This window comes from Drosophila guanche, unplaced genomic scaffold (genome assembly GCF_900245975.1).
Source record: "Drosophila guanche unplaced genomic scaffold, DGUA_6, whole genome shotgun sequence".
In the NCBI taxonomy this organism is placed as follows: Eukaryota; Metazoa; Arthropoda; class Insecta; order Diptera; family Drosophilidae; genus Drosophila; species Drosophila guanche.
In genome coordinates, this window is record NW_022995749.1 from 48,768 (window position 1) to 120,856 (window position 72,089).

The 72,089-nt window shown below is 45.4% G+C and overlaps 2 protein-coding genes across 4 annotated transcripts in view; both read right to left on the reverse strand.

Moving 5' to 3' along the window:
- LOC117585752 (octopamine receptor beta-3R) overlaps positions 1-6,891 on the reverse strand; it is a 34,701-nt gene extending 27,810 nt beyond the window's left edge. For all 3 annotated transcript variants that reach the window (XM_034275405.1, XM_034275406.1, XM_034275404.1), the window contains exon 1: positions 5,939-6,891. The gene's annotated coding sequence lies outside the window, so the exon portion shown is untranslated. The remainder of the gene's footprint in view (positions 1-5,938) is intronic.
- Positions 6,892-9,882: 2,991 nt separating this feature from the next.
- Positions 9,883-53,818, reverse strand: LOC117585292 (octopamine receptor beta-2R). Its single transcript, XM_034274720.1, has 7 exons — positions 53,719-53,818; positions 19,625-21,157; positions 15,775-15,873; positions 13,178-13,276; positions 12,735-13,093; positions 12,453-12,630; positions 9,883-12,205 (listed from the first exon to the last, which is right to left on the reverse strand). Exons 2-7 carry the CDS (start codon positions 20,191-20,193, stop codon positions 11,884-11,886), a joined length of 1,626 nt encoding a protein of 541 aa, XP_034130611.1. The 5' UTR covers positions 20,194-21,157; positions 53,719-53,818; the 3' UTR covers positions 9,883-11,883.
- Positions 53,819-72,089: the final 18,271 nt, after the last annotated feature.

Below are 72,089 nucleotides of genomic sequence, written 5' to 3' on the forward strand. Positions count from 1 at the left end.
ACGAGTTTACTCTGTTGGCTAACTGGCTTTGGGTATGGTGTGGCGGGGTCTGGTGTATGGGCTCTTTGCAAAACTGAATCAAAGGACAGAGTGTACTAGGGGAAGACGACTCGACTGCACTCTGGGTTATTGCCTACGCGCACTTTCCAGCCATTTGAGCCATTGTTGACTTGTTTGCAAATTGGTTTTCATCAGCGGAATTCTTCGAGCCATGTCCTTCTCCCGGTCTCACTGTCTCTCTGTCTGAGTGCCAGTTCCAGTTCCAGTTCCAGTCGGAGTCCCACTCATTGGCATTGCCTTTGACTGGATCATTCTTGTTGTTGCTGCTGTCGCTGGCAGCGTTGTTGCCTTCATTTCAAATTACTTCGTTGCGTAAATTAGGTATTCGCCACTTGCATATATATGTTCGAGTATACCCTCATTGCCGCCTGTTGACATTCCCCTATGTACTGCTACTCGCACATTCGCGAGCTTTATATTTTTCATCTTCTTTGTAGTACAAAATTTGATTTTGGTTTTGTTGAACGCGGCTAATTTCATTTTGTTGGGCCTCGACCTCGCCCCAATCTAATGCTGAGTGATGTGGCTGAAAAGCAGGCAGGCAGGCGGCAGTCAGCCTAATTTCATTAAAAAAGCCAAAAAAAAGAGAGACCCGAGTGTGGGAAGACAACAAAAAATGAAATGCTTAACAGATTTTTTGTGTGAAAACAAAGAAAAAGCGACAAACGCAGGAGCGAAAACAAGTAGCAACTGGGAAACCCGGCTCATTTTTAACTTTCTCTGCGCTTTATTTAACTTTAACCTTTTTTATGAGTTTGCCACGGCCTCAGTCGCTCAATGGTGTGTGTGTGTGTGTGTGTTTGTGAGCTCCTTAATTAGAAGCCATTTTCTCTGGCAGCACTTGGCCCGAATCCCCCTCCTCAACCCCACACCCCTACACTGTGGAAGCTTTCAGCCAAGTCTAATGAGCCTGTGCCTGATTCGGATTCTGATTTTGATGTTGATTCCTTCGCCTGTTCTCGCTTCCTCGCTGCTGAACATAATCAGGGTTCAATAAACACCGCATCGCATCTGCGATAAAGAAAGCAGAATGTAGAACGAAGGAGGCTGCTCTATGAACCTTCTCGCAGGGGCTGAAAATGCAAATCAACAGCTTAAAATTTAATTTAGGCGTTAGCAATGTAAATAAACTGTAGGCGGTGAGCGCAGTTGCCAGCCGCGCCTCGAATGGAGCGTAGTGAAATGGAATGGGCCTGTGTACTTAGGAGGAGTTCGCCCGAGTGACCATTTATGATTCGGGCCTGGTCCCAAATTCAATTCCGAACATTTGGTTAACTTTGTTAAAAAGTCGAAATTAAAATAAGGCAAAAAGTCACTGGCCAGCCGGAGAACAACAACCAAAAAAATCACGAAAATTCCTTGACCGCAGTCAGGGCAAAACCCTGTCTGAGAGACCGCAACAAAGTTGAAGTTGCGTATCCGCCGCGTGTTGCAAAATAAATTGAAAGAAGAGCACGCAACTAATATTGTCTCACTCTGTCTCTGTCACTCTGTCGCTCTGTCGTGTTTCTTTTCTTTGCTTTCACTTTTGGTAAGAGTCTTACAAATTGCACAGCTCAAAGGGAAGTTGATGAGCTCTCGCGAAGTTGGTTATAAATTTTGTTGAAGAATGATTTCATTTTGCGCCCGGCAATGGCGACACGTTAATCTGCAGCGGCGGTGGGGCTGCCTGCCCCAGGGGTCTCCTGCTGACTCCATTGAACCCATAAATAAAATCAATAATAGCATAAATAATATATGTATAGAGTTTTATGGCAGCGGTAGCGGCAGTAGCAGCAGCAGCAGCAGGAGTATCAGGAACAAATATGGGGAAAAAAAGGAACGCCCTGGGAGACAATCGCCTAGGCCCATGGGTCGAACGAGCGGCCGGGCCAAAGCTAACCCCGAGCAGCGCACAGTCCTCCCTTTACACATGCCTGACACAACACAAAAATGAAAGTTAAACCCAAAAAAGAGGCAAGAACGGACACAGAGAGAGAGAGAGAGAGAGAGAGAGAGAGAGAGAAAGACAGAGAGTGGGTAGGCGAGGCAGGAGCGGAGCTGTGCCACTCCGAACCTTTAACTAACACACAAAAGGCTTTCTCAATGGTTTCTAAAGTTGCAAGCAGCCAACCAGCGTCAAGACAAAAAAGCAGTGTGTAGAGTGAGGGACAAGTGGTGAGGGGCATGTGGCAAGTGCAAAGTAAACATGTCGAATGAAGGATACTTAAGCTGCCAGGCGAACGAGGGCCGACCGAAAAGTTGGCCTTTTGAGTAGTGTGAGAGTGGAACTTCATTTGCCAGGCAGTTCCAACAGGCCCGGGGCATCATTGGCAGCTGGTATTTAGGGAATTTGCTTAGCTCAACCCTTGAAATGCAGGCAATCCTCTTAAAAGTTGACTTTTGAGTGGCGTTTGGGATGTTGGAATTTGCCTGCGGAAATCATTTTTACCTGGCTAAGAACAACACTTCAATGATTTATAAAAGTATAAGTAAATGAGAAGATTTTAAAGGTATTATTTGCCGTTCCTGTGAGCTATTTAAGTGGTCCTCTGGGATGATTGTTCAAGTCGTTTGAGTATGTAAAGAAATAATTAAGACGTGGCTCTCGTTGAACCTGTGAAACAGGGACTAAACTTATTCGAGACTCAAAAGAGAAAAGCTAAATGTTGTCTCAACATTATCTTATCATCCGCCAACCCTCGTTCTCTGCATTGCAGCCACTCCACTTTATTTGGCTTTGCCACATTACAATATTCTAAACAATAATCTGTCCCAAAGAGCCAAAACACAAATACAACAATTCCGGGCATGCCAAGGGCACAGACAGATGTCTTTGAGTGTCGAGCGGCACTTAATGACATAAACACTGGTCCTTGCCGTCGCTGGATGAATTGTGGCATCTTCAGCACGGTACGGCTCAGTGTCAGCCCCTCGCTCTTAGCCCTAGCCCCAGCGGAAGTTCTACTAATGAGAAAAGCGTTGAGCCGCCAATCCGCCAATCCGCCATTGTCGCCCGGGCACACGAACGAACCACAAGAGCTAGGGAACTGGAAGGACTCCCTGCCACTAATATTATTAATTTGCAAGTTTCGTTGCTCCTTTTGCCCCGAGTTAAGTCAATGGCAAATATCGTTCATGGTATTTAGTGGGCAATAAAATACGCAATGGGAATTTCCATTCCCTGAGCCCGACAGCCCGGCCAAAATGCGAAACTGATTTAAATGCTTTCTTAAACATTTTTCCGGATTCGGTTGCAAATATTTGCTTAGCTGATTGAACAAACGGAGAGCACTGGGAGTGGAAAACTGTTGGAAATTAAGGTCTGTTTATTGCTTTTTGCGGCTTGCACATTTCTTTGATTCCTGATGCTACACTTGACGTGTGCCCCATGGAAACCTCTCATCGATTGAGCAGCCAATGGTGTGCAACACGACTTAAAAGTCTTGTGGTCTGTGCACACGGCTCGGATTTATTGGGTCGAAACTTTTCAGCAAAGTGTGAACGATTTGTGGTTAATAAACGCCATTTAAGAGCCAAACTGAATATTTATAGCACTGAAATGTGAGGGGCAGCAGAGTCAATGTTGTCACTTCGTCAATGTTGGGTCTGAGTCTATTGACAGCAATTCTTTAATTAAATTTTCAATCAGAAAACGACAAAAGTATTGGCACTCAGCGTATGGTATGCATCGCATCATTATGCCAGCTATGAATTTGATTAGCTTAGAGCCAAATCCGAACAGACGAGACAATCGGCATAATAACAAAAACAACCCGGCAGGCAGCCGCCCTTCCAGGGGAATGGCACACAGAAATGCCTTAAGGCATTCATTCTATTTATCATTTATCCAGCAATTTATCGAAAGACATTCGAGTCGATGCGGAGGAGATGCGGGGATGAGGACTAGGCCTGGGACTGGGCTGCCGATGAGATATTGCTAAAATGAATAAAGGCATTTGCATTTAAAACAGCCGGCAAGGCTTTAAGGGCATTAGCCGTATCAGGACACACGCGCTGCAGATTGTCTTGAAAATGGACTGGGTAACGGTCTGTGCGCAAATCTCATTGAATTTGAAACCATTCGAAAGTTTCCAGCAAATAGAACATCCATACACGTATGCACATGTCTGTATCTGGGAACTATACAATGTAAAACCCCCGACTGTATTAGTGGAATTCAAACTTTTTCGAGCGTAACTTGAAAAGTTTCAATTTGTGCATGACAATCTCCCACTGTCAGTCTGTCCCTCTGTCTTTCTGTCTGTCCGCCCTAGTACGTGTGTGCTTCTGCTTTTTCAGCTCTGTTCTGCGTTATTCTGTTTTATTTTGCCCTATTCTGGCAATGTAGTTTTGCAGTCGATGCTGGGATAAAAGTTTCCGCCTCGGCCATAACGAGCAGACTGACAGACAGGGCTGACGTGTAGTTCAGAGCTTTTGCTAAATTTGATTTGAACAACGAAGCAGCCGAATTTCAATTAAATGCTGGTGCAGCTCTCTAGCTGCATATCCCTGGCCAAGAAAATCGATTGCCAGAGCCAAGTTGTAGTCGGAAAACCCATTCACAAGTGCAACAAAAAAAGGCCAAAGGCTGACTGCTCAAAGGTGAGTCGAACGGCCACTTGGGGGCGGGCCTGAGGCGCCACCTGCGAGGCCCGTCCAACAGCGAATCAAGTGGCAAATGCCAAATGGCATCGTGACCCAGAATCTGCAGCAGCCAAGTACGAGTATCAGGCAGTGCATGAACCCAGTCTCCTGTGTGCACTGTGATCCGGAATTGGTAGAAACCAACGAGAGGAAATTGGGTGCCAGAAATCGAATAAAAAACTATGTGGCATTGGGAAACGGTCGGAGATTTTTGTTTTTTATTCTTATTTGAATTTATATATATATCAAACGAATAATGACACGTACCACGTTTGTTCCTATACATTCTAAAACAGTTCTTTACATGATATAATGTAAACCGTATTTATTGTATGATTTTTATCATACTATTCACGGTTTTACTTCGGTTGGTCCTACTCCTTTTGCTTGCCTTTCTTGTCTCTAGTCATTCTTTCATTCACTGACAACGAGTGTTGTTACTGCACACAAATAACACACAATTGAATGAAATGCACTACAACTTCTCAGCCACAAATAAAATTCCTATTTCTTTAGCTTTTGGTTAATTTTAAACCACTGTTCCTTGTGCGATTTCTCTAAATGGTGCCCATAGTGTAAATCGATGCTGAAGTTGCCAAGATTCCCAAAATCTCACACAATTATCTGAAATCCGAGCACTTCATCTAAAAATATACTAGACTACACCAGCTTGTAAGTCGAAATTCTGTTTTCATCGAATCTCCAGCCCAGTGTTCATGGTGCGATGTGTATCATTAGGGAGCGAGACGACCTGGGACTGTCTGGACAGCAGGCTGGGACCTAGGCCAAGGAAAGTCAGGCCAAACGACGGCTGAAAACGTACATATTCAAAGTGTCAGACAACTAACGCTGGCAACTTTATTAAGAGACAGAGCAACGTGCTGCACAGACACCAGACACGGCCAGAGGGGCACAGCGAAGGTTGGGTCTGAAAGAGGTTTAGCATTAGGTGACCCCCCCCCAACCTCAATGTTGCTTTTAAATAGACAGCAGTTCCCGTTTACGTAACCACTAAAAATGGCGCTCAATGTGTTTCCGTTTTGTTCTTTCGCTGTTCTGTTCTGTTCTGTTCTGTTATTTTCTCTGTGTTGTCTTGGGTGTGGGTCCTGTGCTCTATCCCGTTCTGTGTGTCTCTTTTTGTGTGTGGTGTCTGTGTGCCACTATTGCTGTGCTCTTTTTCCGTTTCACGTGCTGCGCCTGCAAGTAGGCAACACTCGCATGGCCGGGGCGAAAGTTTTTATTGTTTGCTTACTTGCTCAACACGCGCGTTGCGTCCGGATCTGATGAGGGAGGACAGGCCGAGGGCCAGGGGGCATTGTGCGGCAGCAGGATGAGACCGGGAGCCGCGACGCCGTCATTGTCGTTCTTGATTTGCGTTCTGCTGTTTGATGGTCGCCCTGTGGCCGAGTGGCACTGGTGTGGCGCTGGGCGTTTCGAATAAAACCAAAAATAAAGAAACTTTTTTCCCGTTTGTTTGTTGTTTTTATCGCAGTTTATTGTTACTGTTGTTTTGGCTGATAGCAGCTCAAAGTTTTCACACGCGCCAGTTTTAATGCCAGCGGCGGGTTTTTTTCTTCAACTTTGTTACCGCTGGCTGGCCAAACAATTTAATTTGTCATTAGCCTGTCACTGGCTCTATTTATACGACTGTCCGCCTTGGACGACCATAAAAAAGCCTCGAAATCGATTTGTTAAATTGGAATTTCCTTCGTTTTCTTTTTGATTTCCCCGCCTAGCAGCAGCAGTTGCTACCACTGCCGCCAACTGGCCACAATTTGAAGCACGTTTTGGTTTCTTTTGGCCAGCAGAGCAGCGTGAACACACGTACAAGACGCCGCCGCCCCAACGACACAGGCAGAGGCCCCCTGCACAAGTCAGTTCTCACATAGATGGAGTTTTTGTATCGTTTTTAGTAATGCCACGAAATTGAAACACGCACACGCGAACTCCGTTACCATTCGATGCGCCAGCCGGTGCTGTGGAGTGGTGGCCCTTGAGACGGATCCCCGCAACACCCCACACAATACCCAGAACTGTCACTATCACTTGGGTTGCTTTCTGGCAAACATGTGTGACAAGTGGTCACAGGACTCGATTGCTTATGTTTGGGGGTTTTTGTATTTATGGGCCCCGCAGTCTGTAAGCCTGAAAGCCTGAGAAGCCTCTCAGTCAGCTGGCGATGCGTTGTGGTGGGCGCCTGCTCTGGTAACTGGCCGCAAACTGAATGATGGGCAAGGCCAAGTCCTTTGGCGGCATATCAACACAGGCCGCGGCGAATTGGAATCCCTGAGAGAGGGTTTCAACGCAGGAGCGCTTCTGCGCAGTGTTTTGTGGCGGGAAAAAGGAATTTAAATGTCCAACAGGGATGCTTTGAAAGGGAGTAGATTTTGAATTGGTGTTCGTCTACAATTGCACACCAAGAGGCTGAAAGACCAGTAAATTCACTTATTATAACTTGATTCTAAAATTCTTATCTAAATTACACTTTTTGTGGTTTTTTTTGAAGTATTTTTAGTGTCCACCAATCTCGAATTTCATCTACTACGCTCTGAGCAACTCTACCAGCGTCAGCTGTGCCAAACCCCAGCCTCAGCCCGATGGGGGACAGGGCAACGGCAGCCACCCAAACCACCCCTTGACGCCGCCGAATTTGCCGCACCAAGGCAGTCGGAGACAGGACAACTACTCGCACTTCGTACTTCCCTTGGATCTCATCACCCTCTTTAGCCTCCCCCTCTCCCATGGCGTCAATATTTGCATTTGTAATAAAAATATTGTGATGCCACCACACACACAAACACACACAGCCAAGCCGCGTGCGTAAATCTAAAAAAGATTTGTTACTTCAGCTCGTGTTCATGTCGTGCAAATCAGAAACAACAAAGGGGCAGGGCAACACAACATGCAACAGCAAAAGTGATGGCAACAACAGTAGCACTAGGACAGCACTCCCAGCTGACGAAAGCAATATGCCGGCTCTGACTACGACTCCGACTACGGGCACTGTGGGTACGCGGATGGGCGTGGGTCCGTACTCCGACGGAGCGCTTGTCAGAGCACATGTCAAAGTTATTAAAATTTCATAAAAATATACAGAAGAGACAGAATTTGATTTGCGATTGCTGTTGTGTCACCGACAGTTGTGTAGTCTCTGTCTAAGTGACGGACCGAGTGACTGACTGACTGATAAGGTGTAGGACTATTTGACGCTCATTGTGTGCCCTTAAATATTGAAATGCTGATGAGCCATAAGGCGAGTGCGGGGGCACTCATCAGCCAGTGGCCTCTGGCTGTGCCACCCGACGCGTGTCTGTCACTTGTCACGGCCAAATTGGTTCGTCTTATGAGCGATGAATGCCTCAATGGCATCGGGGATCATTCACATTCACTTGTGAGCATCGCAGCGCAGTGTCGTGGAGCTACTGTATCCTAGACATTTCATAAGATTCCCCTTTGACTTTGATGAATGAATTTTGGTTTTGACTTGCATTTATTATGCCAATCTCCAATGTGGTTTTTCACAGCTTAATATATCTGAGGATTATTCAGCTTCAGTAAATGCTAAATATAAATCTAGAGTCGACTTTCTGTTACCCATGGAATACATATGTTTGCCATCGATCGATATTTACTATTTGTTTAAAGCGATTGAATATATTTTTCTTGTCTATAATATCCAAATGGAACAATAGACATGAAATTGTTTTGAAATGTTGGCAATCAAGATCACATCCGTATATATTTAATCAGGTCAAAAACTCTTCCCTGTCCGCCTGTTAGCTACATTTGCACGAATGCCACATGCTCGTATGCTCTTTGAGTGCCGGGTAAAACATTTCAAAACGTGCAAAACCAAACGCGTTTAATCTTGATGATGCCAGGACACACAGCTAACAGCTTTACCATCTCCCCATACCATTTTTCAAATTGATTGATGTATTACGAGCTGAAAAAGTTAAACAAATTTATTTAATTTGACTCGCCGCCACACCAGAATTAATTCCCGCGCCATCCTGTCAATATATTTTTTTGTCGCGACAATATTTGAATTTTATATTTGCTACAACATTTTTATCAACGTTTGCAAAGTCCCTTTCAGACACAATTTTTTCTTTATGAGTTTTTAAAATGGTGAAAAAGTTGTGCCTGTGTGGGGCTAGCCCCAGCTTGGCAGGGGAACTTTTCGTTGTCGTGTCTGTCACCTTTTTGGTAAATAAATTTAATTTATAGCGCCCTATGAAATACCATAAACTTTTGCCTACAGGTGCGAGCGATTTAAGGCATTGAAATTGTGTGTCGTGCTCCAGACAGAAGCGGGTCTCATGACAAAGTACTTTCCAGGAGCAAAGTACAGAGCACCTCTGCCTTTGCCATTGGTACGGAGCCGTCATTGCTATGATGCCGGTTAAATTACACACACTCACACCCACACACATACCACACATACATTTGGCATTTGGCAAATAAAAATCACTCATTCGACGCGTGAGCCAAGGCATCCGACGGCTGCCAGGGCGGGGGCCTTTGTAAAAATTTGTAATTTGTCAGCCGAACCCGAGGCTTGACAGTTATTTAGAAGTTTACAACTGTCGCCGGCAGTAATCAGCTTTACTTCTCTGCTGATAATATGCTGTTAATGTACTTTTGCCCAACACTGTGGGAGTGGGTAATTTCGGTTTATTTACTTCCAGTTTGTCCAGAACTTTTCCCGAGATAAAGGGCATGACTGTTGGGTCAACAGGCAGTCGGGCCGACTACATTATTAAAAAATGTATTTGACCATTGGGTCAGATGGCAATCCCTGGGTTAAATAAAAGACAAACTGTTTGGCTAAATCTGTAGTTTTCATAAATTTATTCTGTTTTTTGCTTTGCTTTGCTGTATGTTTTCCAACTTGAAGTTCGTTATGTTGCTTTATAATACACATGAATTTCAGATTCACTTAGTTAGTGGCTTAGTTTGCCGTTTACTTGACTCTACTCGAGGCTAGATTTGCTTGTCAGTTTGGCTTAATACTAGATCCTATTGTACTCGTATTTTTTCACGGAAAATTGCACAGCAAACATACAAGAAAACAATGTAACAAAAAGTTTTGTTTGGTTTTTGGTTTGTTCAATAAATAACTTGCACACACACACACACACATATATACACAGGCAGGCATAGATACATACACACACATATACAAATATAATATTTTTTAGCTTTGGGTTTCTGTGGTTTATAAAAATATAACAAGTTCTTTGGAGATTCAATCGATTTGTGTGTTTTTGGGGGGCGGGGCGGGGTGCGTTCTGTTCAGCTTCTTGAGGAAAGTCATACATACTCGTAAAATAAATACTTACTATGATATATTTAACATTTATATAGACGTATATTTATTTATACACCCTACACACAGTACATAGCGAGCTTTGGCTCTTTCTTCTTTCATTTTGGTTTATTTGTTATTGTATTTTCTCTTTTCTGGGACTAGCATCGCAAATGATTAAGAATTTTTCTGCTTTTCCGACAACTATTAACAATTTTTTCTTTTTCTACATAAACGGATTTCCTCTGTTTCTGCTTATTTCTTTGTCATTTGGCTCAACTTGAGAAATGCTCTTGGCCTTCCGCTCTGTGGCCCGTTGAGGGTAAATCATAAATAGGTAAGTTATCCGAACTGTTGCTACAATAATTTTATGGACTCGTTATGGAGTACACAAAGTAGTACGCAAAAATGCTTTCTTTGTCTGCTTTATTTGCCTCATTTGCATTTCATGGTCGAATTTTGGTTACGGTTCCGGTTGCTTTTGGTTGGTGGAACGAACGATTATATATTGCACTAGTATGTTTGTATGTGGAACACTATTCAGCGTTGTGATTGGGCCGCAATTGCTGGAATCAAGTTGCTGACTTCAGAAGCAGTGCTCAAGCCTTGCCTTCCCAGGCTACACAGTCAACTTAATTCCAGGAACTGCAACGCAATTTCCTCTGATTCATCGTCACACTCTCTGGAACGAACACGCACTTTCACATTCAAATTTCAACACTTGCAAACGGAATAGGAAACGGAAACGAACTACGGATACACCTAATTTGGTTTTAGTCCCATAATCTGATATCGATGCACTTGACTATATGTTGGTTAATATTATGTTGGGTCTCGCTAGAGAGGTTCCTTTTGATTTCGACTGCCACTTGGTAACGCTAGAAATGTCTGATACAACTAGATATTTTCGCTATGTTTAATTTATATGTAGGCATATCTTTTGTTTAATTTATTTAATATTTTTCGAATTATTTTGAGCATTTCAATTCATGCGATTGTCGAAGATGGGTTTTAGCTTTGCTTTTGCTTCCATGACTTTGTTTGGTTTCTCTGAATTTAATTGCAGTTTTGTATGGTGAATGGTAAATCCTTTTATGCATATGCAGGATGAATATCTCCCATAAATGTGTAAATGTTTTGCGGTGTGTTAATTGGCACAGTTTTAGCATTAGCTCTTCTAGTTTGGTGTTCGTATTCGGTTCTGGATCTGGACCTACGGGTATAGCTCAGTGTGTTGCAGTGATTGCCATTTGAATATAGATTTTTCTTGTAATGTTTAACAAATTTCTGCTAGAAATGATTTTACAACCTTCACTTAATCTAGTCGTACAAAAATATTTAGTATTTACAACAAGATTTAACCGACACGAAATCATAAATAAACAAATTGTCCTACAGCTCTGTTCTCGGAGACGCCGAGTGGAAAACAATTTATGGAGTGCACCCTGTGGGAGTTCTGAGTTGGGGCCGAAATTAAATAGCACGCTCCAGTGCATGATTGATTAATGTCAACATTACGAGTGCATCAGGCCACGCCAACGCATATTAATTTTGCAAATTAATGGAAAATGTTAATTGCATTAAATGGATTCCTCCTCCGTTTCGCATTTCCCTTAAACGTGGCTGGAGGACGTCGAGGCAGCTGCATTGTTGTTTTTGTTCCATTTGTTGATGTACTCCATGGGTATTTCGATCTGTATCTCCTGCACATCGTCCCCCTTGCTGTCGAATGTGGGCCTGGCGCTGCCGCCGGCACCTGGTCGTTGACCGGCCCCTGCTCCGACTGAAGCTGCTGCAGTGCCTCCTGTGACCGCCAGGCGGGAGTCGCTCGCAGCCAGACGCTGCTGCTGCTGGGAAATCGGCGTCAGGAGCGCCTCGTTCCTGTATTATAAGTTGTCTACCATCTGAGACTGGCGGCGGTGCGAGGGCGTGGTCGAGTTGAGGTAACTCTCCGAGTAGACACTCTTGGCCCGCTGATCGTAGCGCAGGCTCGAGCGCCGAATGTCGATGTCCAGCGGCATGTGCGGGTCCTTCCACCAGTTGCAGAAGAGACAGAGCAGCGTGTTGCGGAAAGCCTCTCGGAAGTCGCGATTGAAGTAAGCGTAGATGAGCGGGTTCAGCGTGGAGTTGAAGTAGCCGATCCAGAAGAGTATGGACACCACAATATCCGGCACCTGGCAGGGGCCGCAGGTCATGGAGAGCGTGTACCTGTGCCGGCGAGAAGGGGGAAATGTACATAAATTCCTGATGCATAAGCGAGCTGGGGGGGGCTTTGCAAAAATGGGATTATGTGTGTGTGTATCCTCAGTGTGTGGGGAGGAGGAGGCTGACGGCAGCCAAAAAGCACAGCCTAAACAAAGGCAGACGACGGGTTGTGTGAGTAATATTTAATTATGCATGCGTGACATTAGATAAATTATGCCGCAAATCCCATGTCAGCAGTCCCGACACTCACCACAGGAAGAATGGCAGCCAGCAGAGGATGAAGGTGCCCATGATGATGCCCAGCGTGCGTGCGGCCTTGTGCTCCCGCTTCATTTTGATTAAGTGCTTGTCCTTAGTGGGGGTATGCTCCTGCTCGACCTCATGCAGTGTCAATGTTTTCGACGAGCCCGAGCCGCTCATTGCCTCACCTACACCACAGACAGAGAGAGAGAGAGAGAGAGAGAGAGAGAGGCATAGGGAGATGGTGTTGATAAATGCCCAATCTGATGGAGATGGTAATGTGAACTCTCACCTGAGGGCTGCATGGATGGGCGGTGCATCAACATGGCATTGCCGTGGCGCATCATCAACTGCTTCTCCTGTCGATTGGCCTCCCGGAATATGGCCAGGTAGGTGAAAATCATGATGGTGCACGGTATCCAGAATGAGATGGAACTCGAGATGATGGCATAGTACTTGTTAACCACAAATGCACACTGTTCCGGATTCTCCTTGACGAACACCTTGTGCTCGTCGGTCGTATACCAGCCAATGAAGATGGGCAGGAACGAGAGCAGGGCCGGTGATATCCACGTGTTCAGCAGCATAATGCCCACAACGCGTTTCGTCATGCTAATCGGATACTTGAGCGGCTTTACAATCGCATAGTATCTGCAAAACGGGCAACAAAAGGAGAGTTACGGCCACCGGTCCATTGCAGCAATGGCTTCTGCCTGTGGCAGCAACTGTAATTACCTATCCACGGATATGCAGCATAAATGCAAAATGCTCGCTGTCGAGAAGTACACATCGAGACTGTTCCACAAATCGCACAGGAAGGGGCTGAAGTTCCAGCTGAAAGAGTTCAATTAACGGAGAACATCAGTATCACACAATGATTACTCAATAATCCCAGCATCCAAAAGGTTATATGTACCCCATTCCCATTCCCCGCAGTGTATCTTATTATCCAATGCATGATTTGGCAATTTCCCTTCTCTTTGTGATGATTCATTTCTGCCTTTTACTTTTCTTGCTGTTTATAAATACTTTTATGAAGTCATCGCAGGCAGCAGCTCAAGTATTTTCCACCAGATATTCCATTTGAATTTTAAATCACTTCCAACAAAGTGAAAGTTGTGCACAGAAAGACTGCGTCTGCAGTTGACTGTCGCTCGCCAACTTGCCCCAAAATGTAGGCTGGGGCATACCCCAAGCGATTGCCAGTATCAGGCTTGGGATCAGACTGCGAGTCCCACTGCCAGTCTCCTTCTTTTGGTTATCAGACCGCCTGATTTATGTGTTTATCGATTTCATCTTAGCTTCGGTTGCCAGGTGACATTGCCCCTGAACTGAACTGAATTGAACTGAACTGCCACTGTGGCTGTGGAGAGCCAAATTAAAAGCTTAAATGCACCGTGAGACCGAAAATAGGCCATGGGGCTTGTGTGCGGAGGAGACTGACGGGGCGGGGCTGCATGAAAAACTCATTAAAACTTGCGTCGCCCTTGGTTGCCACTCTGGTTGGGCTCGAGCCTTAACTTGGGGCTTTCGCTTGGGCTTGGGCCTTTTTTCGCTTCCCAGTTGGCCAGAAGGCAGTGAAATTTATTATCGGGCGCCCCGTTTGGCATCAGTTTCAAAAACTTTTTGACTATTCAGAGAAACTGTGTGAGCATGAGCATGCCAGCAGCGTTTTGCCTGCCCCAACCTGGTCGGCTCTGTTCTGTTCCGGCCCGGCCGGGCGTGGTCTGGTCTGTGCTTTGGGCGTAGGCGTGTTTGGTTTTGCACTCCACTCCAGGGCTGCCATTCTTTGTTGCATGGAGGGTATGCTCTGTATGCTCTGTCATGAATTGACGCTTAAGCCAGGCAGGGTCGTGAAGTGAGTGCTGCAATGGCAATGGCAATGGCGGTGGCGATGGCGATGACGATGAGATGGCAGTGGCAACGATGCCGCGGGCAAAGTAGCGTCAATTATGCAACTAGCGACTGTGAAGGTGAAATTGCTAATGAATGCCAAGTGGAGGCGGCTCTGCGGCTGCCTGGCCGTCTGGATGGGCTGCCAGCCCTGGCCTGGCCTGGCCTGCCAGGAAAATGGGCGACAACAACTGCGGCCAATGCCAATTTATATGCAACTCTCGTGGCCAAGTGCCTGCCGACTGAAGTTTTCGGCCTGGCAGCAAGTGCACACATTATGGACGCCCTGCCGCTTGCCTTGCCCCCACCACCTCATCATCATCATTATCATCATCATCATCAGTGGCACGCTCATCGTTGCCTTCATCATTGTCGCTGGCAATGACATTGCAAACATTTGCATTGGTGGGCGCCTGGGCGCCGAAGTCGGGCTTTAAGCGAGGCCTTTAAATCAGCGTCCATGCATAATTAACTGAACGGAGCCAGCCCCGCCGCCTGCACTTGGCATCGCACAACCGCCGTTACATCTGCGTGTTCACATACGAGTTTAGTCCCATATCGCCAGGCACCCACAGACAGTCATAGTCGGACTGGTGGACGGTCGGAGGGCAGGACGTGTGGCGTGAAGGATGTGACCATGTCACATTCTGACGGGTTTTGTCCCTTACAATAGCATTTCAAAGTTGTCGGTGCTTCGTCTCTGTATGTGTGAGACCCATTTAAATATATCTACCTATAGAAAGGGTATATCAGGCATCAGAATTAAGACTTTGTCTAGTGGGTAATGGGTCTATTATAAGTCTTGTTTAATAAGGTTTAAGGTAACCTTTAAACTGTCTTCAATGCACTTTTTCAAGCTTCTCCCAACATTATTGCATATTAATCTCCATGTCCAGCTAAAGGGTATCCCAAAGTCCACTCTTTCTCCTCTATTTTTTGTGTGCATCTCACTTGCTAGTTTTTCTTCTTCACATTTTAATTCTTGAACACAAAAGCACGCACATGGCCATAGTGGAGGGGGAGATGACTTTCTTCATTTGCATTTCCACACACAACCGCACACTCACACACACACAGGCACACGTACACCCCCTGATAGCCTCGTAGCCCCCATAGCCACATGGATATACACTCTCACACAGACAAAGACATTCAGAGAAGCATAAATAAACGTTGCTTTCATTTTTCAGGGATTTTTGTGTTTCGGTTGTTTGTTCTGCAACTGCCACGCCCTGTAGCAGCCCTAGACCCAGCACCCACCATGCCACACCTCCGTGACCACCCCATTGAGGGTGCCTGATGCCTCGTGCCTCCCCTTTTGGATGGCTGGCATTTTGTTTGGCACTGCCTTTAGTTGCAGCTGTAATTTTTGCAACAGTTTTGCTTACTTTTGTTGCACAGCCGAGGCTTTGAGGGTATATTTTTGCTGTTGTACTTACCGTCCAGTTACTTGCACACTAAAGTTAAATGTCATGGCCATAATAGCGACCATTATATCAGCCATGGCTAAGGAAACTACAAAGTAATTCGTTATAACTCTGCAAAGAGAAGATGAGGAGAGAGAAAGATGTTAGCAATCAGAGCACAGTATCAGGCAATACCAATGGAAAGGCGGGGACAATCATGCCCCCGGGTGGGCTAATCAAGATATTGTATGAGTGAGTGCGTGAAGAGTGCATTTGGGATATATGTTTGTATCTACAGTAGATGTGCATGTGTCTGTCTGCATGTCCCATTTATCTGTGAATGGGATGCTAACTGAGGTGGTTTTTCTTTTGTGTCAGTTGACAGTTTGGACCCTCATGCCAACAGAGTGGGTGATGCATTCTGATGCCAGCATGGGGTATAATTGAAAAGCCAGTCAAGAATTGCAAACGATGGCGAACCGTTTCCACCATGGGAATGGACGAAACCCAATGGAGGGACAATGGACAGCCAGAGAGAAGGCTGCGTGCGGTTGCCCCCCAATCGTCAGGGTAAACGTTTGCCCCAGCTTATACCTATTTTGTTATTTAAATTAAGCTTTACTTCGTGTGCAATTAAATGGCTCTTGTCAATTAGAGTTGGCTTTCCGGCTCCAAAGCAAACTCCTCTAATCGGATGTTTTTGAGCAGCTCTTGTAATCCCTTAAATTTCGCACTCATCTCTGAACATTTAAGACATTAATATTTTACTTTACACAAAGTTTAACCTCATCTTTTAGTAATTTAAATTTGTGCTTTCGGTACCCCCCACTCTGGAAAATAACCTGCTTGCAACGCTACTTTATCCTTCAAGTACAATGTGCCCTGGGCTAGCGCTTAAATAACTTTCAACGCCTTGGACGTTAATTGCAACAAATCGACGCCAATTTGCGAATGTTGCGCCATTAGTCAGCCCCCCTCCGCTCGGCATCGTAGTAGTTGAACTCGGGTAATAATTTGCCTGCCATTTAAATTTAAGAAAAATACCTAAAAGAAGCAGCTGCTCATGTTGGCCAAGAGCGGAAACAGTTGCCGAGCATCGTTCAAGTGCGTTAATGAGCCTTCGCCCGCACCTCCACCTCCGAATCTACCTCTACCCCAGTCTCAATGTAATGGCAAATGAACGCTACATATTCCGCAACATACATATAGATATATACTTGTACACTCATAGATAGATGCTCTTTGCTGCGGCTCATCTTGGGGCGGGCCAACAACAAAAAATATGTACGAAATTTTATTGTTTGCCATAGAACATTTTAAATTTATGCTGTCATAAAAACCATAAGCTGCCTTAATTGCCAAAGTTGTTGCCGCGCGGTGAGTGTTGTTGTCGTTCTTCCGCTCGTTCCCTTTCCCCCGCTCGTGCCACTGATACTTTCCCTTGTTTTTGCCCCAGCACAACCCGCCTGCGTCCCTGCCTGCCACTCGCCATGGTTGCATGCATTTTGTTTTTGTTCTATTTTCTCTTTGAGCTACATGCTCGCAGTGTTTAATTGTCATTTCTTTCGTTTCTATGTATGTGTAGAGCGTTTTTTCCACATTTTTATTCCACTGCCTCGCTTCACGCTGCGTATGCGTAATTTGTGCAGCCCAGAACAATAGGGAATTTGTGCAGAGCTGCTCGAAGGCTGACCATACAGATGGAGCTTGCTAGGCTACTCTTGGGATTTTTGTGAAACATTTTCAGAAATTAATTATTCCCAGGATTCAGGGCCTCCACGGAGACCCATACTCTTTCCTTTCGGCGTTTCCCCCACTCATTATCACAGCAACATCATCATTATCTTGATCGTCATCATTAGTTGGGGGACTGACTCTGGAACTGGTACGGGGGCAGGGTCTGGGTGTGGGTCTGGGTCTGGAGCGGGGCACCTGGATCCACTGACACGCAAGTCACTTAAAAAATAAAACGCTTCTCATTAGCAGCAAAAGCAGCAGCAGAAAAAGAAGTAAACCTAAGCGACTTCCAACCTTAATTATGCCTTGCCTCCGCCCTTTTTTTTCATTATAATTTTGTAGCTTCTTTTTTCAGCCATTTTGCAAAGTTTGTTTGTTTCGCCTTTTGGCTTCATTGCCCCTCGCAAACTTCAGTTAAGAGCATTTCAAGTTTCTTCGTTTGCTGTGTGAACATTCTTTGTAGACCGTTTAATAAAATGAAAAGACCGAAGGCGATACACCGACTATAATTTACCCGCTCTGATAGCTCGTTCCGAGATGAGATCGAATTGGAATTTCCAAAGTAAAGTTTTTTATGGTATATTTTGTATCTATATTGTTTTGAGTCGAAAGCACATAAACAGGACTCCCCTGTTATCTCCGTAACGAGGGTACAGTCAAAATCGGAGTCAAAAGCCTGGAGAGAAGCTTTGATTGCCTCGAAGTTGATGAGAGGATGGGCCAGAGACAGCGGCTTTATGAAGCGCTAAATTGATTTGCCTGCCAGTTATTAAGGCATAACTAAAAAATATTAACGAACGAGGGCCAGTCGACGTCCCATCATTTATCACTTGAAAGTTTGTTATGATATTGTGCGCTTCTCTATAAACGGTGGGCGAAGGACGCCGTTCAGCCACCATTCCGCCCCATCAGTTGACAGCGCAAGTAACGAGGACGCCCCGAGATTTTGAACTGTGTTTGTGTACTTGTGTATGTCTTACGTATTTGCGGCAAATTTAGAGATAAGAAATGTTGAATGTGAAGGTTTATTTGTTTATTATTGAGGCCTAGCGACGATCCAGTCGTCAAATATGGCAAATTGTATTCATAAAAACATTCCGATCTGCGTAGGTTTACGAAATAAATGCCAAAGAAATAAAAAAGTATAAGTTGAAAAGTTTTTTGAATGGGGAGAAATATTTATTAAAATTCTTGAAATACTTTGGAGAAAAATAAATCAAGGCTCTACGGCCAAACACTTAAAAATTGAATTAATAATAATAATTAAAATCAGTGGCCAGTACTGATTTAAATCAGTTAATTTATTTGACAAATTCGTGTTCGATGTAAATCTCTAGCTGCATTTAATGGAAATTATTTTTCCCAAATTAAATCATGAACAAAGCTTCCAATTAAGAACCCCTAATATGCAAATTGGATGATTAAAAAAGTCATAAAAGTTAATTTGTCATTACAATAATGCATTTCGGATCTTTTGTTGTCTGTCACAGAGCAGAGACTAGTGAAGGGTGAGTAAAGCAGTTAAATGGATTGCACGAAACGGCAAAAAATGGGCGGGTAGCCCCGTACGGAAACGCAGGATAGAAGAAAACTGTGACGCTCAATTATGAGCTAAATAAATAAGGGGCAAGGAATCTGCATAAAACACGGACGACGCAATGACAGGGCAGAACGAGAACAAAACGATAAGCAGCCAACGGCCATGGGGCATGCCCCAGCAGCACGGGCTATGGGGAATGGTGGCACGGAGCACAGAGAGCACGCGGACGTGCATGAATTTTATGCAAAGTTGACGAAAATCGCGCAAGGAAAGCGAAAAGCTTTGTAATTTTTTAAAGTGTTACGAACGGAACTGGGAGCGGCACATGGAGGCAGCTCTGTAAATTGGCAATCAAGACAACCCCGGGACCAGGACGCTGGAGGGTGCACGAGGATGCGGGTGCTGGAAGGAGCTGAAGCAGTTTTATGCAAATTACAAAAGAATTACACGGAGAGAGAACAGCTCTAATTGCTTTTTCACAGATAATTAGAATGCGTGGGCCATGTTGCTGAAGCTGCAAGTGGTTGACGGGGAGTGCGGCAAATGTGGGTGAGTGGGGGTGTAGAATGAAAAGGATTATGGAAAAGAGTTATTACGTATACGCACCTTAATTTTCTAACACGCATCACAGAAATAATAACAAGCAGATTGCCGCATATGGCCGCTATGATGATCAGCAGCATGACGAATGCCTTGAACAGCCAGAAGACACTGTCCAGCCAGTCCTCATCCTCGGCTAGTGTGGCCAAAGAGGAACCGGCGTCCAGCAGGCCACTGCTCTCGTTGAAAAGCGTGGCCGCCAGTTGTGTGGCATTCAGTAAGTGCTGCGTAGGCGGGACTGTGGGCGTGGAAGTGCCCTGCAGTGGCAGTGCAACGGGCTCTGTATCGGCGGCAGGCCCGGACAGTGCGCTCGTTGTGTGCAGCAGGGCCGCGGTGGTCAGGACCGTAGCCGTCACTCTAGCCAGGCTCCAGCCTGGACTATTGCCCTGGGGAATCGTTGTGCTTCGCTGTGGCTGTGGCTGTGTCTGTGGCTGTGGCTCCTCCTGCGCTGGCTGGCTGCCACAGCAGCAGCGTCTCTTGCGTATCCTTGTGGCACTGGTGCGATGCCTCTGCCGCGGCATGTTGACGGAGGCTGCTGCCGTCGACAGCTCGCCAAGATCGGGGCACAACAACATGAGTCGGGATCTGGGTCGGAGTGGAGCCTGAGCTTGAGTCTATTTTGATGACTTTTCTTGGGGCTTATTGGTTTTTCTCTTCTTTGGTTGGTTAGGTGGCCACAACTTGTAACTTGGTTACTCTGACACTTTGTTTTCTTTCGGGATTTTGCTTAACTTTTTAGCACTTGGCCTGAGGCCTGCGGGGGTCGGACTCTGGCGCGTTTCACGTTAATTCGCTGGGCAGGCAACACCTACGCGAACACCTGCAGGAGCACCGACAACGACCACAGGGACAGGGAGAGCGACCGCCATTTGAAATTCACGACACGCGTAGCGCCGGCGACGTTGAAACCAAAACTGAAACGGCCACCGCAACGGAAATTGATTCGCGAAAGTGGCCCGGACCCCGGACTGTGTTGGCCACGACAACGTCGTCGCAGTCCCAGTCGCAGTAGCAGTCGTCGGTGTCGTCGCCGACGTCAACGTCCAACGTGGCTGTCCTTGCCAGCCAAAGCCGCCCACTCACTGGCTAATGGCCTCGTTGTCGCTGCTGCTGCTGCTGCTGCTGCTGTTGCTTTTGGCCGCTGCTGATGATGGAGGCTGGCTGGCTGGCTGGATTGGATTGGATTGGGCGCCTGGCTATTTACTGTGCGGCTTCTGTTTTTGTATTTGTAGTTGATGCCACTGTTGCTGTTGCTGCTGCTGCTCGTTGATTGGGTTTTTTTCTAGCTCCAAGCGGCTGCTTTTTAATTTTGTTCATTTTTTGCTGCCGCGGCTGATGCGGGGGCCGCCCTGCTCGGTTCTTGTTCTTGCCGCTTCTGCTGCTACTGCTGGTGCCACCGAAAATTCGTTGATTTCTTTTGGTTTTATTTTTAACATTTCTTTGGCTTCAAAATTATTTTTAGTTTGCTTCAACCAAGTGCTTCTTGTACTCTGCTTCCACTAATTCAAATATTGTTATTCGATGTTATGTTTTCTGGAACTGTGCCACAAAATTATGCACAAAGCATACAACAACAACGAAAAAACACCACCAAAAATCAGTGCGGGAGAAAACATGAGTTCGATTTGCTTAAGCTCATTGGTTGCCCCGATTATAATCACTTTTGCATATTACTCTGCCTGTTTCTACTGATGCTTCTGGCTGTTGTATCGATTCGAGTCAATATTTGTTTATTTACTGACGCAAAAGTTGAGTTCTTGATGGGGATTTTGATGTTGTGCGTGTTTTGTAGGATTTTATGCAGAACTGGCAGGGTGTCTGAATCGGGGCGTGTGTCTAGGCTCAACTGGGAACTCTTCTAGCATTGATTTTACCGTTTTCAGTCATTCAAACTTTAATTAAAACATCCATTTATTTTCCCAAAACTAGAAATGGAACCTACCCTGCCTTTGGTAAAGAACAGAGTGATTTTGTATACGATTTTTATTTTAAATTCAAAGCCTAAGGCTGGACAGTTAGTTTGTAATATTCAAAAAGTGCTAGTAGGGTTTCCCAGCCCTAAGCTCCCACCCTGCCCCAAAATGCCACACCCTGTAGAAACCTAATGATTTATATGACAACAGCTGGTCGAAAGAATGTCACTCGCTTCGAATGCCTTTTAGCATACAGCCGCCATATCTACTATATCTATATTTCTATAGCTAAATATTTCTCTCTGGTCAGTCTGCCGCCTGGCCCCTGTAGTCCCTGCCCCATGCCTCATGCCGACAACTAAGTAGGGGGAAAATGTCCTAATGCTACTTTTTTGCTGGCTCTTAGGCCGCGGGCGGTGGTGGGATGCCTTAGATATACATGTATACAAATCTATATATATGGGATAGAGAAGATAGAAAATGACTATGCTTATATGCTAGTCTATATATTTATTCATTTTGATGAATATTTATTTATATATTGTATGTACGAGTGTTTTTTCCCCGAATTTATTTCCTGATGATGTTTTATTTTCATGTTCCCACACGCTTTCAACGCTCGCTCGCTCGCATTTTGGCTGACTTTTGGATGTTGTTGTTTTAAGTGTATTTTGTGTTGTATTATTTTTTAGTTTCTTAATTTTCATAATTGTTTTTGTTGCTGCTACAACAGATTGGTCACTCGAATTTTGGCGGCCACGATCCCTAAATTAGACCAGACGTTTGTTACTCGCGTCGCGGATTTAACTTTTTATTTCCAACATTTCCAACGACAAATTTTCGAGTTGATTTGTGCGTTTTGGTTCTCGGTGTCGGGTTCTTAATGTTCTCACATTGCACGTGTGTGCGAATAGATTGTTAATTAAAAGGGGAGAAAGTGTCCGCACATTGAAATGAAGTCGACCCGTTTGAGCGAAAACATATGTTAAAGGGTTGACGGGTCTGCCACACCCTGGCGCTTGTCCAAGTTGGGAAACTGCAAAGAACATAGAGAAAAAGTGGAAATAAATATACAAGTATTCAAAATAGAAATAAGGAATTATTTAAGCATGCATAAATATTAAAGAACAACAACAGCGAACGTTGCTGACTATATATTTTGCATAATATTTATATTATAAGTGAAAGACAGAGGCTTTTTTTCTTGAATGTTCCCGCTCATCAAAGGGGCGTGTGTTGCCATCCTTCTTCCTTTCATTTTAATTTTAATATTTATAATTTTATATCGTGCCAGAGGCAACACTTTGGTGCGCCACGAAGTCGTGTGGGTGTATAATTAATTTTGTGGCAAAACGAATTTCTATCAATTTTATGTATAAATAGATGAGAATTTGATTTTATTAATGGGTGCCCAAGTACTCGAGCACGGTGGAATGGTGTGTCGATAGCATCATCATGCTATGAAATCATGCCCATAGAGAATTTGTCAGCAGGAGGCGGAATCGCAGAAGGTTAGCGGATGAGCGACAAGCGATGACAGTCGTTCGGGAGCGGAAGCAACATCCATGGATGTATCCATGGGATGCGCAGCTGTCGCACGTGTATCTTTGTATCTGCATCCGTGTATTCGTGTATTCTCCGACTATTTCCATCGTGCAGTTAGCGCCTGACACATCAACAATCAACGGCAGCATTAGCCCCGGCCCAATGCCAATGTTAATGTCATGAAAATCATTTTTTAAATTCAATTTCTACAATTTACATATAGTTGTCGCTGTTCTATGTGTCGCTGTTCCTACTCTTGGCATTGGACGGCCTCGCCGGCCGCTCTTCTGGGTTGCTGTAGCCAAATTGTTGCCAAATTACGCGCAGCCGGACTTGTGTGCGACACGAATGTGTGGGAGAAACATCAATGAACCAGCTGCAACCAGCCCCCAATCCAGTGCATGTACAACGACCGACATCTCTTTTCTTGGGATCTTTTCTGGCCCCAATCCACTATTTCAGGAAACATTGTGTCCACGGCTAATTAAGCGCAACACACTTTCCAGCACTTGTCGGCCCTGGTGTGGCCACATGGGGCAGCAACAAAGAACTTTCGTGCATGCTCTATCTTGCTTAAAGTTTTAATTAATCAACTTGCATTTATTTGTATTTAATAAACAAAAGTTTTCATTTTACACGCGCAAAGAGCTGGCTCTCTCCTTTTTACCGACGAAAATGCTAGCATGTTGCTTCTTATTTGCTGTTGGCAAATTGCCACGCCTCCACACATTGTCCCGCCTCGTCGTGATGCTGTGCCACACACCTGAGCTGCAACGAATTGCTTTCAGTTCTCTGTTCTGTTTGCAACAGTCTTTTGCCTCGTGCAAATTGCCTTCGTTTAATTCCATTCCCTGAAAATTGTATTCCATCTCAGTTTCTCTTTGCCAAAATGAGATGCCATCTGTCTGGCAGAAGAATTAAAAGGCAAACAAATTGAAGCTTCAATTTTAAAGAATTTTCAATCCAAAAATAATGTTTATCTCTGCAGGGAGGAAAACATATTGCAAAAATACTTTGCGGAAGGAGCTCCCAAGATGGGAGATGGGAAAGCCTAATTTTAATTGACTGTAAATTCTTGCAGCATTCCCAAGCATATTCATCTACTGGCTGCTATATGCTAATATAGGTCTGTTTATTTCAGGGCAGGTCTATTCTTGGCTTAAATCCATTGCCAAAACAGCGACTCTAACGCATTGGAACTGCACCAATTCTATTTTTTAGAATAACAAAATCTTTGAATACATTTCGGTTCTTGTGGATCACAAATATTGAAAGCAGTAATTTGGGTAAAGTTTTTATATAAATTCAAAAAGTTTTTAGCCATAAGAACATTTCTGTAGTGAAAAACATTTCCCGTTTCCCTCACAAGAGAAATCCCTCAAAGACGAAAACACAGTAAAAAATGATCAGTTTTATGTATTTCGACGGATTTAATGAGCTGGAAGTGCACCCATTTAAATGTTTTCAATCTAAAACTTTTTGTGTTTGTAATTTATTGAGTTTATTGAGTTAGCAGAGCATGCTCCTAAATTGCGATGATGCATGGATACGAATACGAAATACATACATAAAAATGTATTAAAAACAAAACCCATTTCATTCAATTGCTTGCGTCAGTCTGCTGGACAAATATAAAGAGCTCTTCCAATGATTCTGCAGGTTTTTTTATGGGCTTTGTAAAAAGCATTTTAATTAAATTATAACTTTTCTTCTTCTGCTGGTTTGTTTGTCCTTTATTTTGTGAAATTATTTGTGTTGACAAGGTGCTTGACTGGAAAAATAGCCCATCAGAAGTCGCGGTAGAAAAACAGGTGAAACAACATTCGAGTGTCGGAAAAATGTGCATAAATTGTGCACTGATAAAAGGCGATTTATTTTGATGGAAACATCATCAGCGGCAGCATTCGCATTCGCATCCACATGCCCCGTCACTGCAGTCACTGACACACTTGAACTCTTAATGGAATCCCCGTCCAATTTTGTCACGCTGCCTGCAAATAAATCACATGAATAAAGCCCGTCACAGGGGGCCCCCGTCCCAGTCGCAGTCCCAGTCCCAGTCCCTGGCTGCGTGCCCCATTTCTATATGCGTTTGCCTATACTTTTACATATTTAATTTTCGCTTTCTACAGTGCAAATCCAGCCGATACACATACACATTGAGAGTCGGAGAAGCTTTTCAATTTCGAGTTCCATAGATAAATATGCCATGCTGCCAACTGTAAACGATTTCGAACGAAGAGACAGACACAGAGGAAGAGACAGTGACTGAGGCAGTGGTGGTGGCGGGGGCGGATAAAGGGACGCCTAAGGCGTTGCGATTTTATTGCCCGTAAAGTAGGCAGCCATGAAATAGGAGTCGTACAAGTCCAGGGTCCGGAGACGGGACTGCGTCTGTGACTGGGGTCCGGGACATACAGCGAAACACGAGCGGCCATTTAAAAGCCATTGTAGCTACATTCACAAAGTCCACACAATGAAAAACGAAACTTGGCTAAATAGACGGCAAAAAATACGCGCCGATTGATGCCCCATTGTGGTGGGAATGTATGGGAGATGAGGATGTGGATGTGGATGTGGATGCTGCTCCTACTGGGACTCTGAAGGATAAGCCATACAAAACAAATGTCAAAGTCAACACCCAAACCAAAGCAAACACACAAACACTCGCAGAAGCCATCGCTCCCCTCCATTTCCACTTAACTTGCAACTGGGGAAAGCTGCTTCAATGGAATAAAGGGAACAATCGGAAGGAGGTGGAGGTTGAATCTCATTCGTAGGGATGTATAGATCGATTGCCTCGATAGTTTGGCAACCAGCAGGCCACTTCAACTCTAATATGCTCTACAGAACTCTCCCCAATGCAAGCTCCCAGAGATGCAAGGACGAGGGCATTCCCGATTCATTGTGTCTTGAATGGCTGTCATGTTTCAGCATCAACCCCATTACCAATAACGGCCCCAATGATTGCTTAAAGTCCTTGGTAAAGTCATTCGATTGAAGGGCATTCCAGATTCGTTGTGGCCTTCTCCAATGTCTCCCTCGTGCCATGGGACCACTCGAGATTGTCGAGTAGAACGTCGAGTGGCGCAGCGATTAATGAAAATTGCTTAATAAGCATTATTGTCTTACTGGCATTAAATTATTTAGAGAAAGATCCAAGGGGAGAGTAGCAATGTTGTCATTGTCGTTACACCCCGGCAACAATCTGCCATTGTTCTCTAAAGAGTTGGCGCACCATTATCAGCTCCCTCTCCCTCCACCCCCGCTCACACATCTGACCAAAGTCTGCTAATTGATTAGAACAGATGAGGAAACAGTTGAGATACCCGCAGTCGAGATACAAGCACGGCGGAGGGAAACGATAGAGCAAACATTGAAAGCCAAGAAGCGCTCTTCCTCCCCGGTTCCGTCTATCTACTCTGCTGTCTCATCCTTTTACAGCTGGCAGCATCTCGTACATCTCTTCCTGCTTCCAGGAAGAACTGCTGACTGCCTGCCTCGCTTCCGTTTGTCATTTCCAGCCTTTGCTGCCTCTGACAGCAAACTGTCAGAACTTCGCAACACTGATTGACGAACGCACGGATGTAGCTCCATCCCATGGCCGCGTATCCCTCTGCTCTGCTGTCCGTGCCCATCTGCGATAGATGACTCAATGTATCTGACTCCACTTGCCGTTCTATCCTTATCATTCCAATGCCAGGGGTCAGAGCTTAATGAGCGCTTGTCTAGCATTGACAGTCGACCTAAGTGCCTTTGAGTTGGCTATGTCCCGGTCTTGGATTTTACTTGAAATTCCCTCGATTTCTGCAATTGATACCTCATGGTTATCCATAGCCTAAATCTGTCCATCAGTTGGAGGCAAAGGCAATCAGTATTTATTTATATTATATTTAACTGACTGATGAATGCACAATGCATTGCCTTTTTATTGGTGTGTTCTTTATGTGACTTAAATCAGATTTGATCTGAATTGAAACACCGTAACAGAGGTCAGAGCTGAGCTAAATTAATCAAAATATTTTTGTTTTCCTTTCATCAGAGATACAGTTGGTTGATTTACCCCCAAAACCACCCGTTTCCCCACTCCCTTCCACAAGCACGCACGATAGGATGAGTCATAAATCTTGTCATTAATCTGTCCGGGATTCGTCTAAAGCGTGAAGCAGGTGAGACAGGAGTGTTTTCCTGCAGATATCCTTAAATTGATGATGCTCCATTGAGTTTCAAAGTGCAGCCAGCTAAAGACCGAGAAAAATCAGTTATGCGCATCAAATTAATAGACCCTTTTAGACTGTGAGAGAAAAACAGAGTGAAGCTCAAGAATTTAAACACGGCATGTTTTACGAGAACTCTGGAGCACTCCTATTTTGTGAGCGGTACCTAATGGTAGCTGCAGCTGCCAGAGACTCCCAGGTCGTGGCATTTCCTAAAAGGATTCCCTGTTTCCCAGCCACACAGCTCATGCATATTCAGGCGGGTGGCACATCCGAATCCGTTCCACCCATCAGCCTGGCTTTACAAATGACTCATGCATCGTTTTCAATTTCAATTCGATTTTCTGTTGCTCGGCCTGGCTGAGCTCCTCGGGCGCCATTTTGCACGTAGGGAAAGGCTAGGTTCTTGCTAGTCGAGTCAAAAAGTGAAAATGCATATGACAAGCGCCTGCAGTTGCAGTTCCAAAGACTTCCGAGCACCAGCACCTGGCACCTGGCCCCTCCGTCTGACTTTCCGGGCTTGTGCTGTCTGTGAATTTGGGAAAACAGACAGCCAACAGAACAAGGTCTTGCCTTCGCTCGGCTTGGGGGCTTATATGTGAAATTAAAGCCCTGATATGAAACACACTCGAGCTGCTTGGCATTCTTATGTTGCCCCACACAGCTGGCATCAAATTATGGCCCAAGACGGGCCAAGTGAAGGCCAGGCAAATAAGGTTATCAAATAATTCCGCCAACGCCAACGCAGACCATGCCCGGCCCAATCCGCAGCCCCAGAAATGCTGAGAATGTGGAAGATGAACATGGAGGAGCCGAGCAGAGCTCCAATTTAGCTTCTGAATGGGAATTGGGTCGCCTGAAAGTATGCAAAGTATTTTTTTGGCAATACTACTGCTGGGAACATCCCACTTTATGACTGGGGCAACAGAAAAATATTGTTAAAAAAATGCGACTGCGACCATTGCCGAACGAATACGGAGATGCCGAAAACTAAACCAACTTTTGAGCCGCCGCCCATAATCCAGGCAATAAAAAAGCAGCAGAAAAATAAAATAAATTCTGGATTGTAGATGTTCATGCATACCCGTACATATGTACATTTGAACATACATAATCAAAAGCAATGAATTTATATTTTTTCATATTATAATTTATGGGGCGCATTTCGCTAAATCTACGAGACAGCCGGCGAAGGCCATGCCACACCCCATATCCCATATAAATACACTACATAGCCCACACCCACGAGTTTCCACGCGGGCTTTTCACATTCCACGCGTGGCTAGCGCTCTTCCACTGCTTCTGCGTTTTCATTATTAAAAAATTTGTGTGCGCTGGCATTTTCATTGCGTTCATTGGGTCGTGTTTTGGTCGCACTCATTCTGTCACTGTTTTTTGTGTTTTTGGCTTTCCTTTTTTTTTTGGGTTTTTCCGCTTTTGAAATACGAATAAAGTGCTCGAATCCAGATAGCGAAGAAGTACGTTCCCCTGCATCACAGCTTTGACAAAGTTAAATGAACGAAATGGGCCAGTGTGGAGGTGTGGCAGTAGCGGGTACAAAACCCTTTGGCCCTGGCACCGGACAGCCCTTTGAGAGCTGTAAAAGCTAGAGCTTTTCGAAGTTTAACTAAATAAAATGCATAGAATATGATTAAATATGCAGCTTTGCTGCATTCTGACACGAGATTTAGTTAACGCAAAGCAAACATTTGATCACTTTAGGGATAGTATGACCAAGCCTTAATTACAAACGAGAAACGAACTTTAAAGGAATCGTAGGGTGAATCTTTAAATGTATTCTAGTCCATACCCTTACTGAGTCTGTATACAGATTCATAAAATCAAATCAGATTGGTTAACATAACTTTAAATTCAAAGCGAACTTTATTGGAATCTAAGCAAAATCTATACTCATCCACGAGACCACTGAAGCACCAAGGCACGGACCCCCAAGGGCGGACCACAATGAGCATAGTGGAGACTCGTAAAAGCATTGGCAGAATGGCAAGTTTGCTTTTCTCTCGTGGCATGCGCGGTCGCTTTCGCAATTATGCATTGAAATTGGAATAAATATTTATGGAAGAATCGGACCACTGGGCAGCATCGGGGAAAAAGCAGCTGGATTTCATGTGGTTAGTTGGTCTGCGGGGCTAAGGGAGTCTGGGTTGGTGGGTTGGTGGTTCGACCCTCAGTCGTACAATGCATGACAATTAGATGCAAATGCCGGTTGAGGCTGCCCAGGAGATCTCTTGAGATTTCGTTGCCAATTTGAAGAGTGGGAGACTTCTGCTTGAAAATGTTGTGCGGCCTCCTCAAATCCTTTGCTAATGGCGAGTGCCTGTCCCTGGCTTGGTTGAATGATCTAAATCATCGAAAACTTTGAATTTTAAGCAGCTTATAGAAATGTGGGTTGGGAAGAAAGCAGCAGATGGGTACTCACATGCCTACGAGTTTTGTGTGTGTATCTGAAGTAGCTGATGTAGTTGAATGAAAGCGGATTAGTTGGAAACCACTCGAACGCACACAGAGAATACCAACGCACAGAAAGGGAGAGGGGGGGGGAGAGAAGAGAGGACAAAATGCGGCCAAACAATTAGGGAAATCCTTTTCCTATGCTTGGCTAAATTTTAATTTTTGCGCATAAATTCTATTATGGCTTGCCAGTTTTGTGGAGCAAACCGCAAAAGCTGTTGCATAAACTAGCAGACAACCCCTAATACACACACAAACACACACACACACACACACATAGTCGCTGAGCATATGTGAAAACACACAGAAACAGTGCCGCATAGTCTGGCCCCTAAATGGAGTAGGTCGCCCCCGTCAGTACAGCGATGAGCGATGAGCATCAGATGTGAGCTTTGACGGTTATTCAATTTACCTCGCAAATGGCTAGAAAATCTTGTGCCATGTGGGATGGGTGTGTGGGTGTACTCAGCGGTCAGTGAATTAACAGCTTAAACAATTACTTAAATAAACATGCCGTAAAATTAGTTGAGGTCTCTGCTCTCTCTCACCATCTGGCTTGCTGCAGATGGGCAAACTCATAAACACAATAGACCAGCAGGATGTCCACCATGATGGCACAAAAAGGCAATGCAATTATACTAAAACTGCACTCAGATTCAACACACAGCCACACCAGGGATAGACTGAAACAAAGTTGGCAGACAAATAATTCTAAAAGCATTTCAACAAAATGCAATGTGGCCCTGACAAGGCCATTTCGGAATGGAAAAGCGGCTCATGGCTATGCCTAACCAAATCTGTCGGCGGCTGCATGTCTCTCAAAATGGGAACTTTACGATACTGTTTGTGGAACTGTAACTACATATACGATTATTGTGTGCATATATCGACTCGAACTCGAAACAAGCCCTGTGGCAACTTGTCCAAAACCGAATGTGAACACGAGCCTGTGTTGTGTGCTGTAATTTATTAACTTTTGGTGTAGAATAGGTCCCAGTTTTCAAGTGCCCCTTCCCACAGTATCCACGTGTATTGTTTGTAATCAAGTGGCCCCTGTGCTCCAAATGAAATAACAAGAGTAACTACAAACAACAACATGGCCAAAAGTGATTTCATCTATGCAATAGTCCACACAATTTTACCAGCTTGTCGTTAGACAGTTTTGAATACCCCGGGATTCGTATGCTCACGGGAAGTGTTGTATTCGTGCAATTGAGTATCTCAATATTGAGTATTAAATATATAAATATATTCAGCAGATACATTTTTGTATCCTTACTTGGTCATTCGGCAGGTTCACCATAAAAAGACCCAAATAAAGGGTATCTTAGTGTCGAGGTTTCGAGTAAAGCTTTGCTAACTGTTGTTTTCGTAGCGCCATAATGACATAAAAAGTTAAACAAAACTCTTTACAGAAATTAAAGTTCATGGAAATGAACATGAAAATACAACTTCAGTCCCTGGTTTCCCTTTTGCCTCGCTCATTTGGCTGCTGATGCTGGTGAAAGTGACGGCTTATGGCAGGGAAACCGATTTGGATTTGTGCCAAACGCAAGTGCCCCAGACAAGAGACTGCAACACAGCATTTGGGCGAGGGAAATCTGCCCTTTGCATATGGGTAAGAGATTACCCGTGGTGGGGAGACCCATCGATGCTGGCTTAGACCCGGCTTACTTCACTAATTGGCAGCAGCTCAAAAGAACCAACGACAGGCAACAGACAACAGGAAGGAGAAAGAAGGAAGCAATCAAAGCTCAGAGCTAGATTCGTTTGTTGCTCGATTGACATCAATTGGCAATGACTTGGGCAGTGGAGCGAGAAGCCGAAAAACGCCTGATTAGAGGCTCATTGAAGATCCATAAAAGCCATGGGTAGAGGGCAGCTCCTCCTCCCCAACTTGCATAATCAGCGTAATTTTTATGTGCCAAACGACCCACACAAACGGTGAGTCATAAAAGCAGGCTTTGGCATCAGGTGGGCTCCGACCCCCAAATGTCATGGCTGCTTGAAATGCAATTTAGATGAACGGGAAACGTATTTGCCTTGCGGGAGCAATCAGAATGGGAGCTCCGCAAAAACACATCCGTCCCATCCCTTCTCTACTTGTATGAGGAATGAAAGAACAGTCATATTGAAAAACTGCTCCCTGCCCCAATTGATGCTGCTGCTGCTGCTGCTGCTGTGCGTTGTCAGCACTTCTAAATTCATTTGGCGAAACAATTTCAAAACATCGGAAACGCACATCTCTATGTGTTCTCGTGTGTTTTGCCCGGTCCCAGGAACAAGCAAAAAAAAGGAGAGAGCAGCAAAACTGTAGCATACTTACGAGCGCCATTTACCTTGTTGTTTGCCAAAAAATGTTTATTGCTCGCACAGCAAAATGTAACCCTAACAAGAAGAAGATTCAAACAGATACAGCAGCCCACACACTTATCCACATTCCCATAACGAACCGGGGTCAGTGTGGGTCCTCTGGCCTGCTCTTTGGCTAAAAGTTTTATTACCGTTCCGTTCCTTGTGCTCCTCCTGTGCAGCGCCGGGCGGCTCGTTATGTGTTTATTCAATTTGGCTGCCTTTTCTATGAGTATGACTAGGACTACGAGTACTGCCCTGCAGTTCACTCTGGCAGGCCTATGTGCCTAAGGACATTGCGGATAAGTTTATCAGGAGAGCCAGACAACTGTGACAGGAATGTGTGGGGCAGACAGATAGAAGACATGACCCCGGCTGGGGCGGGGGGATTATCTGATACGGAACGTACAAACAAAAAATTCAATGGAAATATGTAGTGGCCTCGATTCATATTCAGCATCGATTGGCAGCAGCACTCCTGCCATGGATCTTAAGACCCTGTGCCTGTTTGGTTTTCATTTCATTCAATATGATTGCTGGCCGGACAATTGCAATGCAGAGTGCCCCGTCCGGCCATAATCAAGGCATCAAATTAAGGCTGAGAGGCAGGAGCTCTTTATGTTTGTTAACATGTTTTGGCACTCGCTTTATGGCCAGCTAGAAATGTGTACTAATAAAGTGAAAGCGGTGGCCGGACGAGAGCCGAGAGCCCAGAGCCCAGAGCCGAGCAGATCATAAATGTTTATGTCACTACTCGTCGTACTCCATGGCTTCTATGGGACCCTGACTCGGTTGTCCGTCCACTGTCGCTGCCTGTCGCTGAAGCTCACACGCGTCTGACGAGTGCGGGGACTGAGAGCTCGAGAGATAGAAGGAGCACTAGTGATTTTACGTCTTTGTTGGGCATTTCTCTTTTCGTTCCGTCAACTGAGGCTGTGCACTGGTGTGGCTTTCCATCTTCGTTTGAGGCATGACAACGACCAGGACAAATGTGCTGCAAGTGCACGGGGTCAGAGGCGGAGTCGCAAAACTGATTTGCAATGCAAGTCTCTTCTTTGGCTTTAAGCACAGATTACTTAAGCTTGAAATAAATCGTGAGCAAACGATGCGCAGTAATAATAATTATAAAGAGGACGGGCAGCTGGCAGTTGGCATGAACCAATAAATGAATTCCTTTATCGATTGTGGCACCCCGAGATGGGGATGCGTATGAGGCCCAAGTGCGGCTGGCAAACTGGAACGTTAATTGCGCACTTAGAGCGCCTTAAGCGTCTTATAATCGATAAAGCCCATGGCTGTCAGGTCGGGCCTAGAGGGCAGAACACAGAGCCCAAAGCCTGTCTGGGGTTTTCCTGACTGGCGGCCGGCCTGTGGCAAAGCCAGCAGTCGACACCTGCCGACCGACCCAGGTGCAGCTGCTGGTGCAGGCTCAGGTGTAGCCACAAGACAACACTCGAGCATACAGAAACAGAGACCAGGAAGACAGAACGAGGTGTACATCCCACATTTGCAGAGAGTGTGTGTGTGTGTTGTGTGTTGTGTGTATTGATGCGGCTGTATTCCCCACTTTGTTAATTATGAAAACTGTTTAGATGTCTGCCTTGGCTTAGCTCAACTGTCTGCCCAGCCGACTGGTTACATGTCTCGAATTAATGATATTTAGTTCACAATTAAATATGTACATACATTCAGTACTCAGCATCCATATCAACGACTTGCAAATTGGAGGCCGTAATATGTAATACGAGCAGCATTCAATTTGGAGAACTATTACCGATGTTCCAGGCATAAATAAATGAGTACACAAAATGCCCAACACTTGTGACTGCCGCCGCAATGTGTCTCTGAGGTGTCTTTGCCGCAAATGAACGGCCAGGGGCGGACAGGCCAGGCTAAGGCTAAGCTTCGCCCCGCCCGGCACTTTGTGTCTGGTCAGAATCGATGTGGATTCACTCACTCAAAGAAACTTTAGCCGGCAGTTAAGCAACAAACTGTTCCAAATGGTTTGTTCAAACAACTAATACTTTTCTTAATAAAAATGGTTCTAAGACATTTAATTAATATGATTTAATGGCAAAGGTTGAATGGTATATCACTGCCGATTCCTAATATCTTGAAGTAAGTATATTTTTGTTAAAGACTTCCCAGAAGCCATGGAATGTCTTGTGGTTTTGCGATATTTATGCCAGCCCCTTGGCTGGGCATGTGAGTTAAGCGTGGCAGTTTAAGTGTACGTTGGCAGCTCGCACTGCCTCCGTGCTTCTCCTCTCATGCATATGTATGGAGTCCCACAACGGCGACTCAATATCTGGAGGATATGTTCACGCGCAAGAAGCACGCAGCACTCGGCAACCGCACCCACACATAAAGAGGGAAGCCCATATAGGGGAACGAGGCTATTACCATATTTCATGCTTTAGATGGGCCTATTCCACTTGTCAGGGCCCATTCCATTCGATGATATGCCAGGCAGTCAAAGTTTGTGCGACTCTTCTCTTGACTGAAAGGCGAATGTCTCACTCAGATATGCACACAGGGTGGCAGTGAAAGGAGTGCCAGACACTGACACTTGGACGGACGCTCACGCACATTTGTTGGCCCACAGATGGCCCAATCGGTGTGTGTGTGTGTGTGTGTGTGTGTGTGTTTGTGTTGTATGCCATGTGGCAATCTGTTCCGTCATTCTATTTGCACACCTGAGTGATGGCCTGACCGCGACCCAGTCCTGGGTGATCCCGACCTCCCACTTGACTAATTCCATTTGCTGCCTTCTAAATCCCAAAAAGCTCATATTGTTTAAGCCAACAATCAACTATGCAACGGACTGAGCTCCTGTCCAGTGCTGTCCTGTGCCGTACTCACCGCAATTCTGGCCAAATTCGGTTTGCATAATATTAAAGCTTTAAAGGGGATTTCATTTGCCTATGCCTCACACACCGCAAACTGATATGGAATCTCAAATGTGCATACCGGGAGGGGGGTTTTGTTTGAGTGGAAATGGAATTGAATTGAAAATTGCATTTAATATACGAAATAACTTATTATTTGTGTCTGGAATGTATTAGAGATCTCACAACAATTCCATAAATTAAAGTGGAGTCCTTAGATTTGCCTAACTTTGGGTTCACTGTACCATTTCGTTTGGTTTCTGCAGCAGCCAGGCAGTCAGGCAGGCAGGCAGTCAGCAACCAAAATGTATTTTCACATCATTCCACATCAACTCTTGCCGCCTGGTGTGTATGTGTGTGTGTATATGCCTAAGTACATATGTATATAGGCCGACCCGTCGACGGCCCATTTGACTGCTGAGTTGGAACGTCGACTGTCGACTGTCGACTGTCGAGCCCCGCAAAAAGGCAGAAAAGTGGATCAAGGCGAGTTACGGCTAAAAAGGCAACGAAAAAACAATCTCCATAGCAGAACAGAAATCAGAGAGAGGACGCCCAACTCAAAAACATTGCAAAACTTGCGAAACTTCAGCTTATGCTCATTGGAAGGGATTGCTGCTTCTAAATGTAGAACGGCTGGAGCACCTTCCCATTTATAACATGAGCTGAAAAGTTGTTCCCTCGCTACTTGGCATGGGTTTGGGGCCGGGCTCGGTTTGGAGTTCGGTTCGTTTTGTGCCCCAGTAGTCAAGGCAATTGGAGGCAATTTTGCAGGTTTTATGATCCGATCGCTAAGGCCCCCGAGCCGTGTGTGGGTACCACTTCCGGCTTATCAAAGGCAGACCCCGTTGACAAATATGCGGAGAGTTTTGGGCCATTGGAATGCGGTCAGTGTAACGCTAACAAGACATTTAGCATTTCAAATGGCAGCAGTCCCCGGTCCCCAGTCCCATGTCCTCCTTTGGCCAACTTCTCAGGGTCTACATGTTCTTGGGGCCTAACTTTGGTAATAAATTTTTGGTTTCGCCAAGGAATACAAAACAAAAAGGCTAAAAACAAAGTTTCTTTTTTTTTGGGGGTCCGCCAAAGGACAGACAAGCATTAACAACGAAATTTAAAGTCGGTAACTTTAATTTTCTTGTGTTGCCTTTTTTGATTGTTTTTATTATGGCTGTATTTGTTTCTGTATCTCGCCGCCTGCATTTGGGTATCTCCTGCCCCAGTGCCTGTCCTTTCTATTTTCGCCATTTATTGTCACGTTAACGGCAATTTTCATGCATAAAGTTTTACTTTCGCTTCTCGCGCTCTCTGTCTCTCTGTCTTGCTCTCGATTTCGTTTTCAGCTTCGGTTTCGGTTTGGGTTTTTGTTTTATATGTTTCATTGGGTCTGGCAGTTGGTTCGTTACTTTTTATTGTACCTCCAGCAACAAGAATATAATATCTATACAAGTTTATCTCTTTGTCGGTGCTAGTTTATATGTGTGTGTGTAGTCTGTGAAGTTGCCTGTTCGTGTCACTTAACGATAAATTCAAATTACCATTTAATTTATCGCTGTCACCGTTATGGCTGTCGCCTGTCGGGGTCTGTCCCCAACTGCCCCTGTCTCCCCAGCCACTACCACTGCATGTTTTCGGTCGCTGCTGTGTGTGTGTGTGTGTGTGTGTGTGTGTGTGTGGAGGGAATTTATTGAGGAAACTCTTCCCGTGAAAACTCTTCACCGTTGGCCGTTAGCCTTGCGCTCATATTTGGCAAAAACGAAAAGGACATGACTCTCTACACCGAAATGTTGACAATTCGCAGTGGCTCACGTCAGCTCCTGCTGCTGCTGCTCCTTCCCCTTTGCCACATGGCTAGGCAAATAGAATTGGTGTTGAGGCAAGGTGAAGCGACTTGGGCGGATCTTAATTTAATTTCTGGTGCAGTCGCTGCCAGGGGCGGGAAATGAATCCTAAATGTCGCCACATTTTGACACGTATACAAGGGGGAAAATGGTTACTCTGGCCGGTGCGCCCCCATGTATGCAAAGGCAAACGAATCGGAATGCACGTAACGGTGATTTACTACTAAGCCAGATTATCCTGCAAGTATTTGATGCACCCAAACGTGACACGAGCGACACGGCTTAGGGCAAGAAAACTTGAGCTTTAACTTTTGAGTTCCCACTGTACAAGTATCTGCTGCATAGATGCAGAAATAAGGCCACGCAAGGGATGAAAGTAACCAAATAAAGTTGGCTCTAAAACAAGTCTTGCGGAAGTTCTAATGGATGAAAAAGTCCTACCCTTTGACCGGTCGGACTATACTTTTTCTTTCATTCAAATTCTTCTTTAAAAAAACGTTGATTTGTTGTGCCATTGACTGATTCATAAACTATTTCTAGATATCTATGAACAAATTTGGAACGTGAATGAACGTTTGTTTGAGTTTTTTTCCAATTTTTATTGGCACATACAATTTTTAATAATCTTGTTTTTGGGGTGACATCCCTCTCGCGTATAAAATATATTGCACCTGGAATCACTATTGGCTTTAGAGAGCTTTTAGTTTACGCGTATTTGAATATTGGATTCAACGCTACGTGACAGGAATCACCGGAGCGAGGCAATCACCGTACAAACTGTGGGCAGGTGTTGATCTCACGCTGCTGCAACGTGACTATGCTCAGGGGTGGCTCCTGACCGTTTGAGTGGCGCAAAGCCAGGCATAGACACCACAAAATCCGCTCGCTGTCACTTATTTAACGAGCATCTGAGGCCTACTCACGAAACTTTTCCATTAAAGCAACAAATTTTAATTTTAATTAGACCCTAACGAGGCAGAGGCTGGCGCAGAGCTCACAATAGGCACTGGCTGTATTCCCAGTAAGAAAGCAAAGTCAGCCAACATCCTACGCACAGTCCGTAGGACTGTTGGCTCACGGCAGAGTTTTGCTGGTTTTGCTGGTTTTGCTGGTTTTCTGGTTTGGCCCCAGGCTGTGGTGGCAGGCGGCAAGAGCCCGTGTCGCATATAAAAGTGTGTGCAAAGGATGCAGGGACGCCAACAGCAGTGGCTACATTTTGCATTCAGCAACACCTAGCCGCTGAGATACACAGATACACAGCATGGTACGAGATGCGAGATACATTCATGTGCGTTCGTTCATATTTTACAGTTTTGCAGTTAGTCCAGCAATTTATGCGCCACACCAAAACCCCACTTCACACAGATAGACAGGGACAGCAGAAGATAGAGCCAGCCGCAAGGGCAGAGAGGGAGAGAGGGAGAGAGGGAGAAGGGTGAAGGAGCAGTGGATGTTGTGCATTCATTTTGCAGTGAAAAGCGCTGTACTTACATTGAATCGCGACTCGGCCATTCAGGGTGAGCTTTTGGAATTCAGCCGTGAATGTTGCTGCTATCCCAGCTAGCAAATGCTTGCGGCGCACCACTGCTTTTCCTACTCTCTCGCTGTCTCTCCTGAACTTAAAGTATTCTCCTGCCAAGGCTAGCAGTCTTACGTCAGTTTTCAATGAAAATGCACTTTAAGCAAGATTGAGATGAGACAAGTTTTTGCCAGGCCACGATTCGTATTCATCGAATCTGCACTGAATCAAATTACTGCGGCTAGGCAAACCGCAAAGAAAAACGCAAAAGAACTTCCACAGATGGCACGAAACGGAACGAAACGAAATCAATTTCATGCAAAAATAAATTCCATTTATGGGAGAAACTTACAAATCAAACTCTGTCAAAGCTGTGGTCCTTGGCAGGGCTTTCAGCTTAATTGCACGCCCTTGTCATCATCGACATTGGCATTTTCGGTCAGTTTCATCTGGCGAATTGTCCCCACCGTCACCCGGCACCGCCAACGGCAATGCAATCAAATCGGAAAGAAGTGTACTCGTGTAATTTGCATGCAAATATAAAATTTATACATTTTTGCGGCCTGTCGAAGCCGCGGGCCAGGAACGTTCATTGCTCGAAAACGCCGCGACTGGCGACAGGCAGAAAACAAACGGAAAAGATTTCCAGATGGGAGCATTGCTCGGCTTTCAGTCGAAGTTGAAATAAAAAGCCCTTGAAATGGGCTGCCAACCTGCCATCGCTGTAGCAGAAGCAGAAGCAGAAGCAGAACCAGCAGCAGCACCGAGTGACAGTGCCCTTTTCGGTTTCGGTGGCAGTTCTTTCTTTAGGTGACTTCCACCCGCCGCGAGTCGCGTTTGTGGCGGTTTTGGCACGTGAAATTTACTAAGTTAACGGCCCGGCAAGGACCCTCTTGCTCTCACTCACTTTCGCGGTGCGATGGTGTCGGGGATAAAAATAAAACAGCCAGACTGTCGTTTCAGGGGAATACCAGGAGCAGATAATGCATATAAAAGAGCAGCCGCTATGCCAGTCCTCCCTCATGCATACCCGCGTTGCTTTTGTCGCACAACTTTGGCGCGGCTATTCCTCTCTGCTCTCACACTCGGCTCACCACAACTCGACTTGTCCCGGCTTTGCTTTATGACGTTAAGTGTGGCTAAGGCTAAGACTAAGGCGAGTGCGAGTGCGACGCGGGGCTGCGGCTGGGGCTGGGGCTGGTGAGGGAGGGTGATTATAACGCTGCCAACCTGTCTCGATTTATATAGTTTTGCTAGAAATAATGTTGAAAATTATTACGGATAAACGGCGCCCTCCCCTGGCGGAGGTGGCAGCAGCAAAACCATATATCAAGCTGATGAATGCTGACAGCGCGACACAATTTTCGCACGCAGTTGCGCCCGGCAGCCAGCCAACCGACAAAAATGTCAGACAGTTTTTGATGCGATCGAGCAAAAGTCCGAGAGAAAAACGTCTGCCAAATTGCAATCGTCCAAAGAATGCTGGCACTAATTAAATGACAACAATATGGCTTGCATAATGATGGAAAGTATAGGAAGTATGGGGCCTGGTAATTGGAAATGGCTGAATGAGCCAGAAACCACGCGGAAATGTTTCTGGGCTACGATTTGTGTTCAGGGTGGGAACGAAATTCTCTGACTTTGCATAATGTTAGGAAAAAGCTATACAAATTAAAGGAACTATACGTTTGTATACACGAAAGAAATGTATAAATTAAATATTTATATTAAAGCAACAACTATAATATAAGTAATTTATAATATGAGAACAGCTCATAGTTATACAAATAATTGATTATAATTAATTGAATGAATTAGTTGTATTTATATTAGTAATTAATATAATTATTTATGGAGAAAACAAACTATTTGACGAATTTCATTCAACTATTTTATAGCAGTCAGAAGCCATTGGGCTAAAAGTTACCTAAAACAAAGTACATACTTCGTTTGTTAATTAATTCAGTGGTTTTTATGTTCCCAATTAGAGCTGTTGTTATTTAGAAAATATAAACTACAGAGCTTGCAAAGTGGTTGCGTCAGTAAAACAAACATGTTTTCGAATTATGAAGGAACACATGAAAAAGTTGCCTTTTAGAAATATTTTTGTAGTGCTCGTAATCCCTCTAGAGCTCCACTACCTATTCATTTCCCTAATGAGCCACCCTACTAAACAAAAATTATTAACATGCGTCCACCTCCGACATGTGCATTGGGTGGTTATCTCTGGCAGTGCATGCATAATACCATAGAATATTTACCCAATATGTAATGGAACAATTTTTGCTGGCATTTGTGATACTCGCGTCGCAGCCGCCGGCTAGGCGTCGACTCGGCCTGACATTGCAATAAATTATGTGCGGTTTTATTTTTAGCTATCTTTAAATAACACTTTCAGCGCGAATGTCGACCGTTTTTGGCATTTGGTTTATTTATTGATTTTTCTGGTTTTCGGCACATCGGCACATTGGCCGCACAGGCACAGGCACAGGCATAGGCACAGGCAGATATGTCACGTAAACACATGTTCCCGGCCAATGCCACACAAAATGGAGACCTGAGCGAAACGTACACACTGTCCTGACTGATTAGAGGGCCACAGATAGGAGACGATTTCCTTTTCCCTCCTTTACACCCACACTGGTGGGTACAATATTGCTCCTGGCTGGGTCTCTCATTTGCAAATGTAAAATAACATGGGGAATACTCTTTGGGCCTTTGCTGCATTTGCTTTTCGTTGATTACATACATCCCCTTTGCACCCGTTTTGGTCACCTGTTTGTGGCACGGCTTTTGTTTGGCTTTGGCCTGGAGGCGTCTCGTTGATGGTTTATGCATCATGCGAGTACGAGTACGAGTACGAGTACGAGCATGTATTTGTTTGCCTTTTGCGGTTTGGCTCGTTTGCAACAATTAACATATTTGGTCTGGAATTGCGGCCATTAAATGAATGCCAAAATGGGAATAGGAAAACGGTTTGTTAATGCAATTTGCTGTAGGTGGAAACTCATTAATGTTGCTTGCACGTTGGCAACTCATTCAACTAATTTTTCGCATCAATTGCAGCCTGAATGTGGCATAATTCAATTTCAATTTTCCACTTGCCACTGCTGCTCTTCACGGATGGCCTGGCCTCCCTGCAATCTTTGCCCATCAAACTAATTGCAACATCAACGAGGGTCGGATGCGGTCACACGAAACTTTAATTTGATTACCGAGAGCCACACACACACACACACAGAAAGAGAGAGAGAGAGAGATACTCATTGTCGTCCATACACATAAACACTCTGAAAGTGGGGCAGCTTGTGGGATATCTGCGGATCTGTGGATCTCTGTAGATGTGGATGGGGGCGTCTGTCAGGCGGGGTCACGGCACCCACAAGTTGTCAGCTGGCAGGCGAAACATTTATTAGTTGTTACTTCTAGACAAATTTCAAAATTTACGTTCACATTCATTTGTGCGCCGCTCTGTAGGGGTTGCCTCTTAATGAGTTTTTCGTGTCGAGGGTTGACATTGAGAGCCGCAGCGCATTAGATCCCAAAAATGTGTGCAGCGGGGGGATAAGCTATGAAGCGAAAGTAGTTCCCGGAAGAAACCCTCACGAAATAGCTCAACCCGCAACAATCGAAGCCTTTTCGTGTTAACCAAAAGTGGGATTTCTGTTAACCCCAACACACAATTAATAACCCGTAAGCTGAGGGAAAAGGAAAAGACCTCAGTCCTCTCCCTCGTTGATTAGCTTGAAGACATTTGAGTCATTTGTGACGTTTAACTGAGAAATGAGAAGGCAGATAGACGACACCTACTCGTGTACGAGCTGTTCACACATCAGATTCAGCTTCACCTTTAACTGTGGTTTTCACTTCAGCTTCTGGTTAATGGCTGCTGCTGGAAATTGCATTAGCAAAAGCTATTATGACAATAACATTATTAATACGAATTTCATTGCACTTTGGAAGCGCTACGTGCTTTGTATGCTAATTGCATTGCAGCCCAGACGTCGATGGGGTTGCGGCTTCGGCTGCAACTTCCACATCGGCGTCTCACTCGCTCAGCCTGCTACGGCCCGAAAACATTTGGGAAAACTGTCAATCATTGGCTCGCTTGGCAGGGCTTTGAGCTGTTATGAGATGATACCCCCCACCCACAAAAAAACAGTAGGAAACGAAGCCAACTACAGTCAAGCTTCTGTTAAAAATCAGAGAACAAATCACAAAAGTTTACACAGCTTCAAGAATGTAATCACAAGATTGGACTCACTTTTTGCACAATCAAGTATTTAGGGACAGGGATAAAGGTACATACAAATTGGTAAAGTTCAATTTATCGAAGTTGTACTGTATTTAAGCAGACTCTGCCGCTGATTGTCTGTGGGAACTCAAACAAAAACTGAGCACATTTCAAATAAATCAACGCTCAATGCCAGAGTAGTACCTACGACCAGTTCTAATTAGAACCGGAGACATAAAAATCACTGGCGAGGCTATCGCTGCCTCTGGGTGGCTCAGAAGGTTCGTGCCATGGCTGCCACGATGGTTTGTCTGTCTTTCTGTCTGTCTGGCTGGGCAGAGGTCTGTCGTAGCGAATGACTGACTGGCTGGCTGGCCATCTGGGAGCTGTAATGTTTGTTGCCGGGGGTTGACTTGTTTGCAGCAGCTAAATTGATTGCACGGCTGATGGGGCCAGACGAGATGATGATTGCAGTGCAATCCACCCAACCACCAACCACTCCCACCCAATTGGGCTCCAGCATGTCAGTGGCACGTGGGCGTCGAATTGAGCTGGCCACTGGTCAGAGTCAGAGTCAGAGGCAGAGTCTCATTGCTGCTCATAGCTGACCCACTCTGGTGGGGACGGGCATTAAATTTACATGAGCAACAACATCAGCATCAGCAGTGCAGAGCGGGGCGCACAATCAGGCACAATCGCCAGTCAAATGCACAGCCCCCAGCCAGTCATCTCTGGTCCATCATCAACGTTAGAGCAGATGCAGATCGCCGTCCACCGCTTCACCTACGGGCACACACTCTTCATTTTTGACGCGATTCCCGCCATCGATTGGGCATCAATTGACAGCGTAAACAGCGGCAATTTCATTAGCCCCAAAACTCAATGAATTCAACAAGAGCGGAATTAGTTTTAGTCAGCTGCCTCGAACAGAAATACAATTTGGTTAATTGAAGCAACAACAACAATGCCCATAGGACAGAGCAACCGCCAGAGCAATGCATCGTCGGGGCAGAGTGAGGAAGCAACTTTTATACTCGTTCAGTCGCACACACATATATTTCTGGGGCCGTGAACTTGAACGAAACGAAATAAAACAATTTAACAAGAGCAAGAGCTGGGCGGGCAGCAACAATTAAACGGAATAAAAATACCAGAGTACGATTATATATAGAAGTTCTCGTGCGGCTGTAAATATATGTACATAAGTATTTTGTGTGTAAGTATTTTTAAATCAAACGTTGGCTGCGCGACGAGAGATTGCTTCTGCTGTTTTCAGTATGAGTGACGATAAATTATTTAGAGAGCCCACAGATCTATGTATGTATGTATGGATGGGCGAGCGGCCTTGCTCTGCAGCCATGGAGGGACGTGAAGGTGGCAAGCCCTTGGATAACCTCTCTGTGGGCAAAGTTTCGACATGGTGTCTGTCTCTGTGTGCCCAGAGCGCACTTGCTCGCACTTTACATGCCGGAACGCCAGCGACTTAATACATAATTGTTTATGGGGCGAGCACAAAAGAAATATTCTAAGTACACACTCGTATATTGCCGCAATATGAGTGCGCTCTCACACAGCGACCACGAGACGACACACAAACAGAGGCAGCTATGATATGAATTTCAGTTTAGAGTACGTGCTCATGAGGCGCTCGCGTTTGGCGTCGCTCACGTAGCCGCTGTCGCGACGACGACCGCAGACGCAGACGCAGACGCAGACGCCTGGCTTGGCCCTTCCCATGCCACTGCCACTGCCACTGCCGCTGCAACTGCCACTGAAGATGATTACACATGCACTTATTAATAGAGCTCCCTCCAGCAATTGACCCCGCCGTCCGCTATGCCGTCACATTGCTGAATGAATCACCATGAATGGGGGCACGGTTCTGGCCATTGATGCGACTGGTCGGAACCCCTCTCCGGCAGCATCATAAAAGCCATGCATCAGCAGTAACTGAACGACCCCGTGGCTGCCCCCGGTGATTGATATTAATTCAATTCAATAAAATTCTATAACTCATGCACACACTCTCACTCTCTCCCTCTCTCTCTCTCTCTCTCTCTCTCTCTATCGCTGTTGCTCTCAAAGTTTATTTTAGGCTAATAAACCATTTCAGTGAGTTTAATTTTTATTACCAACTTTCCTGACTGCCTCTGTGTGTTAAGTTATCAAGCGCATACATATTTTTAAATTAAAGAATAAAAATGCTTATAGAAAAAAGTGCGACGGCAAGTGAAATACAATTAATTGAGGAAAATTCCATCGCATCTTAATTGCATTTGCAGACAGCTAGATCCAACTGCTCGTCAACCTCTACAAACTCCATGGGCCAAGAGGTCAAGTACGAAACTCAAGTCGTTGCCAGGCCTCTACGCTCTGCCTAAGCTTATGCCAGCAATTTGCACTGATAATTTCCCATTATTAGAACTGAAAGTGAATATTTCCGCGTTGCCAGCGATGGCAGCAAGTGACATCATCAAATGAGATCAGAGCAGGGCGATCAGGTATCGGGCACATCAAGGTTTTTGTGGGAGCACAGAGTTCCCGCAATTAGCATAGGTTCTTCCATGCTTTGCATATCATTCGAATCGTGCGGATCGGTGGGAAAAGTGTGCACCCTCTCAATATGCGGTGAATTGAAAACTGTTCTGCGGTTGAGAAAAACAAATTTACTATAAATATATGCCCATATTCGCTTGCGGAAATCCAGAAATCCAGAAATCCATTATTTACATTATTATTATCACAATGCGTCGCCACACAGGAATAACGTTTGGCAGGAATGTGGAAATGATTAAGGATGCACGTAAAAGCTGGCCATAAAATGTGCAATTAAATTGTCTGTGAGAATTTGTTTTTCACTCGAATGCTGTGTACTGCCTACTAGCGTAGCATCCCCATAAATGTGGGCCTGTGGCATCTGTCAATTAAATCTAATATGTTGTGGTCGTAAAACGCACAAATGTTAAAGCGTTCGCGATGGTAATCAAACCATAAAGAGCCCGCGACAAGTGCAAACACAATTACAAGCAAGAACTACGACAGAGTGAGGGTCTCGTCCGTCTCAGTGTCCGTCCCGCTGGCTGGCTGGCACACGCCATAAGGCATAAGGCATAAGGCCCCCACTAAGCTGTCGTCGTGCCGTCGAATAATCTTCGCATTACAATGTGGAGAGCCCAATTTTATTATAATCTGGCAGGCAAATCAAAACACTTCACACCCAGCAAACAAACAAAGCGGCAAACAAGTTGCCCCCCAGATCGCGTTCCGCCACTCACCTCTCTACAGCCCTCAGCATCGGTTCGGCAATTCAATTGAAAATTCGATTCCACCATTAATGGGTGCCCATAGAATAGATAATTGGCCATAAAGCTCATCTGTGTGCGTTGCTGGTCAGGCATATTAAAATGCGTTCCGCCGCCCCTCCGCTCCATCCCGCTGACATATTTGGACCTGGGTCTGTAGTTTCTGGCTGTCTATTTTCGCCTCTCTTGTCTCATGTACGAGACATTTGCCATAGACAATGTTAATAAACACAAATATTGATTTGTGTACAGGCATTTGGGCTTCAATTGCAGCTTAATGAAAACAAATAACAGACGATTTGACTAGCTCATGAATGAAGGAAGCCAGCGCTGGGAGCCAGCTGATGAAGCCAGCAAAGTTCCGGAGAAGCAGAGTGAATGTCAAGTGAATGGATTTACAATTGAGGGAGTGCTACTGGATGACTACTGCTGCTGAATGGATGGATGAACAATTAAGCAAACAAGACAGTGGGTTCCATACGTGTTGGGCAATTGTGAAGAGTTCGCCTCAACGCCATACGAGGAACATTCATAGATGATTGAAGAAGATAGTGCCATAATGTAGTGTCAGCACAACTGATTGCTGACCTGACAATACAGCTGTAACCTTACACATAGTTATTTACAATGAGTTCTCGCACATCCAAACGATGAACAAGATTTTACAGAGAGATAATAACAACATGAATTTGGCATCCCTCGGAGAGTGGGATGATAAATGAATAGAGTCAGCTAAAAATGGCTTGTAATTTACTTTGATTTATAATGGAAGTATTATTTCAGAGATTTTAACTACAATTAAGCGATAGATAAGCTTCCCATAAGCGAGAGAGAAGCACCATCAGAGAGAGAGATAATCCTAAAAATGACTGCCAAACCATGAAATATCCACTAAACGATTTTTAAATATTTACGCCCCAAATATTAGAAAGCTGCCATACAATTCTAAAACTAGATAAACACAATTTGGCATGGTATTTCCAACAAAGTTGATTTTTAAAGTGTTCTATAAACGGCACGAGAGAGCAACATTTTAGCCCCGAAAAAGTGCATCGATCCATGGCATCGTGGCACTCGCAGCTAGCCAGCCAATCGAGTGTGAATATATAGATACACATAGTCGAAGGCCCTCGGCGATGAGTGGCTGAATAGTAGACGGTACTTGGCGCAGAGAGTGAGAATGCAAACATTATTGCTACACTACAAACATGGCGTATGCGTAATTTTCAATTAATTTGATTTTCTTGATGGCTGCTGCTGCCATCGTCGCTCCAGTGAAAAGTCAATTAAGAATATAGTGCCACCCCGCTGCACGCTTCCTTCATTAGTTTTGCTCGTTTGTTTGTTCAATGTTGGAACAATTATTAGAGCTTCCCATTTGGCCTGTTGAACTTTGACAAGCGCGCTCTATTACAGCTATTATAGCTGCCAACAAGTCAATGTCTCAGCGCAATGGAAAATGGAAATAGAAAATGTGTAACCATGAGAGCACCCAGAAACGAGAGTGGAAAAACTGAAATTATAAAGAAGCCCTGCCCTGTCCCTGTCCCTGTCCCGCCACGCCGCTAGTTTTACATTACGCCGCTTATACCGCTCTATCCCCTAGTCTATAATGCGGTTGCATGGCAAACTAATTAAAACTTGAGCGATTTTCTTCAGGGGCAGTCAGTGTTTGCTAAAGTTTTCCCGCTTTTCCCACCTTCTACAGTTGTTATTTTCCTTACTCCGCCTTATTTTCGTTTGCATTTGCATCTGCGACTCCTGCTGCAGCTTTGGCTTTAATTTTTAATTCATTCCCATGCCCCATGCCCCATGCCCCATGCCACATTCCGTTGCGGAGCGATTTGTTTGCTTTTTATTTTCTTTAGAACAGCTCTCTTGTGGCCGCTGAGTTCTAAATTGAAATCAGCAGAGCCCGTTGTATAAATTATGAAATTAACTTCTTTCGGCCGGACCGGACCTTTGACGCAGTCGGACTCCTCTTAATTGAGTTCAGTTTTACAGGGTCTGCTGGGGCGTGTTAAGCTGTTTTTCGGCTCTTGTCCCATTTCTCTTTTTTGGTGTTATGCAAAGCTGCAGATCTATCACGCACACGCAATGTTTTCACAAATCTCTCGCTCTGTCTTTATCTATCAGTCCCGCCCCAGTGTCTGTCTGTCTGTCTGTCTGTCTGTCTGTTTCTCTTGGTAAGCTGGCTTTCGAAAAAGTTCACTTTCCAGCTTGTGCGCTTTTTGTTTGCTTTCCATTGCCAAATCCTTTCTGCCAAAGCATATTCAACTTGGCTTTTAAGTTGCCATTGCCATCCTCATGCCATCAGTCCCATCTCCAGTTCCACTTCCACTTCCACTTCCAGGTACAACTACAGCCATCTGGTTTTTGTGTTTTTTTATCGACAGGCGGCCGGTGGGAAGGAAAAGGAATGCCGAACCAAAGCGCATTTAGTGCTCAATGGGCAGGTGTTGAGCCTGCTGCTGCTGTGTTATTCTTCGGCTCTTCGGCCTCCCCAGGTATTTGGCAACGCTCCCGCCTGATTTGCATACTTTTTCAACTATTTTCCTTTTTCTCCCTTTTTTTCCCCCTCCGCTTATCTCACGCTGAGTGCTGGCCCGACCTTGCCACCTTCGAAAGGGTTCGGCATGGGACTGGGGCTTGGGGCTACAGTGAGACAATTCAGCTCTCAAGTGCAGACGCACACAGCGTGAGTGAAATATTGGCAAGCGACCCCCGAACAGATCTCCGAGCGACATTGGACCATTAATTGCGTCTCGCAATGGCAACCGCAGCGCCGAGGCCAAGTCCAGAACAAAGGGTTATCTTGAGTGGAGGAGCAGCGATGGGCTGCCAAACCGCAATGGGATGGGGAGGAGTAATTGGATCTGAATGTGGCTAGCGCATAATGTCAGTTACTCACCAGTGACAGGGGATTGACGAGACGAAACGAGAGCCCCCTGCCTCGTTTGGATCAAAGTTTCTTCCGCTCCCCATCGGCTTTCGCTCAACATGTGTCAAAGTTTTCGCCTCAATGAGCTTTAAATATTTGATTTGCTTTTGTCTCGTCTTTTTTGCCACATGGGCGTGTGTGACAAGTTTTGCCTCACAGCCAGGGGGAAATGTTTTGGATTCGGTTTTTGCGGTTTCCGTTCGTCGTGTCGAGCACTTGACGCGTTCCATATAGACTGTAATGGTTCCACCACACACACCATACGCATAAACATAAACATACCAAATATGTATGTAAACATTTAAACAAGAAAGAAACTCTGGCCTTAAAGGTCCATCTTCCTATGGTACCTAGAGATGTTTCCCATTGATACCAATGAAAGGATAATGAAGAACAAATATATGTTATACTTAGCTCGAAAAGGGCTTTCACAAAGGGTATCTCTCAGCCAGGTTATGGACTAATATGTGAGTTTATTATGGGGCTGAAGGCTTCCTGCTGTGGCTTTGTCCATCACATAATTGTCATTGCCAAGTTTGGAAAATTTGTAACCAAATTGTTTGAATATTTTTCACACATTCAGTTGGTTTTTGTGCTGGTCTGTGTCGAAGGCAGACTCTGGATATTGGTGGCCGTTTTGTCTGTTGATATGCTGAACAGACGGCCTGACAGGCAATTAAAAACGCTGGACAAGTCGAGGCCCAGGCCCGAGGCTCAAAAAGCGCAGCGCCTTGGCCTCGACGGACCAATAAATCAGGAGCGGTGGACAAGGCAAGGACATCAAACGGACACTTGGCTGCAGGCTGACTGCCGTCCAAAAAGAGTGAGAAGGCACGAAAGGAAAGAACAAGGAGGTATATGTACAAATAAAATTCAATTAGAATTCTATTTTATTTTTGCGCTTTTCTTTTGGCGTCTTCTTATCGCTTGCAGCTTTTCTAATCAAGCGGACAGACGGCGGGCATTTCCTTTTGCCTCTTTCCCTCCCGCCCTTTCTCCCTTTTTCTTTTGTTACCCCATCTCCTTTCTGGGCGCTCTCGTAATTTGAAGTTGTGGAAAGGCCCAGCAAAGTGAAACGAAACGGAGGTGCCCAGAGGCCATCAAATCAAGCGGAAGGGAGAGCGGTCCCAACACAAGATTTTCACACTGCTTCATTTGTTCTACAGGGTGGGTAAGTCGGTGCCTGCCTTTTTGTATCTGTGTGTGTCTGTGTGTGTGGGCTGTGGGCTTTGTCGATAATTTTCTGCCTTTCTACACATTCAATGGCTGCCTTTGACACAGCCACGAACATCCTCAGCAGCGGCCGAACGCCGAAGACGACGACGGCGACTGCGACGGCAACGCTTTTGAAACCACAAATTACATTGGAAATTCCTGCTTGATTGAAGTTGATTGAGCAAGAAAATGCCGACAACGCCCCCAGACTCAGCCGCAGCCAAAGACATAGCACAACATCCATCGGGTGTCCCCCGGGTTTATTCTCCGTTGTTTGAACGCGCCTTAAAGAAAACTTTTTAAACACCTGTCGCCGTATCTGTCACAACACTCTCTCACACTCTCCACCTGTGTGCGTGTGCGTGTGCGTGCTGCATCCCCTCTGTCAGGGTGTGTGGTGGATCAGCCTGCGGTTATTTGCCGCTTTAACATACATTTCCGATACATGCCGCAAGCCATCGACGCCACTCGAAATTCAAAGTATCATAATTAATGAGCACCACCCTGCGGCACAGCCCATTTGTGCACCACAACTAGGCGTAGCCATTGGCCAAAGTATAATCTCATTTAAATTGCATTCCAAATGGGTTCCCTGATTACAGAAACAAAAGAAAGTAATTGCATTAATGCTGCATTCGCTGCGCTTTCGCCAGCCATTTTTCACTTCCGCTCCGATCCGGAGCGGCCATTGAAAGGAAATTTAAGAATTACTCCCCACTAATTGAGGCAGTAAAAGAATGCTATAAGTATTACAAAGTTGATCATTTATATTATAACTACTAGCCCCATAAACAGATGAACTGTGGGAAAAAGTCTCTGATAAGCCAATCGCCTGATTATCGCCAATGTAAACATTAGATTTAATTGAAATGCAAGTACAGTACGATTCAGAATTGTAAGACAACACGCAGTACGATTAGATAGCTGCTAAAACTCACTTAAAGTGTTGTAGAAATATCAATTAGTTAATTGGCTTCGACTCGAGTGGAAAAGTAGTTCTGTAGTGGAAAATATTCTGTGCCCGTTCCGCGTGCGCATCACTCTACTTCACGGGGAGACTTAATCACATTTGTCACTGATTATTTTTAATAATATACATGTGTCGCTTGCTAACAATTTTCGGTAGTTTAACACACAATCGATTAGCGACCAATTTCTGTACATAAACTTAATTGATCAACAAACATGTTTAGCATTATAAATGAATTATTAATTGATTTCGTTTGAAATGACAGGCAGAATAGAAAATTTAAACAGGCCAAGCTTTGCATTTTCGATGCATTCATTTTAAGATTGAAGGGGATGCCACATACACATACACCCAGGGAAGAATAAAAATAGCAACAGTGAAATTTTAATGTTTACTTCGAGTACTAAAAATAAATTTTGCGCTAAGAGTGAAATTTGAATAAATTTAAAAATAGATTCAATATTTGATATGATTTATGTTTGACTTAAAGTGAATTTGTTTCTTTTCTTGGTACTCTCTTTTCTCTGAGTGTACGGGTATGATATTTGTAGCGTTAATTTGTTTTTTCGAAACAATTTGATAACTGGTTATAAATTATACCTTTCGATGATTCAATAGTTCGGCATCATTTTCTAGAGCTGAACATAACAAATGCCACATTATTAAATAGGTTTATCTGTTCGATAATTGCCAATAAATCACCTAGTTCCAGTACTGCCTTTCCCCATAGTTGAACTCCTGCACAAAGTTGAGAATGAATCACCTGCACTGATAACCGACTCTGTGCATTACCTAAGAACAATAATCATCCTATTCGTTAGCCGACTCGAGTGTGCAAATGGCTGTATTCAATCTCAGCACTCTTGTGCCATAAACTAACGACCCAGGAAACTGTTTTACAGTGCTGAAGCTCACTGTCTTTCTAGCTATTGAAGCTGTAAAAGGTTTTTTGTGTGAGCAGATTGTCAGATTAGTGGATCCATAATGTCTAGAATGAAACGTACGGGGTGGGGGCCAAAATGTGGGACTTCGAGCTGAAGCTAGCAGCATCTCAATTCAAATGAAAATCTTATTGATAATTATTTTCAAATATTATTCATCATTATACTCACCATTTACTGAACTGATGCTGAAGATGCGTTGACTGAAGAGGCTGCCCCAGCTCGACCCGTTGAAAGGCAATTCAACAGCCAAGCAAAACATTTGAGTGCCCACACACACACACACACACAGAAGATGTGTAGATGGAATATAGGGAAATCTATGGGTCGACTTAGATGGTTGACTGTGCACTAGACGACACAAATTTGCATTCGAAAGCTTGAGAGTTTTTGGTAACGCTTGAAGGCACTGCCAAGGCAAAGACGGACGCCTAGTGAAATGCAAATCGAATAAATAGAAAATAAATAGAAGGCATAAGTAAACAAAATCACTCCGTGCACACAGACAGAGGACTCTCTTCTCTTCTCTTTATCTCTTTTCTTCTTCTCTGATAGGTAACCTTTAAAGAAATCATTCCTCACCCCCATCATCGTCATCATCATGGACATTACCAGCAGAGCATTCTGTGAATGCGTTTGTTGTGGCTTTAAGTGTGTAACCACCGGGGGCACCACTGGGGATGTACGTACTCAAAGAAATGCTGACTGTGCAGCCATGTAGCACGCTGAGGAGCTTAAGTCGTTATGAGATGACGATTTCTATGCTACAGGCTGGGCTCATCGACTGAGCTGCGACTGCGACTGAGCAGCGGGGCAATATCAACACTTCCGTCCTATGGCTCAGCATCGCAGCGTACCCTCACTTTGAATTCAGGGCTCGAGGTGACTCAGTGTGTTTGTGTGTGTGTGTGTGTGTGTGTGTGACTCTGTGGAGCTAGAACTTGGCACATAGACCGCGTTCACGAGCCGGAGCAGCCCCGTTCCGTCCGATGAGTGGCTGTGGCTCTGCCGCGACAGTTCTTATTTATGTTATCATTACTCGTATCGCTACCGTTACTGGTTATTTTCCCCTCGAGTGGCAAACTGGTCGAGTGGCGCTGTGATTGTTGCATTTTGTCGTAGCACTCATTACAACTAACATGGACGGTTTGCGATTATGACTTCGGCATTTTGCATTTTGCACTGTGTTGTGTTTAGCTTTGTTTCATATAAATAATTTTGCCGTTTGGCGGATTTGTTGGACTCGTGCATTATTTGCATGTTTAGCATGAACAACTTTTTTCGAACGTGCGGCGAGTGGCGTTTGTTTGTTTCCAATTGCGCGACAAGTTTGCAAATTGCACCAAAAAATGATTATAAAATAAAAAGGTTACACAGAATTTTTAAACAAATATTTCTAGAATCTAGCGTCTAGCGTTTAGCGAAAACGGAAAGCACAACTGCAGCGGCAACAATAATTTGCGTTTATTTGTATTTTTGTGAAGGTTGTTACATTTTTTGATTTGAAATGCGAGGCTGCGCGACGCGACGCAAGATATTCTTAAATTGGGAAATGCAAATGCATTTTCATGGCCCTGCCGTGGCAGTGCAGTTACAGTGGCGACGGCGGAAGCGGATGTCAGCGAAGCACCCGACGGCAACGTTGCGTATACGCAATGGAACGCGCGCGCGACACGGTGCGAACCACTCGAGCTGCTCGTTGTGTGGCTGTGACTCTGACTGTGTCTGTGTTCCGGTGTGTGAGATTTACCGTTGTAAGCAATCAATGTGCCTGTAATCTCCAAACAATAATCGTTTATCTGCCTGGCTGCTGCCTCTCCCTCTGATTATGGTTCTGATTCTGATTCTGCAACAGATTCTGATTCTGCTGCTGCTGCTGCTGCTGCTGCGGAGCGCGCCTACTTCCTCTCAACATGCGACGACTGCGAATGCCAGGCAGCGAGCATCGACCATCAGACAAACGAGCGAGCGAGCAAAACGAACAAACTGCGACAGCGTCGTGGCAACGCACCAGACGGCTAACAGACGAATGAACCGCCGAATTTCCATGAGCGCCGCACGAAGCTCGAAGCCCGACACGGACACCGCTCAGAATGTGCACGGAGCATATACAGAAGCAGAAGCAGAAGCAGAAACAGAAACTGAGCGGAATGCCGAAAACCTTTTGCCGCCTGCCTGCCCTCATTGCTACGCTTCCGTCCCACTCGCAGTCGAGAGAGCTGCGCGCAGGTTGCACTCAAACCGGGCCCCGTTCTCTGTCACTCAGCTGGCAGAGCAGAGCATAACAGAACGCGGGCGTCTGTGAGCGAGCCGAACGCAGACGACTGCTAACGTAACAGAGTAGCGGCATGTAAAAGTGTGTTATTGGGTTACATTTACAGCGCTGTTAACGCTCTACTGGGGCAATGTTACGCAAACGAAGCGATGTCCGCGGCGACTGACGAAATGTTACGCATGTGACTCTACGTTTATGGTGCACAGGGCAAGGGGCATGGCTCAATATTGGCCTGACGCTGGCGCCTGTCTCTAAGCCATTAAATGCATGACAAATTTTGCTTGTCAACAAGCGGAAGATGCCACAAAAAAAAAAAAAAACTTTTCCCAGCCATAAATTAAACGCTACACAGACCCCGGAAAAGGCGACGCAGAGAATCGTCGCAAAGTAAATTCCAATTAAAATTTCAACGTAAATTCCGGAGAATGTAAATTATTCGAAATGAAGTCGTCGGCGTTAGTGGGTTCGCTGCTTTTCGGTTTGACGGTGTTTTTACATTTGCGGTTGCGGCGGCAGCGGGTTGCCTGTCAGTAAATACCCTCAATCCCACACTCACGCACTTGGGGACACACAACCACAAGCACACGCACACGCACATACACACACACACACACATGGGTAATCACCCCTTTTCGAGCATTCATTCAAATTGTTTGTCTTGGCTTGACGTGCACGGGTGCGCTTACTAAATCCTGTCTGCAGATCCGCCAAAGGAAGGAGACCCGGCAGCTTGAAATTGCTTTGAGGGGGGGGAAGCCTTTAAGTAGACTATAAATACCCTCATTCCCTTACACACACACGCACACACATCTAATATAGGGAGGGGTGGGAGCATAAAAAATAACGCCCTGCAGCCATTTTGACATCAAACGTCTTCACCTCTCGGAACTTGCATGCACACAAGCCCACACACACACATCCACATCCACATCCACATCCAAATACATATATTGATGGCTGTCAGAAAAGTCTGGCAGCGCCAGAAGATATGCGCCCACGCGTGGGACTATTAGACTTCAATAAATTCAATTTACACAAATTTCAAATCCAAGTAACGCACACCCCACCCAAAACTCAGCGCCCACAACCCGTGGGACCCCACTCAACCCTCTGAGAGGAGATATTGCCAACGGCACAAGACGCAACCTGCATCCGAAAACAAATCAAACAGCCAAATACATAAAAACAAGGCCAAACTCTTCCAAGGAACATCGAAGAGTGGATGCCCTTCAATTAGAAGGTTATTTGATGGCTCCTTAATTGCGCCCTCGGAAATTGCCACAAGGCACATGCCCACATACCCTTAGTCCTCTTTAGGGCATTGCAAATGTTACTCCCAAATAAAAGTCAATCGTTGCGCCAACTCCCATAAACATGCCGCACCCTCATCCACCCCCCGACCCAAAGAACTTTAAATTGGACGCACAGTGTAAAGCAAACATCAGGGGAGCCCGGACCAAACGGCGCACCGAAGTTTTAGTTCCGAATTTTTCGAATGCTATTGGCAGGATACGCCATGAGCATTCGCAAGGGAGTGTATTGCCGCTGCATCTTTGAAACATTTTGGCGTAGGAGGCTCTTCGAAGTGGCCAGAGCCAGGCCAGGCCCCACAAAGCGGATTTAAGTGGCAAAGAACCTACAAAATTGTCAAGCGACTGACATGGACCCTGTCATACCCTCTCAGCGGGCTTCAGCTGCAGCTCAATATGCGACATGTGGCATGCGACAAACGAAAAGGCTCGGGACAAATATGTACGAGCGCAGCGTGGCAAACGGATGGCATAGAAAATGACTTTTGATTGACATGTTTGACATTTTGCACAACTGGCAAAAATTGCTGGCGCAACGCACGACCACGACCACGACCACGGTCTCGGCTTCGGCCTCGCCCGCGTTTATTGCATTTTAAATGCGTCAGCATAATTTTGCAGCTGGTATTCGGTTAGGGTTGGGGTTGGGGCACGCACACACTGGACCTGGAGTGGGTGAGGTGTGGCGCTGGCAGCCATTATTTGATGTGTGGCAAATTGAAAAGCTGGCAGCCTTTGGTAGCCACTATCCAATTGAGCCAGAAAAGAAAACAACCACAAGACTCTAGACTCTCGCCTTCGCTTTGGCCTGCGCATGCTTTCCATCCGGCGAAACAAAGAATTCGGCAAAAGCTTGCCCGGATTTGTGTGGGGGAGATAGAGAAAACTCTTATGCCAGTACACACAAACATTTGCACAGTTCAATGCACAATTGATGTGGCAAATGGAAATGGAGCCAGCTCCTAGAGCAGCGACGACATTGGGCCAAGCATATGAGTGGATTATGGGTCCCAGCAGGCACCGACAAGCGATACGATCCAATGCGATTCCATTTCGTTTGCTTCACCAAATTATGGCAAACATGCGGTCACTCGTGAGACTAGGGGGCTAGGGAGGGGCTGCCAAACGGCCACTAATGATGAGTCCAGAGTCCATCAGCCCGGCCCTGTCAGCAGCAGTCAGAGACAACAGCGCCCTGCCCATCAACGGGTCAAAGGACTTGGCCCCCCCCAATCGAATCACTTAAATGCAAAATGCTCAGTCGCAAAGCAACATTTCTAGATTTCCATGGAACAATCATTCAATATTCTTTGCTTAAATAGTCGGAACGGGCTGCTTCTTGATTTGTTTTCCCGAATTCGCCATAGCATACTTTTCAGCGTGTCGCAATGCCGAAGGATTGTCGATTTCCCATCACCAATTGCCATTGATTGAGTTGAAGCGCCGCAGCGGGCCCCAGCTGTTTGACAATTATGTGTTTACATACTAAAATGATAATAGCCGAAAATCGCAATCGAATTATGAGCAAATGGTTGCGTTGCGGACAAAACCATTTAATTGACTTTTGCGCTAAACAAGCGCCCGAACAAACGCAATAACAATAATCGTCATAAACGTGAACATAATGTAATATGTAATGTGGATTGTCCTGTGGCCAGCCTGGGCAACACAGCAGCAGGAGTCCAATGCTGGCTGGCTGGCTGGCTGGCTGACTGGCTGGAGGGCTGCTGGGCAACTTCCTGGACATTTGGGCACCTGGGGAAACCAACTTACATGGAGCAACAGAAAGCCATTTGACTAATGGATGCTGCCGCTGCGCCCGGCTGTGCCTGGTGGGCCCCGGGCTCCGGGCTCCGCGCCCCCGTCATGCTCTCGCCCCTTAACTCTGAATCTCTGGCTTGCTTTCAGATACTGTTTAGCCTTGGTTTTGGTTCTGGCTTTTGGTTTTCATCCCAATCCATGGCGCCAGCCCAATGGCCATGTGTGATTTTCTACTCCTGAGTATCTGTAACTGAGTATCTGTGTGCGTGTGTGGGTGAGTGCGTTGGAGCCTGACTGTGTGATTTTGCGGATTTTGTCGAAATTACGGGCACGTGACAAAATCAACAAAAATAATTAATAAACTTTGGCAAGAATTTCCGTTGCTGTCGTCTCATGTGACAGTTCTCATATTGCCAGTCTCTCCTCCGAGTGTGTGTCTGGGCGTGAGTGCTTGTGGCACAGCCACAGATTCAGATACAGCTACAGCTGCAGACTTTAACGTAAGATATTTCAATGGCTTTGATGCCACATTCGGTTGCACAAGTGGCATTCCACAGCCAGCAACTTCAATCTCACTTTCTTTGATCAAATTAGTTGTGGAATGTTGTTCATGAAGTCTTTAAGCAATTCAATTCCAAACTCGATAGAACTTTGGCCACCAACTAGCGAATCAAACGACTCTATTGGCAAATTGGTTTAGGCCAAATCAAAGCACTGCCAAACTTTTCTGTGGCTTCTTCTTAAAGACACAAACGTACGCACCTTTAGTTCGCAGCACAAAGAATTCTCAAGGATATTTCTGTTAATTGCCCGCAGCATTCCCCAGGGGCTGTTGTACCTGTGCTGAAATGTAGGAAATTAATAAAGGCATTGCTCGCTCGCCTGGTGGCATGATTACATCTGATACTACAACATACAACAATGGCAGCCGCCACTATGCGTTTACCTACTTAGCAGGGCTCACCTTTCCACCCTCCCCCCCTGTGTCCTGCGAAAAGAGAGAGGTGAAAAAAAAACATAATTGTGCTCTTTTTTATGTGGCGTGGCCGTCTGCAACATTTTCTATGGCTGTCATGTTGATATTACATTGCTTGTAAGCCCCTTGGCTCGCGCACTTCTCGCCTCCTGCTCGCCTCCTTTCGACAGCTCAACATTTTTATTTTATTATGCTGGCTGCATAATAATGCCACGCCCAACGCCCAACGCCCAGCGCCCAGCGCCCAAGACGCCATTCTCCCCCAATTCTCCGCCACTTGTCCCGCCTTATCTGTTGGCTCATAAAAATAAAGCGTTGCGCATTCTTTCACGCCATTTGCAGTTACTCTGATAAGAACTAGAGAGAGAGAGAGAGCTGCTTTAGCTTCTGTTTGCTCTGAGACTCCAGCTGGGGCAGCTGTGCTTAGCAGCAGGAGCGCTTTGTGAGTTTCAGGGTGTATGAGTGGGTGCGGGGTCAAAGGTCAAACGCAAATGCCTTTTGTTTTGATATACGCCTGTCAATGCTCCAACGATAACCCTTAGTCCTACTCCCAATTCCAGCCAGCAGCTCCCATCTAACAGCTCCTTCTGTGCGTCATTATCAAGTGCAAATAATAAATCATGACAAGCCCGGGCTCCGAAACAAACCAATAAGGGGAGTGGGCTAGCGGAAGGAGCTAGGAGGGGGTTTGATTTCCCTTTTGTTTGTTCATTAGTTTGCTCAGCAGATTCGCTACATCGTGTGTGGTGTCCGTGTGTTTTCTTTGGCTATTGTGCGGCATAATTAATCATAATTTGTGTGCGTTTTGCGGCAATTAATAATTTGTATAGTAGGACGCACACAGCTGACAAAGCTCGAAAGTTGAGATGCTTGTACACACATAAGTGGCCGCAGCTCAAAACTTGCCAAGTATATAATTAAATTGAAGAGGCCCCTGATAATTGCGGTCGTTTGCTGTAATCTATCCCCAAAGGGCTATCATTGTAGTCTCGCATAACTTTATCCAGATTCACACTCAATGAGTCATAACTCTGAGCAAGCACTCGCACAAGACTGTAACGAACCAATGCAACCAATCAAGCCATTTCTACTGATAGTGCAGTTCCATTAGACTTAGACAGAGGCCTTCACACTGTTAATTCTGCTGTGTTTCAACAAGCCACTTAATGGTGACTTAGCCAGAGACCACTCTCAATAACTCTTAATCTTTCAAATAATGTTTACAATTTCAATGCATCTTCTAGAGTAAGAGCCAGAATTGATTAATAAAGTAGAAAACAGGCGATCTGTGTTCTCAAATAAATGAATGTGAAACATATCATTACAAGGCAGTGCCATCGATGGTTATATCTGGCAAATGTCTCTCGAATTCCATTCTATATTTCATCAATGTCCATGCATCTGCACTCTTGTGAGCCAGTTAACTACATCTAAGGGTATGCTGAAGTGTTGTGGAAGTGCGTAACAGACTGAATGCATCACCACTCTACTGTCCACCGCTCTAGCACCTTCAATATCTATTAATGGGAACATAATTACATCCACAAATAACACCCAATATAACTTTCAGAAGGGGGTACACAATAGTCGACTCTAGCGTTCTGTGCTGTTGCTGCTGTTGAGTTCCACATCTGCCTCTCTGCTTGTGATGTGTTGGCATAATTGAAAAAGTTCAAGTGCTCTGATGCCAGTGCTGAAAAATGTGAATATTTCCCCCCCCCCCAGTCATAGCTCATACGCAGTGTTCCACACTCCCCAGCGCCCTGCCCCCTGCACTGCTGCGTGTCTGTTTATTTTGCGTTTTGAAATGAATTGACTTTCAAGTGTGCCACAATGTTTTGGCTGCCTGGCTGCTGCCCTTGCTGTATCTAATGCTGCTGCTGCTGTTGCAGCCATTGCTCTAGTGCTGTTTGCCGCTTTTACTGCTGCTATTTCTGCTGGACTCCCAGAACAACACCCAGCCGCAACGACAACGACAACGAGAACGAGAGCAATAGCAGTAGCAACAGCAACAACTGAATTGTTGCCGGGCTTTTTGTTTTGATTGCAGTTGGGGAACATAATTTATTGCAGCGCAGTGGCAAAGCAACCAAAGTTTGTTCACTCACTGCCTCATGCCTCTCTTGGGATTGGCAAGCAAAAACAAAAGGCGACCGACAAGTAAAATTACAGCAAACGAAACCATAGATGCTCTTCCCGTGATCATTGGTAAGATTAACTGCAGAAATATTACAATTAAGTTTATATTTTATAGCTAAGCGAATAAACAGTAGCGATTCCAGATCATAATGCCCCCGGCTATGGTACAACCATTGTGGATGCACTGCCATCTGGTGGGAACCAACAAGCAAATTGGAAATAAACATTTAGTAGACATACTCGTACATACAGCGTACCATCATCAGTTCATCTCTTTCACTCCATCTCTCTCTGTGTAGAAAATTGCGTGGAAAGTTATTTTGCATGCACTCTTGTCGTTTATTTGAGTTTCAGTTTGTTTTCCATACTCGGTCTGTTTTTGCTGTCGTGGCCAACTTGTGCTTGATGTTTCAATTTTCCTGCCAGGGATACAAAAAAAAACCTTCTGCCAACTGCCACTTGATGCATTTTTTCTGCCTCGACCCCCTGGCTGGGGGGATGTTTAATTGACTGATTATTTCAGTCAGTAACTGGCAGCATCACCGCAGCAGCATGGAGCAGTCGATTACTCTTACTTGTACGAGTTCGGGTATCGGGTATCGGGTATTTCGGGTGTGTATTACATGTGTGCATTACGGACTGCCTGGCAATATGCCTGACATCGGAGGGCAGCGACTGGATGCCAAATGAGCTCGAGCAGGAGTCGACTTGTGGAGTGGATGGAATGGGAGGGATATTGATGGCAAGGCTTAAATCAAATGTACGTAAGTAAACTTATCAACAATGCAATTGCAACCGAAAACAATGGCCAATGCAATCAACAATAATTGCCACAAACTCAAACACACACACAGAGGCACGCCTGAACGCATTCAGAGAGAATTGTCCTGGAGAATCGGTTCGATTGTTTGCCTCTCCATTGGTCCAGCTAAGCCAAAATCAATTGAGTCTGGACAATGCATTGCCAAGTTTATTTCCCATCAATAGTTTGGGATCAATAAGGCATTAGGCCACAATTGAACTGCAGATAAGAATAAATTGGAGTTGGGGAATCATTAGTATTTTTCTGCCAGGATGTTCTGACATTTCACTGAGTAGTCTTACAGGTTCTGACAATGTAAATAAATTCATTAACCTGTTCATCTAAGTGATTCTGTATTTTATCATTAAAATAGGGAATAAAATATTGAAGGATATGTCGCTCTGGTTTTATAAAATCATTTAAAAAGGCATGTCGACTGGCTAATAAATATAACTTTTGCTTGCTAAAAATACCTTGAATTTCTGCCATTCTCTCGTAATAAGATTGTTTTTCCAATTCCAGTTAATTAAGACACTAAAGACTGCCAACAATAGTGACAGTATCGATTATTTGGTTGCTCTATTTCGGCTCTGCTCAATTTTGGGTCTGCTCCAAAACTTAACGCCAGAGCCTGGTCAGCCGTGTAACCTTTCTGCCCGTGGAAGTGTTAACTCAATTTAAATAAATTCAACTATCAGCTCGGTGTGGTTGCCATGCCAAAACACACTTGGTCCTCGAACACCCGTCCTCTGGCCGTGTCCGACTCATAGAGAGGCAACGCACGTTTACACGTTTCCATCGCACGACGCCATAAAATGGAGATTACCAGCGTGGCATGGCGTTGCTCTCCGTTCCCATTAAATTGTGAGGAGTAGAGCCTCGTTCGGGATCTAAGCCCGGGACCGTATCTGGGCCTGTCATGTACAAATGAGCCAAATGCCAGGGAACAACAAAATGTAAACCGCTCTCGGGATGTGACTCCAGCTCTGGCTTCAGCTCCAGCTCCAGCTTCGACTTCAGCTCTGTGGCATTTTATTGGGTGGGAAGGAGTATGGGGGAATTTCGGCAGGAGTATGAGTGTGAATCCGGCCTGGTTTATGGCACATTTCTATTCATTATGAGTACTTAGGTCCGGACTTGGCCTGGCACATTTCTTTTATTGCGCTGCCCTGGCTGCTCTGATGATGATTTCCATTTTCATTTCGGCTCGTCCAGCTGCTGTCCAGATATCCCACATTCTACACCCTCTAATCGCTAGAGTTACACGCAATTAATTTTGCTTTGTAATTAACAAAGGGCTGCTCTATCTCCCTCTGCACCAAATCTCTTTGGCTGCTCGCCCCTGCCCTGCCCACTCTCTCAGTCGTTGTGGTTGCTTTGTGTTTTTTATGTTTCTGGTTTTTATGGTCCCGACAAAAGTCCATATAATTTATTGACAAATTTGCACATTTGCCACGGGGCACTCGGCTCTCGGCGCTCGGAGTGGTGGCCCCTGATGTGGGTCGTTGTGTGAAAATGTTGATTAGTGCAGTGCTCCGATAGACGCTAATGAGTCCGCCTGCCGGCGCAATGCCAACAAATTCCAATTCCAATTTCAGTCTCGACCCAGAGACTTCCAATCGGTCAAGTCACGCCAAAGGCGAGGGTTCGCCCACTAATACCAACGGCCAATGGCCAACGTTAATTACGCCCTAAGAGTTTTGTTGGCACTGAGATGCTGCTCCTTTGCTATCCTGTTCCTCCTGTTCCTGGTAGTACGTGAGTTCTCATCAGGCTGCTTTGTTGTAGCAAATAATGAAAATTATAAGCGACTTCCGAATTTCATTATCGAAATTAGATGTTCTCCAGAAGCAGGATGGGGTTTTGTGTTTGTGTTTGAGTTTGAGTTTTGGGCTAGGGTCTGATGGATTCTGCGGATGTTGCGCTAATTTGTCAACTGGCATAACGACGACAAACGACAAAGTGAAACTCATTGTGGGCGTAACCGGGCGCTGCCACAGCTCTTGGCCTTGTCAAATTCAAATTGACTCATTAAAAATTAAGTTCCCCTGCTACCGTTCTGCGAGAACTTGGTTTTGCCTCACCACACCCCTACAGCTGGCGGCGGTGCTTTGTGAGTCACAGAACAGCCGGAGGAGAATCCGGAGCAACGTTAACCAAATGATAAATAGCAAAATTAGATTTGACAGCCGGGCTCGGCAACCCGCGTTTGGTTGCCAGCACAAATTGCAGCATTCATCTTGATTAAATTTCTGCTCCTTTGCTGGAGTATTGGCCTGATTTGGTTGGATTTGCTTTATGACATTGCGCAGAGGAGATCTGTTAGCCGCTTAAAGCAGCCACTTTAAATCTGAACCGCATTTTCCGCTTCAAAACGTTGCCATGCCATCGACCAAAGCGCTGCTGGAGCTGTCATCTGCCAAGGGCTTACCCCAGACTGAAGACGCTTGCACCGCCCTCTCGGGGCTTCGGCATTTTCTTGCAGTCGTGTCTGGAAAGTTGCCTCGAACCGTGCGGACAGGTTGACAATCTTAAAGTGATCAATGCCAGCAGCAACAGCAGCAGCAGCAATTAGCTTTAACTCCGACTGGATGACAAAGTGATTCTGATGCTATTGTTCATCTGGCTGGCTCATAAATAACATTTTTGCTGCTTGAGTGGCAGCGCATTCTGCTGCACACTTTTTGCGCATATTTTTCATGGAGCACATGTTGCACTTTCCCAGCCAGGCATGCCCCCGCCTCTGCCTGGCACATTTCATTGTTCCTCAGGAGCAAGGGCGCACCATTGCCTCCTGGAGTTTGGGTGGGTGCCACATGTGTGGCAGCTGTAGCTGTGGGAACTGTGGGAGCCCTAGCACTGGCGTGTTAAATCAATTGGGAGCTTGTTGCTGGCTTACTTAGCTTCCGCTTCCGCTTGCAAGCATGCAGCCATGCCACTGCAGCAGGCACCACATGTGCTCTGTGCATTTTCCTTTTGCCATTTTTCATATTTTTACAGCCCTCCACCACCCCTCCGCGTGGCTACAGACTTGTTATACTGCCCTTTAATGATACCCCAGGAACCTGGCACTGGAGTCGCCTTAAAGCCCATTCGTTTATCTACCCCCCAAGGAGGGAGTCGCCGAGTGAACGGAAATGCTTCAGTGCGTATGGTCTGTCCGGGTCCCTCCTGATTCTTCGAATTTCTGCTCGATTTCCCAAAAAATAATGCTGAAATATGCCGAAGCTAACTGAGCAAACAAGTCCATTTTCGGACAGCCGTAAGCATGAAATGAAATTTAAAAAAAAATGCCAAAGCAGAGGGAGGAAAATGGACAGGAAAAGGTAGCCTAGGCGGCCATTAAATACCAAGGTCAACGTGGCGTATGAGCAATACTTTATGCCGTTTACTGTGGCCTCGAGAACCAGGCTGTTAGTAGACATCGTTGATTCCACTTGGGTTTCCTTAAAAAGCAAAGCTCTCTCTCTGTCTCTCGTTGTCTATGCTTCCTTCCGCCTCATCCATATCCCAGAACAAATCGTTTCCTGTAGCTGTGCAACTCTAAGCGAGTTCCTTTTGTCCCTGATTGCATTTATATATATGCTGCAATTGTGTGCGCTTGTTTGTGTGGCTGCTCCTGTCTATGTATTTGAGTTGGAGAGCGGATTCCCACAATGTCAATCAGCGCCACGCAATCAGTTTATTCTATTTATCAGCCAAGCAGCTGGCAATCTGCTCTGGGCAGACGACAATGGCTTAGCTAAACACGGCAAATCCTTTGTGTATGCCACACCCATACAATCACCTACAAAATATGCATTTGTGTGTTTGTCTGTGTGTCATTCTGTCGGCAAAGTGTAAGTAAACAAATACTCGGAGAACCGTCAAGTATAGCACTCTCGGGAAGCAGCCGGACAGCCCGTCTTGGCCACCTGAGTGGCGGGTAATAAAATGCGCATTTGTGCACAAAATTACGACAGTTTAGAGCTGTTGCTCCAGCTGCCAGCTGCCCGGGCCAGTAAACATGACCCTCAGACCGAGTGAAGAGTGGTTCCCAACTGGCTCACTGTATTGGCTGAGGCTTGGAAGTTTTTCGTGTGTGTTTGGTCTGCCTGCGGTCGCCTAGGGGGCCAACAACTTTCGGGCCGAGAAAACTTGTTTTCAATAAGCTGCTGTCGGCTGAAACTACGCTGGAAACTGCGCGAAAATCAACAGCACGAAAGAACTTGGCCAGCACTTTCAGCTCGGTTTTCTCCTGCCTTGCCACACAGTGAGAAAAAGAGTAAGGAACAAGACCATTTCGAGATACATTCTCCCATGGAATACTATTTAAAAATTGAACTTTTCATCGCGCATTTACTGCTACAATGATGATGTTCTGATTTGAAGGCTGTTGTATCCTCGGAGAATGTTTCTTCAAGTGTATTCACTCAGCTTCCAAGTTCTAGACAGGCAATAAATACGCATGAGTGGCATTAGGTGCACCCACTCTCCCTGCAAGAGTGCTCCTTCCCGCATAAACCCATTCTCCAAAGTCCAACTCTGTGCAGGGATGCTGGGTTGGCTGCGTGGGCGCTGGGCCATTCATTTACGTGCTGGCAACTAGTATTTTTATTGCATATTTTTTGGGGGTACTACGCAAAGTTAATTGCACTTGAGCTATGTGCATTTACCGTAATGAGCTCCTGAAAGGGAGTGCTCCGTCCGTCCAGTCCTGGTCTGGCTGGCCTCCCACAGGGCGGCAGCAGCCGGGCTGCAATTAACTTTAATTACGGCTACAATTGTCGCCAAGCTCCTGGAACCGGGACGCTGATGGTGGTGGGGTGAGGGACAGTTTGCCGATGTTGTAGCTCGACTTGTTTAACAGCTACTTAAATCCGGGCGCTTTTCAATTGTTGCACATACGCCCCGTAGTGAGTGTGTGCCACTCTGTGCACTTGAACGCTTGGGCGCTTAGCTCCGGCAGCTGCTAATGGAGTTGCGAGTGTAGAATTTGGAGCCCAACCGAAGGTGCCAACAGACCCATGGCCCTACCTAGTTAACCCTTGCATCCGCTGCCATGGCAGAGTACTTCGCATATACAATATATTCTCTTAAATATATATATATATACATTTATGGCCACATGCACATGGCCAATCACGGCTAATGATGCTGCTGCTGCACCGTGCGCCCTGCACCCAAGGGAGCTCAAGCTGTAATGCCAATAGGGGGGAGCCTTTTGCTCTGCTGGCAACAAGTTTTCAGCAAGAATATATGCACATTCATTTCATATTTGCATTGTTTTCGTTGTTAATTAGCTTCATTTGTGGCAGCTTTATAATAAAAGCCGCTTTTTAGTTGGTACAAAGAGGTACACAAGTTTGACATCCATCAACCAGGAATTGCATCTCAACAAAGAAGAAACATTCAGCAATTAGTCACAAGTCACAAACGTCACAAACTGTTTCCGTTCGCACAGTAATTTACGACTTAAGGGGTTTGTGGTTAAATTTGTTTTAAGCCTACACCAATTAAGCATGATTCCGAAACACATTTGCATTCGCCAGCCAACAGTCAGTCGGTATTCACATCTTGAGCCGCAGCTGTCGTGGATCTGAAAACTTTTAATTGCTCAAAAATGCCAGCAATCAGCGGCAACTGATGTTCGTCGTTCCTCCCGTTCAGCCCGTTGATTGAACCTTAATCGGCAGCATGGAATGCATTCATTCATCTATATCCCTATATATATTGTCGGGCTTTTGTCTATCAGAATATGATCTGTTGGCTGCTGGCGAATTAAAATTCATGGTGGGCTTAGTTCAGTGAAATTTTTCATTTCAAAATTAAATTTGTTTCCATTTTTCCTGCACCACTCGCATACTTTTTCATCTTTATTTTTCCTGTGCTACTTTTCCATCTATATTTTCTCTGTAGCTGTGCTTCACTCGTCTACACAAAATTACAAACAAATTAAATTCTTCTTGGCTTCTTCAACTCTGTGCCCCACACGCGTCCACATCCAAGGAAACGACGTCGTCTGTCTGTCTGGCTGCGGACCTTTCGCATAGTTTCCAAATTAAAGTTTGCCACGAACCAAAAAATAAGAAACAAAATCTATAGAAAATAGAACACTTGGGAGGCAGGCTTAGAGAAACCCTTTGGCCAGTGGCAGAGCGTCATTAAAGCAATACTACGCATAGTTTGGCACCGGAATCTGGAACCGGAGCTCCAGTTCCAGTCTCTGCCGTTGGCTGGCAAGAGGTCAGCCCGCCAGCTGGAGATGGGCGGATGGTGGGTCGGTGGCCAACATTTTATGAGCGCCACAGAAAAATTGAAACTTTTGATTGAATACAAACTACAATCTCGGCACAGGACGAACTTTCATTCAACGTGGAGCTGCATCTCGGCATGGGTGTGGGAGGGAGGCAGCGTTTGTTTGATTGCCAGGCAAGCTCCTGGTTTACCGTTACCTGACCCACCTCCTGGCTTCCTGCTTCCTGGCGAGAGCCACCCCCCAGCTACAAAACTTAGTTTTCTAAAATTAAAATAATACTATAAAGATTATATAACAGGCAGGGAATAGACGAGGCACGCTACTGAGGCAGCTGCAACAATGGCCGACTGCCATTGCCACTGGGGCAAGTTTCAGTGCAATTTAAAAGAAAATCTCTACCTATCCGGTGCCTGTGTGCCCTGCCGGATAGATTACACTGAGGACCACCAGCTTGCCAACATAACACGTAAATCTCCAGCACATTGTTTTTCCCCAGGAGCTGATCAATAATTTCACTTTAGATAATGAGGCCAAAGATGATTCTCCAGAGATTGTACCTCTACCTCCGCCTTTGCCGATGATGATGGAGCGAATATTTCCCGACTTAGCCTCAAGTTCAGGTAAAAGTGTGGGCCACAAGTGGGGGGGAGAGTTGTCTCCAGCTCCTGCGGCAATAGTATTCGTATCTATCCAGTGTCCCAATATCCCAACAGCCGAAAGTATGCCTCGATTGGGTGGGGGTGAGGCGGGGTCTAAAGCGATAATAAGGATAATGAAGACAGGAAAAAGTTATGAAATCGTTGTCAAAAAAGAGGGCAAGAAAAGAGAAGAACAAAGCAAATGTCTGGGCGGGAAATTCATGTTGATGAAAAATGCTTTTCATGCGCGCTGCCATTTGCCACGAATCGATGTGTCTGCCTGTGTTCCTTAAGCGCTGGCAGCATATTCATGACATGGCCAAAATACGAAATAGGCCCAAGTAAAAACAGCCACTGGCACCCACACAAATGCCGACACAAAATCCTCACATTTTTGCCTAAGTATTCCAGTAGGCAGCAGGCAGTGGCAGTGGCAGTGGCAGCGGGCGGGCCTTTAAATGTAAGCCACCGCAAACATGCTCAGACTCAAATTTAAACTCAAGCAAAACAAAAAAGAAAAAGCAAATTAACTCACTCAACCGCACCCACATCTCGCAGCCAGCAGCTGCAGCCACAGCCAATGTTAAGACCGGAGCAACTGTAAATGTGTCAAACAATGACCTTGAGCGCGTCTCAGAGAGCGGGCACCGAGTGCTGTTAAAGTACAGTGGCAACAGTCGAGTGCCTCTGTTAATTTACAGTCTCTTAAAGCTGAGTCGCTGCTAAGCGTAACAGCGCGCAGAGCTTGACGAGCCTCTGTTGAAATTCATTGATAAAGTTCGCCGTGTGGAAGTGCATAAGTTAAGTAATATAAAGGAGGGTAAAACAAAGCACATACTCGCATGATGCCGCCAATTAGATATGCCTGACGTGGCTACGCATGTGAGTGGCAGCCCAAGACATTCATCATTGGCCATCGGAAATGAGATACACCTGGATACACTGGATATGATACCATTTGCTGGTGGGTCTTTGACAGTTATCTTTGGCCTGCCGGCGGCATGATTCTCATTAAAGTTGATTGAGCGCAAAACTTCATTACATGCCGCCCTGGAATCTCTCTTCCGTAGCTTTTCTCCTCTTCCTTTAACGTTTTTTGTGAGTGTGGGTGGTGAGGAAATTACATTTTGTGCCTTATAAAACACACGATGAGGCTGGGACGGGACAGGAGCGGGACAAGACAAGACATTTGACAAGTGCTTACAATTCATTCGGCTCTTATTAAAATGCTTAACTAACCTTTGGCAACTTTTAGCTGCATCCACAACCCACCCAACGCCGAGGCTGAACTCGAGGCTCGAGGCTCGAGGCTGCAGCTGTCACTGTCGCACGCCTGCCGCTGCAAGGATTATGTTAATCAGAGACTCTTACATAGCGCCAGCACTTTGCACTTTAACAAGTTGCTGCTGGGCCCGCCTGGGATCCGTTAGGAATCGGAATCTGGCAGGGATCTGGTAGGTGTGAGCTGGATGAGGGAAAGTCACAAGGCCCAAAGAAGAACTTTTGCAAAAACTCTAAGCTGGCACTATAAAAGATGACTTCCTTCCTTCCCTGCACTGCTGGACGTGTTTCTGTGCTCGAATTTCAATGCAATCTGTTGCCAGCAGCACAAGGGGGGAGCGGACTGTCCTTAAGCCCCGTCCGCTGTCCAGCATTGTCCAATGGCGAAAGTAACATTTAATATAAATTTCATAGCATAACTTTGCGAGCGTAACAAGTTGCCTATTAGCGCAGTGGAATTTCTCATTTCTCTTTTTTCTTTTCAGCGGCAGCAGCATCATCTGGTCAGCAAATTAAGGTCGACAGCAGCGGCAGCGACGAGGCAGCTGCAGCTGTCGCCGGAAGGCCCGATCGGGAGGGCAGCTCTCGAAAGTGGCACCCAGCGCCTCGTAAATGTGAATGGTGTGGGAGCCAATTTGCACCACCGCGCACCAGAGCCATCAACTACGCACACACGCACGCCTCAATAAATTCAATTTACACGAATTTCTAAAGGAACGGCGATGATGAGTGGTTGCGGGGCAGTGTATTCGAGTGCCAGGGAAAACTGCTGTACAAAAAGAGGAAAATTTCTGGTTCGTCGAGAAGTTTTTGCAGGTGTGAACAGCAAGATAAACAGCAAGAGGGAGCGGGCAGACCGCAAGTGACGCCTTTATTGGCATCGACATGCATTAGCAGCGCCGCAAATACGATGTACATACCCGCACCGGGGCCAAAAGTCAAATATAACCGCACACACTAACCACCGACAACCCGGCCACGTCCGACGCATGTACAAGAAATATACCACCGGCAGCAACATCAAGAAACGAACAAAACCTGGACAAAAAAAAATGCTTATTCGAGAACCGCAGCTTAGGATACTCTTTGGGTTGTCATTGTATACCCAGAACATAAACCCCTCAAATGTTAATATTTTCCTACATTTGGATTTAAAAATGGTTTATCAATCGATAGAACCCGAGTGTGGCAATCATTTTGATGTAAGAAAATATTTGCTTTCACTTTATTTCATATTTAAAATCTTTAATAAATATTTCTCTATTTACTTAAATATAAATGCTCTGAATAAATATGAGCCGCATTCGTTTTAGTTTGTTTGTGTTGTATAAAAGGAACATTTGATTCAAGTTTGTGTTTAGGTGTGTAGGTTTAACTAGTTGAAATATTAAATATGAAGAAATGTTGGAAAACTTTTAGCGAATCTGCCATTTTCAACAGATAAGCCTCTGATCTCTAAGCTCATTTTGTTAGCTGCATTGCAAACATCTGCTATAAATCACAGTACCCACTCCCAGGGTATTCCAAAAGAGCAACAAGCTAAATTGCAAAAGAAAACTTTTTGTGCACTGCGGGCGTTGTTGCGGTTTCTGCGAGCTGGGGACTGCTGCTGTAAGAAGGAAAGGAGCCCAGGCCCATTGAGCCACTGCTGATTGCCAGTGCCCCATCATCAGCCACATGTGTGTCAGGGCTTACACATATACATATATAAGTGTGTGTGTGTTTGTGTACGTGCAAAGGTGTAAATTAAATTTGAGCAACATCGCAGGTATTGCATGCCAATGCCAACGAGAATCCGGATTCTTTTTCTCCATCTTTATACTTCATGTAATGCCACACAATCTTACATTAGAGGTTTACTTATGCCGACCACTATTCCCTTATTCAAAAATTGTTATATTAAAGAGCTGTAGCCGCGGGGCTGGCACTTGGGTTTTTGCGATACATGAACACGAAATTCTTCAAGCGAAATATTTTAAGGGCTTCGCAAAGTCAAAGCCACACACTTGCTCATGGTTACAAGAAATCGAATATGTATCTGCTGGCAGTTGGGGTTTCGGTTTCGGGGCAGCTTCAAGTAACTTAAGCGATACCCCAAAAGATGGCTGCAACATGGGATACGTGGATACATGGCGGCTGGCTGGTGGTCACAGCCCATGTTCGCGGACTTAATACGAAAATAATGACGGGGAAGCAAAGCTGGAGGGATTTACCGGGGGCCAGCCTGTGCCGAGGACACACTTTGCCGAGCAGCGTGGAGCTGTTGGTTGTGTGCAGTGTGTCCATTTCATTAAAGAACTCAGACAGCTGAAAGGCGATCCTATGATCCCATCGGCCATCCCATCGCCCCTGCACTTTACATTCTGGTCCTTTGAAGAGTGCACGACCCAAGGCAACCCATTGACCTGGCCCACATGGTCTCGGCTGCTGGTGTCCACCATTGAATCCATTGACCAGGTGCAGCGGATGATTAACAGCGAGGAAATGCAGTGACATAATCGATGGCTGCCCCCACAGCACGACCCGCCCGGAGCGACCGCTGATGAATGGGTCCCAGGACCCCTACGATGGGGCAATGGCGATGCCCGGCCCATTCGGCTCGTTAAAGCCCCTTAAATATGTTTTAATTGAAATGCATTTGGGCGCAACGAACAATCGAGCAAACGAGCCAACAGGAATGCAGCACAAAGGCACTGCCTCT

Bases quoted from the DNA above. Each gene is read 5' to 3' on its own strand.
- LOC117585292 (XM_034274720.1), bottom strand. From the start codon at position 20,193: ATGTTGTTGTGCCCCGATCTTGGCGAGCTGTCGACGGCAGCAGCCTCC. The intron at 13,277-15,774 runs GTAAGTACAACA...GAACTCTTTCAG, and splicing joins AGTGTGCAAGTAACTGGACG to CTGGAACTTCAGCCCCTTCC. The intron at 13,094-13,177 runs GTAATTACAGTT...CCCGTTTTGCAG, and splicing joins TGCTGCATATCCGTGGATAG to ATACTATGCGATTGTAAAGC.